The sequence below is a fragment of the Crassostrea angulata genome, chromosome 8 (genome assembly GCF_025612915.1).
Source record: "Crassostrea angulata isolate pt1a10 chromosome 8, ASM2561291v2, whole genome shotgun sequence".
NCBI lineage: Eukaryota > Metazoa > Mollusca > Bivalvia > Ostreida > Ostreidae > Magallana > Magallana angulata.
The window spans coordinates 29892726-29953673 of NC_069118.1; the positions used below are offsets into that span (position 1 = coordinate 29892726).

General features: G+C 34.3%; 4 protein-coding genes across 4 annotated transcripts; 1 reads left to right on the top strand and 3 right to left on the bottom strand.

Annotated features, from left to right (window-relative positions):
• Positions 1 to 2728: 2728 nt before the first annotated feature.
• Positions 2729 to 4421, bottom strand: LOC128160881 (protein DD3-3-like). Its single transcript, XM_052824187.1, has 4 exons — positions 4417 to 4421; positions 3755 to 3811; positions 3200 to 3579; positions 2729 to 2905 (listed from the first exon to the last, which is right to left on the bottom strand). Exons 1-4 carry the CDS (start codon positions 4419 to 4421, stop codon positions 2805 to 2807), a joined length of 543 nt encoding a protein of 180 aa, XP_052680147.1. The 3' UTR covers positions 2729 to 2804.
• An 8252-nt stretch (positions 4422 to 12673) lies between these two features.
• On the bottom strand, positions 12674 to 25471 carry LOC128157945 (uncharacterized). Its single transcript, XM_052820622.1, has 3 exons — positions 25380 to 25471; positions 20469 to 22111; positions 12674 to 14132 (listed from the first exon to the last, which is right to left on the bottom strand). Exons 2-3 carry the CDS (start codon positions 22102 to 22104, stop codon positions 12742 to 12744), a joined length of 3027 nt encoding a protein of 1008 aa, XP_052676582.1. The 5' UTR covers positions 22105 to 22111; positions 25380 to 25471; the 3' UTR covers positions 12674 to 12741.
• A 1466-nt stretch (positions 25472 to 26937) lies between these two features.
• Positions 26938 to 45370, bottom strand: LOC128157930 (protein DD3-3-like). Its single transcript, XM_052820603.1, has 14 exons — positions 45243 to 45370; positions 45091 to 45141; positions 44585 to 44741; positions 43568 to 43648; positions 40386 to 40557; positions 39811 to 39993; positions 37287 to 37479; positions 31966 to 32129; positions 31309 to 31456; positions 30854 to 30958; positions 30142 to 30198; positions 29499 to 29872; positions 29029 to 29200; positions 26938 to 28589 (listed from the first exon to the last, which is right to left on the bottom strand). Exons 3-14 carry the CDS (start codon positions 44732 to 44734, stop codon positions 28382 to 28384), a joined length of 2007 nt encoding a protein of 668 aa, XP_052676563.1. The 5' UTR covers positions 44735 to 44741; positions 45091 to 45141; positions 45243 to 45370; the 3' UTR covers positions 26938 to 28381.
• A 22-nt stretch (positions 45371 to 45392) lies between these two features.
• On the top strand, positions 45393 to 60435 carry LOC128157929 (protein DD3-3-like). Its single transcript, XM_052820602.1, has 14 exons — positions 45393 to 45683; positions 47617 to 47670; positions 49878 to 49964; positions 51134 to 51229; positions 51978 to 52116; positions 52764 to 52883; positions 53220 to 53375; positions 53721 to 53923; positions 54361 to 54579; positions 54744 to 54914; positions 55410 to 55645; positions 56015 to 56231; positions 56944 to 57055; positions 58314 to 60435. The coding sequence occupies exons 1-14, from the start codon at positions 45592 to 45594 to the stop codon at positions 58704 to 58706; spliced, it is 2295 nt and encodes a 764-aa protein (XP_052676562.1). The 5' UTR covers positions 45393 to 45591; the 3' UTR covers positions 58707 to 60435.
• Positions 60436 to 60948: the final 513 nt, after the last annotated feature.

Genomic DNA, 60948 nt, shown 5'->3' on the forward strand with positions numbered 1-60948 from the left:
TTTTTCATGTATATAAGGTACCTCATCCTCTATCCTTGTCATCAATATATACCCAAAATTCAAAACGTCATTCCTCATCCTTTTCATTCTTTCTGCCTTAGCATTAAATGTATTAAAAATCAATAATCTTAAGGAAGGAGTCTTTTCTGGTTTTCGACTTGTCAAACGTAAATTTGATTAATTGTTCATCAAATCAAGATGAAAGGAAATTAAAATAGTATATTTTTCTTTCTTTTTTACTATCATACAACTTGGCATAGAAAAATGTAATCAATGTTTAGAATGGAACAAGGACTATATTTTTGGCGTAGGAAAATATCACATGTTGCGCAATTCAGAATTGCTGCAGATTATATATATATAATGAGTCTGTTTTAGCATTTTAAAAACAATAACAATAATGTTGGATTTTTTTTTTACTAATGTGAACTAATAATATGATACTTGGGTTTCAGAATATGTTTTTAAAATATGATTTGCCTATCAAATAACATTTTTATAAGCTTTTTAAAGCGCCCATTCTATACATTGATTTTTGTGAAAAAATCACTAAAATCAGTTTTTCTCTCTTATGAAACGGTCAATATATTAGCTTTTCTGTCAATCTATATCTTTATATAAAGTCTTCATAATACATAAAAATTAGAAATATTTTATTATTGGTAGCATAAAAAAAATAATCAAAATTTCTTCAAAATTTAAGAAAATTAGAGGAAATGCGGGCTAAGCAATATCAATTTTAGTATAAATATTTATTCCAATTTAGTAGTATAAGCTGATAGACACTCTCATGGTCTATGATTTCATTGAAAATTTGAATCTTCAAATCTTAAACAAATGTCTACAGAACTATAAAGAGCTAAACTTATTTTTATCACTCTTTACGTTGAGGAAAAAGGTAGTGACCTTGACCTGACCTTTATCCGAAAACAAAAAGGTCAAATTTAATTAAACTGATAGAATCATTAAGTAATATGATCCCTTTGACTGTGTCAAAATTTCATGCATTTCTTATTATAAGAAGTATGTTTAATAATAAAAAGACTCCTTCCTTAATGAAAAATTATGAAATTTTATCGTTTAGGTCTTTTCAACACTAAGAATTTTGTGTTTTAGTAAATACTATAATGTTTTTTTATTAATAAACTAATAGTGTTCAATCAATCAAAACAAATTTATAGCATGCAGAAAAAGAAAAGTGAGGATAATAAGTTGCTGTAAATTGGATAAACATGTAAAATAAATGTACCCAGTAATTAACTTGTAAGGTTGCACACTTTTAGTTTGACCCTTATACCAGAAAAAGAGAGAACTTAGTGCTTTAAAAGATATGCAATGTACAGTATATGTACTAGGTGAATTAAAGCTTAAATACACATGTATATTTCAAAACAGCACCGAATTACACAGAGATAAAATACTATAAGTATTTTCATCCCAAAGGAATGTATCAGGGATATGAAGAAAAACAACGTTTATGAAGCACAGTGATACAAGCTGTGTAGAACTGAATTCAAATGTGATAAAAAACATTCTGATGAATTGAAATAATACAGAAATATCAATTTTTTTTCATTGGCATTTATTTTGTAATTGGTCTGTGTAGCTACCAGGGTAATTTGTCGATTTCATTTTGCCATGTTCACATTTTAAAACTCATTAATACTTTCTCTCGGACCTTGAAAGTGTTACCTATAGAATTTATAAACCTGTTGTCATAATTTCTTCCTAACAACATTCGCTAGCTCACTTAAGTGATTCACACAAAAATATTAGACAAATGAGTATAACTTCAAATATGATATGGCAGCTAAATTGGCAAGAAAATGTAGTTTAATATCATCATAAGTGGGCAATCATAAAATAGTAAATATGCATAGTTTAGGAATGTTTATGAACTATCCTGAGACAAAACATGACAAAAAAAGCAAAACATCATTTTTTAAAACATACTTGATATGACATTCGTAATAAAAAAAATTCACTCACACAGACATGCACACAAATATCAAATATCAATAGTAAATAATCTCATATGGTACCAACATGTGCAAGTTCACAGTTATATACACATAACTTGAGCCCTAGACAACAGTTATTGTTGATTTCTGACTTCGGTTGGAAAAGTTGTTGTTTCTGGTAGACATGTAATGATAAGTTCCCCTTTGGAACCTCAGGACGGCCCCTTGGAAGGATGCGGGAGCATTGTTGAGTAAATTCTTCATTTTGGTCTTGGTCTCCACAATGTAGTTGTTGTGTTCAGCTTCTGGGCAATTTGACTTCTTTACACATCTACACAGAGAGAGGAAACAGAGAAATGTAAATACATTTAAAACTCATCTATTGGGAGGGGGTCTGATAAAGGTGATAACAAATTGACACTGAAACGATTGTAATAGATTTAACTGAGTGATTAAAACTTGAGCAGTAAAACTGAACATAATATGTCAACAAAACTTCCAAAACTGTGATAACAAATTGCAAAAGCTTAAGATGGCATCTGTCTAAAACAGATCCCACATCCTTTGTTTTCTTTGACTACTGCTGGTAAGTGTTAAAGCTATAGAACTTGAACAATGGGGATGAAGTTTTTCTTCAAGCATGAAACAATTATAATCATACATGTATTTGATTTTAAAATTTTGACCAGCCAACTCATAAACAATTAGTGATAATGAATGAGTCATGTGCTATATAATAACAAACTGCCGAATGACATTTCGCTTTTGTTACCTATAATAACCAGCAGACGCCATGGTTACTGCAAGGTTTTCTGCGAAAACATCAGTTTTTTCGTGATATATCTAGCGAATGTTGGCATTATTCCACATGTTGGATCTTTCAAAGGGCATCGGGAAATTATCATTCAGATCAGCTATCTGTACAATGTTAGATCTGTCAGTGCCTGCATAGAAAATAAAAATTCTTCATAACCATTGTACTCATTATTATCAAAGATTACTGGTTTACAACCCACCTTTAAAAACAATTAATAACAACACTTAAAAGCAAAATCAAATAGCATTCTGAATCAAAGACTTGGTGAAAATGAGGAATCTGTGTTGGTATTTTCTACTATATTCTGGTCTTCATATAGTTTCAATAATGTAACCTTTTCCAACTGTATAATCTGACATTAAAAAAAAATTGTAGAAGGGCTACACAATTGCAACTTTAGTCTAAATGACCTTGAACCCACCTCCTTGACCTTGACCTTCATCTTCATCTCCAGCTTGCCCATCTCCGCCGCCCCCACTATTGTTGTGAGAGTTGTACCCAGTCCATTGTATATGCACAGAGTCTGTTGCAGACATCTGCAGGTTGTTGGGAATGAAATCATACTCCACAGCCGGATACACTTGGACGATATTTCCACGTTTTTCTCGTACATTCACATTGAAGATTTTATCGGACTTGATTTCGGCAGGGCGAGATAAAAGTTTGAAGACGTGACTGCGATCCTGAAATATACGTCCTGTCTGGTCTGTGTTAATGTTGAGCCGTAAAGCGGATCGACCTCCAACATCCACATAGGGATTATCCTCAATAGGGGAAGCAATACCCTCAATACCATCATTTCTATAAGTAACAGTTAAATAAAGATATTCAAATATTAGACACATCTGTAAGAAATGTCAATGATAATCTAACTTTGGCCCGTCTTGAGTCTTAAGATTTTTCAGACTTGCTTATCAAAATTATACTCAATTATTTACGTGTTCACATTATCCAACAATTTTTTACTGAAACTTACAAGTTTTTTTTGCTGTCTGTAGAAAAGGGGGCATTATCATCTGTAGAAATGTTGTACCTGAAAGTAAAGCATGAAATTCAATGTAATAAGTGTAAACCAACTTTGTTCGTGTGAAAGAAATTTTTATGAGGTTCTCGAGAGCCCCCTAGTCACAAATATTTCTTGCCACAAACCAGTATTTGCAATATAGTTGCATTAAAAAAAACAGGTATAGCTAAGGCTCAGTCAAGAAAATTGGTCAAAGTTCATCTCAATGACAGGTAAATTGCAAAAAAGTCATAGCGAATAATAGTTGGTTAACAGTATATTTTCCATCAACATTAGTTGAGAACGATAAATATGTTGAAGAAATTACAAGCTTCATGTTTTCTATCATTCATTTAACCGTAAAATCTTAGAATATACCAGTACATGTATCTCAAATTTCCAATCTCTATATATGGGTTTAAATAAAAAACCTTTCAAAATATATAATACCAAATACATGTCTTCTATTTCTGTAGTCTAATTTTAATAACCTACAATACATGTATTTTCTACTAGTCCTCATAAAAATTTTAAGGGATAATGAAACATTATCATTTTAAAATATTCCAGAAAATGTAAAACCGCAAGATTTAACATGGATTATTTAAATAAGAAAAATGAGAAATAAAGATTACCTCATTCTGAATACACAGCGACCAAAGAAATAATCACGGACTGCACGAAATAATCGTGATGATGCCAGACTCAAATTCTCACAGGAGACGATTTGGCTGCTTCTTTTACAAACGTACTGATGTACATTAACAGTAATTTAGTTAATTAATTTAACTTACTTTTTGCAAACAATTTTTTAATTTGTTAAAAGAAAGATGTGTATATAAACAATTAGATAGTTTGTTTGATGATTTATGCGGAATATGAAGGTAGCAATCAGTTCAGAAAAAATTAAGATAACCAATTAACGCGGGTATGTGTTTTTTCTGCAATGTCGCAACCTTCATATCCTGCACGAATCACCGGACTTACGTTTGCAAACAGATGATTCAGCAAACGTTGTAAATTTAAACTACTTAAGGGTCTTCCTGAGAATAGTTATGCATACAAACCCATTCTTCTTAATTACTAAAAATTATGGATTTTTAGCATGCGTTCGACCTGAAAATGATATATAACCAAAAATACTCGTTTTGGTGAAAAATTTACTTTCAATTTTATTGCTCTTGATGAAAATAAAAGTCCCTGCAGAATTCGGACTAGGGACCTGAGGGTTAGTGGACCGAAGCTACACCCATTGCGCCAGAAGCTAGGGAATACACCAAATTTTGGCGATATAAACTGTTTCACAGTGCATTAAATTCGCCTTGTTGTGAGGTACTGTCGTCACGGGGTGTCGAGGATCCTTGAGATGATCATGAATGTTGTTAGTCAATTTTGACTTTGATTTCGATGACACTATGTTACTCTTAAATTAAAGATAGCAGAGAGCACTGAAAAATTCAATGTGGAAAATAGAATATTACATGTACATGTATATTCAAAATATTAAAAATAATTGTAAAATCCCAAGCCACTTTGAAGGTCATAAGCACATCAAACGGTTTTAAATAACCAATTGTACTACAAATTCTACTACAGTTATTGCCAAGATTAAAGAGATGCCGCGGACATTATTCTCCAATATACCACGAACGTCATCAGTAAATTATCAAATCAGAAATACCTATTTGGCTCGCACTGATCATGAAAGTACAACTTCAAACCGTAAAAAGTTTTAAAACCATGTCAATATCACGTGTTAGTTCCAGTCAAAACGATGTGTATTGCCTCAAATGTTTATTTTTAAGAGATCAAAGTGGCTGTCCCTAGGACCTCCCCAGCACATTGTCACTGCGTGTTTTTACATAAAATATATAACGTGTAGTAGTAATAATCGTATTAAATTGCCCTTAAAATATTAGGAATATAACTCAAAGATAGTTTATAAATAAGTGAAGAGTATTAAAAATCCAAAGAAAAATTCTGTCAAAAAATCAAAAATGATCAAAAAAAATAAATAATGTCGTCTGCATGTGATTCCTTTGATCGATACACATGTAAACATTTCTAACAAAACCGTTGGGGTTACACGGAACAGCTGTCAAAATGACCTAGATCGTCTCTCTATAGGAGAAACGATCTGTAGAAATACTGGGCTGTTAGTAGAATAGAAATAAAGTTCTAGTTTTCGTGGGCAATCGGTTTTTAGAACGCAGTTCGCAGTTCGCAGTTCGCAATTGAATAGTGAACTGCGTTCTATAGAACGCAGTTCGCAATTCAAAATTTAGAATTCATATTTGGGGCCCGCTTGCCTTATATGCAATTGAATAGTGAACTGCGTTCTATAGAACGCAGTTCGCAATTCAAAATTTAGTGCGATTGAATAGTGAACTGCGTTCTATAGAACGAAGTTCGCAATTCAAAATTTAAAATTCATATTTGGGGCCCGCTTGCCTTATATTCAATTGAATAGTGAACTGCGTTCTATAGAACGCAGTTCGCAATTCAAAATTTAGAATTCATATTTGGGGCCCGCTTGCCTTATATGCAATTGAATAGTGAACTGCGTTCTATAGAACGCAGTTCGCAATTCAAAATTTAGTGCGATTGAATAGTGAACTGCGTTCTATAGAACGCAGTTCGCAATTCAAAATTTAGAATTCATATTTGGGGCCCGCTTGCCTTATATGCAATTGAATAGTGAACTGCGTTCTACAGAACGCATTTCGCAATTCAAAATTTAGAATTCATATTTGGGGCCCGCTTGCCTTATATGCAATTGAACAGTGAACTGCGTTCTATAGAACGCAGTTCGCAATTCAAAATTTAGTGCGATTGAATAGTGAACTGCGTTCTATCTAGAACGCAGTTCGCAATTCAAAATTTAGAATTCATATTTGGGGCCCGCTTGCCTTATATGCAATTGAATAGTGAACTGCGTTCTATAGAACGCAGTTCGCAATTCAAAATTTAGAATTCATATTTGGGGCCCGCTTGCCTTATATGCAATTGAATAGTGAACTGCGTTCTATAGAACGCAATTCGCAATTCAAAATTTAGAATTCATATTTGGGGCCCGCTTGCCTTATATGCAATTGAATAGTGAACTGCGTTCTATAGAACGCAGTTCGCAATTCAAAATTTAGAATTCATATTTGGGGCCCGCTTGCCTTATATGCAATTGAATAGTGAACTGCGTTCTATAGAATGAGTTCGCAATTCAAAATTTAGAATTCATATGCAGGGTATTTGCGAGTGGTAAAATGCAAATATAAGTAATAAAGAACGATTATTTAGTGAACATGGCGTTATGAATAGCAACTGCTCTGCTTGCATATTTTCCATGATGCGCTAGCTATTGCATAAAAAATTAACGTTCAGACTGTAATGTATTTTTTTTCTTCACATAGATTTGTCAACAAAATCAATGGTATGTTATAACAGTAATTCTTTTAAAATGTTAATATAAGACATGTTTTAAAAACATCAATTTTAGGGAGTTGGAGAAAAACACACGATGTATCTATATAGTGGTTTAAATCTATAACGTCATTTAAAAGTATATGACGTCACACCTTTATGACATCATAGTACGCCAACAGTAAGGTACATAAATCATGGTATAGTTAGGAAGAGTTATCTTTCCTTATACGTTGAATTTTGTACATTAAAATATAAAAATCAAACACTTTCGTTTTATTTAGGCACATTTTTATTATACAATAAAAAAATAACCTTTGTAATTGATTAAAATGAAATATGAATAAAAGTGAAATACCTTGTATTTTATTTTAAACTTTAGATAATTTATATTAACCACCACAGAAATATTCACTATATATATGATTAAGAATCATAACTTATTTGTCGAGAATTTGCTACCTGAAAGTCTCAGGGGGCAATTACGCAAACAGACAAAGTTATTGCTATTATTGAGCAATGAATGCAACTCCTCCGTATGGGCTTACAGTGGGGAGAACAATGGATATGCAAATATCATATGATATTGTATTATATGATACAATATAATTTGATACAACATTGTATCATATCAAATGATACAATATCATGTGATAAAGTAAAATATTATATAATACAATATTATATTTCGTTATACTTTCATTTTAAATACTGAAATCTGATTGGTTTAGACGCAGTTCATAATCCGTTCTATTACCCTCAGCGTTAGCAACGCACTTACCAACGGGTAACATTAAACATTGTTACATGCGCGAAAATTATGCGCGTAGGGGTCGCCGTAGAATTCACGTTATTCCTATGTAAAAGCAGTTAGGTTTTCTTTAAAATTAAGACATTCAGTATAACAAAATAAATAGTGCCTGTTTGGGAGGATAACAGTTGAAATTGACACCCCTTGAAAACCATTGTCAACCTCCGCTTCGCGTCGGTTGACAATGGTTTTTAGAAGGGGTGTCAATTTCAACTGTTACACTCCCAAACAGGCACTATTTATATAATACATATTGTATCATATGATACAATTATATATCATATAAACCAATATCATATTGTACAATATCGTATGATACGATAAAATATAATATAACAATATCATATAATACAATTTCATGTGATATAATTGTATATTACAGAAACCAATATCATATTTATTATATTATATGATACAATATTATAGATACAATATAATATCATATAATATTGTATCATTATATACAATACTATACAGAACACTATCATGATACAATATCATATCATAAAATATAAAAAAAAATGATACATATCATTTCGTATCATATAACTTTTTACAATATAACATATGATATTATATTGTATCATATTAAACAATAGTGTTTCATATCATACAATACTTTATCATAGGAATCATGTTATATCATTTAACAACAACCACACCAAGCAGGTTTAAGTGAGGTAGGAGATTTCTTTAGCATCCTTGATAATGGAGATCAGGCTCTGCATCTGAAGCAACCTCTGCGTTTCATTTATAATATAGTTAAATCAACTTTGCAAGCTATCATCTATAAAACATGTGACCTGTTCCAAAAATCTAAACCTCATCCTGCATCCGTAACCAATGAATGGCTCAGATTTAGCATTCAAGCCTGTCAGGTGCATCAGTATCATAAGACGCATCACCCATGCAAGTTTGGTGAAGTTAGGACCAGTTATAACTAAAATATCATCATCAGAGGGCACCACCAATTAAAACCTTAACCACATCCAGCATCCGCAACCTATGGCTGAGATTCAGCATCCATGCCTATCATGTGCATCTGTATCATAAGACACACCATCCATTCAAGTTTGGTGAAGTTAGGACCTGTAATAACTAAAACATTTTTCTATCATCCTTGATAATGGAGATCAAGCTCTGCATCTGAAGCTTCCTCTGCGATTCATTCATATTACAGTTTAATCAACTATGCAAGTTTGAAATAGTACTAATATCTACGTAACATGTGACCTGTTAAAAAAAACTTAACCTTATCCAGCATCCGAAACCTATGGATCAAAATCAGCATTCAAGCCTGTCAGGTGCATCAATATAATAAAACGCACCATCTGGTGAAGTTAGGACAAGTAATAACTAAGATATCATCATCAAAGGGCACCTGTTTCAAAAACTTTGACCAGGTCTTAAAACCTTAACCTCCTCCAGCATCCGAAACCTATGGCTCAGATTCATTATTCAAGCCGTTCAGGTGCATCAGTATAATAAGACGCACCATCCACACAAGTTTGATGAAGTTTGGACCTGGAGTAGCTTAGATATAATCATTAGAGGGCACCTACTCAAAAAACTTTAACCAGCTCCAAAAACCTTAACCTCCTCCAGCATCCGAAACCTATGGCTCAGATTCAGCATTCAAGCCTGTCAGGTGCATCAGTATCATAAGACGCACCAACCATACAAGTTTGGTGAAGTAAGGACCAGTAGTAAATAAGATATTATCATCAGAGGGCACCTGCAACAAAAACTTTAATCAGCTCTTAAAACCTTAACCACCTCCAGCATCCGAAACCTATAGCTCAGATTCAGCATTCAAGCTTGTCTTGTGCATCTGTATCATAAGACACACCATCCATGAAATACCACTAGTAGATGCCCCTGAAAATTTCGGGCCCCAAATATGAATTCTAAATTTTGAATTGCGAACTGCGTTCTAGATAGAACGCAGTTCACTATTCAATTGCATATAAGGCAATCAGGCCCCAAATATGAATTCTAAATTTTGAATTGCGAACTGCGTTCTAGATAGAACGCAGTTCACTATTCAATTGCATATAAGGCAATCGGGCCCCAAATATGAATTCTAAATTTTGAATTGCGAACTGCGTTCTAGATAGAACGCAGTTCACTATTCAATTGCATATAAGGCAAGCGGGCCCCAAGTATGAATTCTAAATTTTGAATTGCGAACTGCGTTCTATAGAACGCAGTTCACTATTCAATCGCACTAAATTTTGAATTGCAAACTGCGTTCTATAGAACGCAGTTCACTATTCAATTGCATATAAGGCAAGCGGGCCCCAAGTATGAATTCTAAATTTTGAATTGCGAACTGCGTTCTATAGAACGCAGTTCACTATTCAATTGCATATAAGGCAAGCGGGCCCCAAGTATGAATTCTAAATTTTGAATTGCGAACTGCGTTCTATAGAACGCAGTTCACTATTCAATTGCATATAAGGCAAGCGGGCCCCAAATATGAATTCTAAATTTTGAATTGCGAACTGCGTTCTATAGAACGCAGTTCACTATTCAATCGCACTAAATTTTGAATTGCAAACTGCGTTCTATAGAACGCAGTTCACTATTCAATTGCATATAAGGCAAGCGGGCCCCAAGTATGAATTCTAAATTTTGAATTGCGAACTGCGTTCTATAGAACGCAGTTCACTATTCAATTGCATATAAGGCAAACGGGCCCCAAGTATGAATTCTAAATTTTGAATTGCGAACTGCGTTCTATAGAACGCAGTTCACTATTCAATTGCATATAAGGCAAGCGGGCCCCAAATATGAATTCTAAATTTTGAATTGCGAACTGCGTTCTATAGAACGCAGTTCACTATTCAATTGCATATAAGGCAAGCGGGCCCCAAGTATGAATGCTAAATTTTGAATTGCGAACTGCGTTCTATAGAACGCAGTTCACTATTCAATTGCATATAAGGCAAGTGGGCCCCAAATATGAATTCTAAATTTTGAATTGCGAACTGCGTTCTAGATAGAACGCAGTTCACTATTCAATCGCACTAAATTTTGAAATGCGAACTGCGTTCTATAGAACGCAGTTCACTATTCAAATGCATATAAGGCAAGTGGGCCCCAAATATGAATTCTAAATTTTGAATTGCGAACTGCGTTCTATAGAACGCAGTTCAGTATTCAATCGCACTAAATTTTGAATTGCAAACTACGTTCTATAGAACGCAGTTCACTATTCAATTGCATATAAGGCAAGCGGGCCCCAAATATGAATTCTAAATTTTGAAATGCGAACTGCGTTCTATAGAACGCAGTTCACTATTCAAATGCATATAAGGCAAGTGGGCCCCAAATATGAATTCTAAATTTTGAATTGCGAACTGCGTTCTATAGAACGCAGTTCAGTATTCAATCGCACTAAATTTTGAATTGCAAACTACGTTCTATAGAACGCAGTTCACTATTCAATTGCATATAAGGCAAGCGGGCCCCAAATATGAATTCTAAATTTTGAATTGCGAACTGCGTTCTAGATAGAACGCAGTTCACTATTCAATTGCATATAAGGCAAGCGGGCCCCAAGTATGAATTCTAAATTTTGAATTGCGAACTGCGTTCTATAGAACGCAGTTCACTATTCAATTGCATATAAGGCAAGTGGGCCCCAAATATGAATTCTAAATTTTGAATTGCGAACTGCGTTCTAGATAGAACGCAGTTCACTATTCAATCGCACAAAATTTTGAATTGCGAACTACTGCGTTCTATAGAACGCAGTTCACTATTCAATTGCGAACTGCGAACTGCGAACTGCGTTCTAAAAACCGATTGCCGTTTTCGTGAACGTTGCAGGATAACCTCCTCGGTCTCGAAATGTTGTTTGAAATATAAAAGCCTCGGCTTTTATATTTCAAAACAACATTTCTTAACCTCGATGGTTATTCTGCAACGTTCACGAAAACTCGTACTTTATTTCTAAATTGAATGCAATAAATAATCGTTCATTATAGATGAACATGATGAACAGATGAAAATATACAAAACAGATAATTTCTTACTATTCTATACCATTTTAAGCAATAAACGCAGTATTTATTTTTTAAATTGCATTTAAATATTAAAATACATTTGCGCAGAATTTAACAAATGATCATCTTCCTGTCTATAATATTACTTATTAGGTTTGTTACTGGCTGTTTAAAGAAATTTGTGGGGTTGGTAAGGTCCATAGAAGGCAAGGCGGAGCCGAGCCTTCTATGGACTTTACCGACCCCACAAATTTCTTAAAACAGCCAGTAACAAACCTAATAAGTGTTTTGTTTTGTCGAGGACCTAAAGTTTGATATGTAAACAAACGTTTGTGTAGAAAATCAGTTCAAATAACGTTACGTCCGCCATGTTGCCCTATAAATTTTGACGCTTGCCTTTTAAAGAAATTTGTAAGTCAGCCACGTGACGCGTTTCATCCAATGACGTCGCGACATTCTAGTCCGAGGCAAAACAAATGACTATAAATACTGATACAATATGACAATACTGTATCTACAACAGTCATTTTACATTTTAAAGGGACCATTAGAATTTGATAACAAAAACATATTGATATGGGTGTGTAGAATTGATTATTCCACCGTATAACAAAACAAGATTAGGGGTTTTGTAATTAGTCTTTTATAATAAATAAAACTCAATTTCATACACAGAAAAAAGTCACTTGTTTAATTTACAAGCACATTTTTACAAATGTAAATTAAGTCTTCCTTAAATATTTGATTTTCTTTACATTGCCTTTGTTAAACTCACACACAAACAGATTGTTATTATTGTCCAGACATAAACCAAAAGGATTCTTTAGATCGCAGTTATCTATGTTACGTAGAAACTGTCCAATCTGGTCCACTATATGGATACAATGGTTCCTACAATCTGCTGTCAGGATACGACTCTGACTGTCTGTTGTGATACCACGGGGTCTAAATGGTTTGATCTTGGTAGCTGAGGGATGACCAGTGTATCTCCATCTGAGTTTCCCGTCCTGATTGACCACCACTACTACACCAGCCTCCCAGTCAGCTACACAGATGTCATGGTTTCTGTTATCGGTAATATATTTAATTGCACTATTTCCTGAGTACAAAGGTTTGCCTTCTTCATCAAATTGAATTGTTTGTTTTTCTGTAGATCCCGAGTAACGGACAACCTTGGATTGAGATATATTATCACTATACATGGTAACCAGGAGATCACCAGCAGAGGTGATACACATGTTGACAGGCTTCCATCCCTTTGATCTTATCAACTCCTCAATCTGTCCATTCTTTACTATGTTCACTGTCTTAGTTTCGCAATCAGAGTACAGTAGATCTCCATCACTGTCTACAGCTATATCATTGCGCCAATTCCCTGATTTTGTCTTGATTGTCTGGAAGAGTGAACCTTTAATGTTGAAGCATTTGATATCATTGGTCTCCCCACTCGTCCAGATCTTGTCTTCATTCAGACAGGTAACACAGCGTAAATCTTTATATCCAGTCTGTATTATGGCAACAAGCTCCGGCTCATCCAGTAGTTCTTTGAATGAAGTTTTGGGTTGGTTCAGTGACAAGGCATTTTCTTTTGTAGCAGTAGATAATGGAGTGATCTGTCCAAACATCCTATACAGCTCCTTGCGGTCTATTGGTTTTGGAATGAATGTTGGCAGTAATACTTGAACCTTCGGTGGAACTTTGCTGAATTCTGTGATCTTAGAGCTGTATTCAATGGTGGAAGATACCTCAGTAGATTTCTCAATTTCCCTTAAGACCAGCAATGTTTGTTTTATGAAAGACTGTATCTGTTTAATTTCATCCAAATGTTTCTGTAAAATGTTTCTGTGTTTCACTTTTATCTCGCTAATTTCAGTTATCATTTTGTTGATAACGATGTCGATTTCTCTGTGGCATTGCTCTCCTTGTTTGGACAATGTTGTGGTTAGTTTCTCATAACCTCCATCCAGGATGGCCAGCTGATTTTCTAAGTCAAGCGTGATTTTTTTATATGCAGGGGAAATTTTATTTACTAACTCTTCTGTATCTTTTTTGATAACTTCTTTCTTAGTATTGTATACTTCTGTTATTTCTTTAAATTTATGTCTTTCATGTTGTTCAGAGGCCATGCAGGAGGAACAAACAAAAATATTGTTGCAATCCATGCATTGGGATTCACAGATTTTATGTGGATGTGTTCCACATTTCGGATAAACGAGGGTGGATCTCCGTTCCTGGAAAGGGACAATTTTATGTTTGTCATATCCATCTGAGATGTGTTTGCCTATACAAGGTACGCATAGGTTGACATGGCAAATGTCACAGTAGCTGTGTACTATGGCGGTCTCACAAAGGTCACATCGGTGCACATCCTGGGCACTAGAGCGAGGATCCATAGTTGTTCTATAAAAAGAAAATTAAAAGATATTTAGCCAATTATACCTGCATATTTAAAAATCGTTTGTATTTAAAACAAATAAACTCTACAATTACGTATGTTCTTTATAATATTCCTACAATACTGGTCAGTCGGGTGTAAACGTTAAACAGCATTACAGGCCTCATCGTCTCAACACAAAACGCATGGCTTGAGATGATGCACAGGCCAAATGAAGATAATGATGGAATTCAAATAGGCCTTTATCATTTCACTACACTCAAAATTGAGACGCCCCTTGACATGCTTTTACTTTTCAGATGTACATTGATTAAATAGTTTTAATATTAACTTATGCATGATCTTTATGAATTATGTCAATCATTAAATTCAAAGCGAAAGCAGTTTTTTCAGTTGTGACTAAACTCTATTCAAGAATTATTTAAAACGCCTTAGTTAGCATTCAACGTGTTGGTTAAGTAAATATGATGAGATACATACCTTTATATCAAGTATTTACATAAATCTCTTACTGTCTGGTATGTGTTCAACAAACATGACTGATCCTGCTCTGCATGTGTCACCTGATCAGAATACTGAAAAACTGTCAGAGTTACTTCCTGTTTATTGCATTGATTGTGAAATCACGGCAAATACGGGTTTTTGGTAATCTTGTTTAATATTTTTTCTTGTGATAAAAAAGTTTACAAAAATATTTATTCCACATGATTTCAACATTTATTTTGTATTTAAGTAAAGAAATAACGTTGTAGATAATTAATGATAAACATACAAAAATTGATCGATTATAGTTGTATACCTTTTGTAAAACACAAACGTTAACCCCACTTTATTCGATCTCTCGAATCCATATCGGCATTTGCTTTATTTCAAACAAAAGAAACCCCCCAGAAACTGTGTAATCGTGTTATATTTATGAGGCCATGTATATACTTGTATATTTATATTTACTGCATATCTTCATTTTTGTATGGATATCTAATAATGATTTTTATATAATGAAATCCTTTTAATAAACTACTAGTATACAATTTTTAAAACAATTTTTACTACAATAGGTAATTGAATAAACTTTGTCTCTTAATAAACTAAGCACTGGATCATAACCATGTGTTTAAACTGTTGGAGGCAGTTAAAGTATATATATATGCGCATGATTTATAGTATATTAAATGAACTATACTACATACCGGTAGTTATCTATTTGTACCCAGACATTGCATTCTTTTTTTATCAAACCTGATTAACTTTTGTTTGTTGATGTATGAACCCAATTGGTTGAGAGAAAAAGGAAAAAAATACTCTGAAGATATTAATATTTGTATAAATTATGGTTGTTTTTTTTTTGTGGTCCATGCAAGTAAGAAGGTAGCGATCATTGTTGAAAAATACTTAACAAACGTCTGCAGTGATCTCTCCTTTCATAACCATACAAACTACCAACGGAACCATGTTGTTTTTATACATGTCTTCATTTCTCACATTCATTCATCACTCTTTGTCTCTTGATTTCTCCTCAAAAATCTTATAATACTGAAACTATGAATTTATACAGTAAGATAAGAAATACCTTGACACAGACAACACACATTACAAATTTATTTGCCTTAAAAAGAAAAACCCACCAATACGATTGTCAAAAGTTTGCATGTATATGTGGATATCCATTATATACTAACAAAACAAGTTAGGCAAGTTACAGTAATTCTATATTATATTTCACATTTTTTATTACTCAATTTTATCCCATTTTTTTTCTTCTGATGAAAATAATAAATAAATTTCATTGATTTAAAGTATGGAAATTGACAACAGAAAACGAATAAGAAGATTTTACACATTTTATTGGTATGACACCACTCCTAAATATTGTAATTTGAACAAGAATCTACTTTATCTGAAGTTGCTTCAACCTAAGTTTAATCAGAGGCGGATCCAGCAATTTGGAACAGGGGGGGGGGGGGGGTCCATTTGATGAAAAACCAACATGTGCAAAATTCATCATTTGACAATAAACAAGGATTTTTTGCACGTTTTCCATGGGTATACAACTGTATTTAATAAACATTTATCTCGTCACTATCTATTTCACATCTATTTCAACAGCAGAGTGCTCTGCATTATTGAGTGTTTTGCCGTTTTGGTTTAGGTTAGGAAGATTTGCATAATATATAGCCTCAAGCCCAAGTACTTTCTTGTTTGGTTACACGTTTTACATGGTCTGTATAGTAATATTGTGCGTTATCCAATTCCAACAACTTGAACGGCATTCAATACTCGACAACATAGACAAGTTGATCGTGTATTATTATACTAGTTATAATACCAACTTGGACAATTTCCACAACCAAACATTAAGTGATGTAGATGAATTAGACGGAGTTGTAAGTGGCACGATTAATTCACAATCTGAAATATATCGGCGTCAGCAGATGAATGCAAGCGATTACGAAGCACTTGCACGTTATATAAGAGAGAGCCTTGGTATAAACATCTGAACCAATCATTCCGTTTACCCGCTACAATAGGAGACAATACGACCCAGGGGAATCGTTTCCTGTAATCTGTCGGATCAAAATGGAAGCAAGAATTTAATTAGCCAGAAATAATCGATAGCGGGATCAAGAAAGTGAGTATTGTTTCAGCGGATGTCAAGCGGTGTCGAGTTCTAATGAGAAGGGTGGCTCGCACAGTTTGTTGCCACGGAAACATACAGCTTAGTTTCAAGGACTTCTTGAAGTTGGCGATGTCAGTTGCCATGGAAATAGTCCGCCCTCGGTCGTCTGCTCATGTTTCACTGTCAATTTCTAGTTTGATCTTAGCTAATTCATTTGTCGCTGCTGGATGAAATTAATTTGACTGGGTATGAAATAGGACATCGCATATTTCACTTATATTTATAAATCATAAATGATATAATATTTCATTAACGACAATGTACTGGTATATAAATTATACTTTTATGTTCTACTAGTTATAAACAGATTTTAATTTAACTTGATTAGCAGCTTAAATTCCACAGAATTTACTGCGTTTCAATTTAGGTTTTTGGGGGTTTGAGGTAAAAAAAAAAAAAGAAAGAAAGGGCTTTAAAAAAAAAATAGAGAAGATTACCATTACATTAAAATTTATTTTAGTTGATATTTTAGTGGGTTTTTTTGTGGTGCAGACGTGTAAAGGAGCAAATACTTGAAGTATGTGAGTATTGGGATTATTTATAAGACTAGAGTGTTTGGATATTCTAAAACTAAAGACGATTTAGACAACAAACACCAATGTTGGGAGAAAGAAAGCGGACTTAATATTTTTACATCTATCCGTTATGACTCACTCTATTTCTTACGGAAACTTTTTGTTAATTCATAGCTTTATAGAAACTTACAGGACTGAAATCTACACTCCCCGTTTGTTGAATGGTCGAAACCTACAGCGATCTACGAAAGAAATAATCACGGACTGCACGAAATAATCATGATGGCACCAGACTCAAATTCTCACAGGAGACGATTTGGCTGCGTCTTTTAACTAACGTACTGATGTACATTAACAGTAATTTAGTCAAATTAATTTAGCTTACTTTTTACAATCAATTTTTTAATTTGTTAAAAGAAAAATGTAGATATAAACAATAAAATACTTTGTTTGATGATTTATGCGGATTATAAAGGTAGCAATCAGTTCAGACAAAAATTTACAGGTGACACTTAATTAATGTCTCGAACTTCGATCTCTCGAAGTAAAACCTGGGTCCCGTTATAAATATTTTATTGTTTTTCACTTTTGATAACTCGAAGTGGTTGCTGTATACACACGGCGAGCGATCAAGCGTATAGTTATAGCTCTGTTTGGACCATACCTGCATGGATGGTTGAGTGAACTCCTGGGGGCTAACGTGGTGGTGTTAATTGATTGATTACGTAAGTGACACTACCCGTTGCTTCCTTCAATGGGTAGATAGGTAATTTGTAACTTATCTGTAATGGATAAATAACAAGATAGTGTTGAATAGTTTAGAGAAAACATTTTCTCCGAGTCCCGAAGAGGGGATGTTTTCTCTAAACTATTCAACACTATCGAGTTATTTATTTTACTTAAAAAATTCCCCTCACTGGACCTCAAAGAAGCAATGACCCATTCAAAGAAGCAAATGACTCAAAGAAGCAATGACCCATTCATATATCCAACTTGTGAAAATTACGGTATAGAAAACCGCTCTTCACTTAAAATATTCTGTGATTAATAAAACATAATATTCTTAGAAGTTTTTCTTAGCGTGAAAAACCCACTTAATAACCACACAACTAAGTTCTGTATTGGTTAAATTGAAGTAATGAAGCAGAAAATAAGAATAACATCATGTAAGACCATCACTATCCTTCCATGTTTATATAAATATAAACTTAATTCTTACTACTATAATTTTAAAACCAAAATGACCGGAAAAAAATTCCGGATTTTTTTTCAGTTAAACTTTCGATCTCTCGAACTCTTGATCTCTCGAAGTTTAATCATGGTCCCCTGAAGTTCGAGTTATCGAGATTCACCTGTAGATAACCCACTCACTAACGCGGGTTATGTTTTTTCATCTGCATTGTCGCAGCCTTCACATCCCGCATGAATCACCAAAGAAAACATTTTACTAGTATTGTTTAAATATCAACAGCGTTATGATGCTGTTTTGGATCATTAAGAATTTTAAAATTTTGGATTAGGTTTGCAAACAGATGATGAAACAAAATGTTGTAAACTACTTTAGGGTCCTCCGAACAACTGAGAAAAGTTCTGCATACAAACTCATTCTTCTAAATTACTGAAAATAATGGAATTTTAGCATGCTTTCGACTTGAAAATGAGCCCCAAAAATCGTTTTGTGGTAAAAATTTGCTTTCTCAATTTTATCGCTCTTCATGAAAATAAAAGTCCCTGAAGAATTCCGACTTGGGACCTGAGGGTTAGTAGACCGAAGCTACACCCATTGCGCCACAAGGGTATACACCAAATTTTTGGAGATATAAACTTTCACAGCGCATTAAAATCGCCTTGTTGTGAGGTACTGTCATAAAAAGTAGAAGTCACGGGGTGTCGAGGATCCTTGAGATGATCATGAATGTTGTTCGTCAATCTTGACTTTGATTTCGATGACACTGTATCGTTTTTACAATGTTGCTCTTAAATTAAAGATAGTAGAGAGCACTGAAAATTCAATGTGGAAGATAGAATATTATATTCGAAATATTAAAAATAATTGTATAACCCCAAGCCAGTTTGAAAGTCATAAACACATCAAACGGTTTTAAATAACCAATTGTACTACAAATTGTATGCAATAAATAATCATTCATTAGATGAACATGATGAACAGATGAAAATATACAAAACAGATCATTTCTGACTATTCTATACCATTTTAAGCAATAAACGCAGTATTATATTTTCTGTTTTCCGATTCGATCCGCTCTCCGTCCCGTATTTAAATGCGCTGTGCATTTAAGCAACACCGAACTGATTCTGTTTGAGGGTTGTGTTCAGTACTACACGACAAAATGTTCATACTTGTACTGTGATGCATGTAATTATGATATGCAACATGGGCGAAAGAGAAAAGATCCAATCACAATGCATCTGAAATCGACCTATCTCCCTCTCTCCCGATATATGACACCTAACGTTACTTATGCAGTTACATGTAGTAGTAAAGTACATTGTTTATGTATATTTACTTTTAATATTGCATTTAAATAAAATATAATTTTGCTCAGAATTTAACAAAAGATCATCTTCCTGCTTAACAATGACTATAATTACTGATACAATATGACAATACTGTATCCACAGTAGTCAGTTTACATTTTAAAGGGACCCTTGGATAGGGTGTGTAGAATTGATTATTCCACCGTATAACTAGTCTTTTATAATAAATAAAACTTAATTTCTTAATTAGTCTTTCATAATAAATAAAACTCAATTTCTTACACAGAAAAAAGTCACTTGTTTGATTTACAAGCACATTTTTACAAATTAAAGTCTTCTATTAATATTTGATTTTCTTTACATTGCCTTTGCAGTACTCACACACATACAGATTGTCATTATTGTCCACACATACACCAGTAGGACTCTTCAGATCACAGTTATCAATGTAACGGAGAAACTGTCCGTCCTGATCCAGAATATGGATACAATGGTTGTAACCGTCTACTGTTAGGATACGACTCTGACTGTCTGTAGTGATGCCATAGGGTTTAAATGGTGTTTTCTTAGTAACTGAGGGATGACCGGTGTATCTCCATCTGAGTTTCCCGTCCCAATTAACCACCACTACTGCACCAGCCTCATGGTCAGCTACACAAATGTCGTGGTTTCTGTTCTCTGTGATGTATTTAGTATTATCATTCCCTGCGTACAGACGTTTACCTTCATCATCAAATTCAACTGTTTGTTTTTCTGTAGACCCTGAGTAACGGGCAACTTTGGATTGATAGTAATCAACACTGTACATGGTAACCAGGAGATCACCATTAGAGGTGACACACAGGTGTCTAGGCCTCCATCCCTGTAATCTGATCAACTCTTCTGTTTGTCCGTTCTTTACTTTATATACTGTCATTGTAAACCAATTAGAGTACAGTAAATCACCATCACTGTCAACAGCTATATCATTTTGCCAATTCCATGATTTTGTCTTGATTGTCTGGAGGAGTAAACCTTTAATGTTAAAGCATTTGACATCATCGGTCTCCCCACTCGTCCAGATCCTGTCTTCATTCAGACAGGTAACACTGCGAAGATTTTTATGCCCAGTCTGTATTGTGGCAACAAGCTCCGGTTCATTCAGTAGTTCTCTGAATGAAGTGTTGGGTCGGTTTAGTGACACAATATTTTCTCCTGTATCAGTAGATAATGGGGTGATTTGTCCAAACATCCTATACAGCTTCTCACTGTCTATTGGGTTTGGAGTGAATGTTGGCAGTAATACCTGAACTTTCGGTGGAAATTTGCTGAATTCTGTGATCTTAGAGCTGTATTCAATGGTAGAAGATACTTCAGTAGATTTCTCAATTTCTTTTAAGGCCTGTAATGTTTGTTTTATGAGGGACTGTATCTGTTTAATTTCATCCAAATGTTTCTGTAGAATATCTCTGTGTTTTACTTTTATCTCGCTGATTTCAGTTTTCATTTTGTTGATGGTGATGTCGATTTCTCTATGCCATTGCTCTCCTTGTTTTGAAATTGTTGTTGTAAGTTTCTCATATCCTCCATCCAGGTTGGCAAGCTGATTTTCTAAGTCAAGTGTTATTTTTTCATATGTAGGGGAAATATTATTAACTAACTCTTCTGTATCCATTTTGATAACTTCTTTCTTAGTTTTGTATACTTCTGTTATTTCTTTAAATTTATGTCTTCCATGTTGTTCAGAGGCCATGCAGGAGGAACAAACAAAGATGTTGTTGCAATCCATGCATTGGGATTCACAGATTTTATGTGGATGTGTCCTACATTTTGGATAAATAAGAGTAGATCTTCGTTCCTGGAATTGAACAATTTTATGTTTGTCATATCCATCTAAGATATGTTTGCCTATACAAGGTACGCAGAGATTGACATGGCATAAGTCACAATAGCTGTGTACTATGGCGGTCTCACAAAGGTCACATCGGTGTACATCCTGGGCACTAGAACGGGGATCCATGGTTGTTCTATAAACAAAAAATTAATTAACATATATATTTTGCCAACTATACTTGCATATATAATCAAAGTACTGAAGTACTAACGGGAGTTGATTTTATCGATTATTATTTATTTAAAATAAACGATATGTAATTTTGCATGCATGGCAAGTAAATTCCTATAAGTATTTAAATTACGCACATTTTTTATAATATGAATTCTCCTACAGGAAATTCGTGAAAATCCAATATCAATCATGTTGTGTAATATTCAAAGAATTAGTCCACCAAACTGCTTATCAGTAATCGAAATAGTTATGAGAAATTGTATGGATCCAAGCAAAATTGAACTCTAGTCTCGTTCAACCAGACTCTCAGCTGTCTCCGTTAATCTCCGACAAGCAAGAGAGACTCTCTGCTTGTCAGAGATTTACGGAGACAGCCGAGCGTCTGGTTGAACGAGACTATATTGAACTCTGGCGTAGGAATACATAAAATGTACGACTTCAAAAAATATCTAAATTGTTCGTACCATTTAAAATCTGACTTTTTACAAGGTATCTATAAATTAGTTTCCTTGAAAAACAATGCTTAAGGACTCATTACATCGAAATTATTGATTAGAACTAAATGTTGTCAGCGGTGTTGATTTGTGCTTAGGTCCAAACACTGTTTCACTTTCGATTTGCCTGGGTAACTGCATAGGAGAGTTGATTAAAATCAACTCCCCAAAACCGTTTGTATTTAGAACAAATATACTCTACAATTATTACAGTGAGGTTGCCATTAACGAATCGTCTCCATTAACGAATCACTTTCAGATAAACAATTCTGTATTTTTCTGATAAAGGTTCAATATTTAACTCAACATATCCTGTCATGTAGAGTTATTCCTGTTTTAATTATTTATCATGAAATTATTAAATTTCATCTTGTTTTATGTCGTAATTTCTAAACAAACATGAACAAGCTTTTTGAGGACACAGACAAAAAGCATGCGTGCAGCTGACTACTTTCACATTTCGGTTGAGCTCTGATGTGAACGGCTCATTGTATGTAAGTAAATTTGGTACCGATGTTTAATAAAATTATCTGTCTACAAGCACTTAAAGCGTCAAACAATTTCTTAATCAGAGAATAATTATATTAGCTATAATGTTGTGGGTAGTCAGGGTTCCAATAACGAATCACCGAGATGCGGGGATCATGGAGGGATCCTGTCAAAATTAATTGATACCGCTACGATTATTTGCACATCAGATCAATTACAAAAAACCCAAGAAACAACAATAAATGATGTTAAAAACACACCTCATTCCTATTTTCTAGAACATTTTTCCATTCGATAATGATTTCAACCATATTTTGGTTTCCCCAATTCCCTGTATTAATACGGATGTTTATTGATTTAAAAACCCAGTCCTTACAAATTAAAGTTATTCGTATTCGATGATATTTAGTACGTTTATTTCCTGAAAATATAATTTTCCTTGAACATGGGTCCAGTTTGCAGATTCACTATACATTTTTTATTCTCTTTTTTAAATATTTCATAAGTACAAACGATCGCTGATTCCATACATGTACAGGTCATGGAAAATTTTCATTTTCCTTGAACACATACCCAGCTTGCACATTCAGTCATTCACTATACATTTCTAGATTTGTTTTAAAATATTTCATAGTACAAATGATCGCCGGTTCAAAACGTCTGTCTTCCCGGTATGTGTTCTTCCATTTCTATCGGTGGAGGTTTCTTTTTCCTTTTTTTTTCTCTCTTTTTTTTTTTTTTTTTGCTCGATGTCAATTCTGGGTCCTGTTTTTTTTTTGGTTGCTTAACATTAACTATACAATCACTAAACATATTTCTAGGCAATTTTGTGTATCTTATTTTGTTTACTTTAAAATCGCCCAGGGATATGCTTCTAGATCTTTACTTTTTCATAATTAGTTACCGATGTGTATTCAAACTTCAACTTTACTAACGTACGTGCTAAAAATTCTTTAAAGAATCCGCAATGGCTAATTCTTTTTAATAAATTTTTAAAAAAATGCAGAAATTTAAATTTATTTTTTTTTTAATTTTTATTCGATGAGTTATTTTCCTTGCGATATTCTTCAAGTTTCTACAATTATGCTTTTTCTAATTTTTTTAAGTGTAGTTGCACCTCATGAAAAATCTATGTAGTATATGAATGTTTTAAAAATCCAATCTGATACAATATTTAATCAATATCGACACATAATTTCAATGCAATTAACTTAAACCCGTTGCGACACAAACTTTATCATTCTGTGAGTTCTATGAACTGAATAACGTCACTTGTCTATGCAATTTTGGGAAAACCCTCGTATGTCGTTTTTTTCTCTCGATCCATTTACATGTATATTTCTTTGTAATTTCATTAAAAGATGTTCATATACACGTATCTCATAAATAACAATATTGATTACTTACAAAATGACTAATAACTAAATGATTTTTAATAAATTGGTGGATCAAAGTTTACAAATCATGCAGTCATTTTTTTTAACCATTTAATTCATTGTTATTTTTTCATGAATTGTCGGGTTCAATAGAATGAACACTTCACTCAAAATGAAAAAAAAATATTAGCCTTACCATTTTTCTTGTTTATGCTTTAAAGCATAATAAAACCTTAAAAAAATATTTCGACACTGTCCCTAACAAAAAATAATCAGCTGTATATCACGTGATTCGGTAATGGAGAAAATGATCCGCTAAAGGAGAAAACATCGTTCATCAAAGTACAGCGATAATTTTTGTTTAATCATTGGTTGTTGGGAAAGAAGTATATGATGTTACGAGTCAAGTATGATACAATAAAACAATGTTGTATTATGAATTTAACTCGGGCTTAGTTAAGTACTATCAACGCGAATATTACTTAGTGATTCGATGAAGGCAACCTCACTGTACTCTTTTTATAACATTCCTACAATATTTATCAGTCGGGTTGTAAACGTTAAACAACATTATAGGCCTATATAATAAAGATAATGATGAAATTCAAATAAGTCATCATTTAACTACACTCAAAATTGAGATGCCCTTTGAACTGTTCTTTTTCTTTCAGGTGTACAATATTAAAATCAAGTTAATACATGTATATACGTATGCATGGTCAATATACATGTATATGTTACATTAAATTCAAAGCGAAAGTCGTAAATTACTTCCATTGTGACTAAATTATATTTATGAATTATTTAAAACGCCTTAGCATTCAAGGTGTTGGTTAAGTAAATATGAAATTTATAAGGAGATACGTACCTTTATATCAAGTATTTAGTAATCAGAGATCTCTTACTGTCTGGTACGTGTATGTGTACAACACACATGACTGATCATGCTCTGCATGTGACCACCTGATCAGAATACTGAAAAACCGAGTTACTTCCCGTTTATTGCATCGAATGTGAATTTACGACAAATACAGTTTTTTGGTAATCTTATTTAACATTTTTTTTCTTGAAAAAAAATTACAAAAAATATTTATTTCAAACGATTTCAACTTTTATTTGGTATTTGAGTAAAAAAAAAAAAAGGTTGTAGATAATTACTGGTAAACATACATAAATTGTATGACAAATTGATCTAATACTTTGTAAAACGCAAACGTTAAACCCACTTCTTTCGATCTCTCGAAGCCATATCGGCATTTGCTTTATTTAAAAAACAAAAAAAAAACCAAAAAAAAAAAACTCTAGAAACTGTGTAAGCGTGTTATATTTATGAGGCCTTTTGCTCCGTTTGTATATTTATATTAACTGCATATCTTCATTTTGTATAATGAAATATTTTTTAATAAACTATATCATTTTTAAAACAATATTTTACTATGATAGGTGACTGAATAAACTTTAAATTGTCTCTTAATAAACTTAACACTGAATCATAACGTGTTTGAACTGTTGGAGTATATATGAATTTGCATGAACTATACATACCGTAATTATTTATTTGTACCCATACATTGCATTTTTATCAAACCTGATAGGAGATTTATTTACTTTTGCTTGTTGATGCATGAACCCAATTGATTTTGAGAAGAATAGGCAAAAAATATTCTGAAGATATAAATATTTGTATAAATTATGGGGGTTTTTGTGGTTCATGCAAGTGTGAAGATAGCGCGATCATTGTTGAAAAATACTGACGGATACTCGACAACCTGTGACTTCTTCTTTTTATGACAGTGTGTCACAACATGGCGATTTTATCGCATTATGAAACAGTTTAAATCGCCATTTTGTGATGTCTATCTCTGTGGCGCAATGGATGTAGCTTAGACCTAGCGACTCGCAGGTCTTGAGTTCGAATACCGCAGTGACTTTTATTTTCATGAATAGCGGTAAAATTTGAAAAAGTTGATTTTCCTCTAGAAAGTCGAAATTTTCCTGTCATTTTCAATTCGAACACATGCTAGAAGTCCATATCTTTAAGTAATTTAGAAGAATGGGCTTGTAAGCAGATCTTTTATCGGGTGTGTGGAGGACTCTTAAAAACTTCTGTAATGATCGTTCCTTTCATAACCATATGAACTATACCAACGGAACCATGTTGTTTTATATTCATATCTTTCACTCTGTCTCTTGAATCTGAAAACTATGAATTTACACAGCAAGATCAGAAATGCCCTGACATAGACAACACATGTCACGAATTTATTTGCCTTTAAAAGAAAAACTCACCAATACGATTCTCAAAAGTTGGCATATATGTGGAAAACAATTATACCCCTAACACAACAAGTTAGACAAGTTATAGTATTTCAACTTATAGTTCACATTATTTATTACTCAATTTGTCCCCATATTTCTTCTTAATATGATGGAAATAATAAGTTTTATTGATAAAAGTATACAAATTGACAACAGAAAATAATTGAGAAAATTTTACAAATTTTATTGGTATGACCAGTATACAAAGAGATACAGATATAATATAAAGAGTTCCTGAACCAGCAGGATACACAATAACACAGCATTCAGACTTTGTAGAGCTCTTTCACTGGATGTACGTGATCATAATCATCAATCATACTTAATATATTTAACAAAATCATAAATATCTTCATCTATTTTAGTGCAAATTTCTGATTTTCAAATATCATTTTACTTTGTGCCTCATCCTCTATCCTTGTCATCGATACACAAAATTCTAAGTGTCATTCCTCATCTTCTCAACCTTTTTGCTTTACCTTAAGAGGTATTTTAAAACCTCAATAAACTTAATAAAAAATTATGAAATTTTATGGTTCAGGTTTTTTAACACTAAGAATTTTGTGTTTTAGTATAATGTTTTTTTTATAAATATAACAATTTTGTCCAATCAATAAAAACAAATTTATAGCATTCAGAAAAAGAAAGTGAGGATAATAAATGGCTGTAAATTGGATATATACATGTAAATAAATGTACCCGGTAATTAACTTGTAAGGTTGCACACTTTCTGCAGTATTGTTTGACCTTTATATTAGAAAAATAGAGAACTTTATGCTTTAAATGATATGCAATTTACAGTATATGTAGGTGAATTAAAGCTTAAATACACACTCATGTATATTTCAAAACAGCACCAAATTACACATGCAGAGATAAAATACTATAAGTATTTTCATCCCAAAGGAGTGTGTCAAGAATATGAAGAAAAACAACATTTGTGAAACACAATGATACAAGCTGTGTAGAACTGAATTCAGATGTGATGAAAACATTCTGATGAATTGAAACAATACTGGATAATCAATTTTTTCATTGGCATTTATTTTGTAAATGGTGTGTGTAGCTACCAGGATAATTTGTCGATTCCAAATGGCAATTTTCACATTTTAAAACTCATTAAATACTTTCTCTCGGACCTTGAAAATGTTACCTATAGAGTTTATAAACCTGTTGTCATAATTTCTTCCTAACAACATTTGCTAGCTCAGCCAATTGATTCACACAAAAATATCAGACAAATGAATATAACTTCAAATGACATGGCAACTATTAAAATTGGCAAGAAAATGTAGTTTAATATCATCAGAAGTGGGCAATCATAAAATAGTAAATATGCATAATTTAGGAATGTTTATGAACTATCCTGAGACAAACCATGACAAAAAAGCAAAACATCATTTTTTTAAAAACATACTTGATATGACATTCGTAATAAAACATTCACTCACACAGACACGCACACAAATATCAATAATAAATAATCTCATATGGTACAAGTATGTGCATGTACATGTACATGTACACAGTTATAAAAACATAACTTGAGTCCTAGACAACAGTTATTGTTGACTTCTGACTTCTGTTGGAAAAGTTGTTGTTTCTGGTAGACATGTAATGATAAGTTCCCCTTTGGAACCTCAGGACGGCCCCTTGGAAGGATGCGGGGGCGTTGTTGAGTAAATTGTTCATTTTGGTCTTGGTCTCCACAATGTAGTTGTTGTGTTCAGCTTCTGGGCAGTCTGATTTCTTTACACATCTACACAGAGAGAGGAAACAGGGAAATGCAAATACATTTTAAACTCATCTATTGGGAGGGGGTCTGATAAAGGTGATAACAAATTGACACTGAAACAATTGTAATAGATTTAACTGAGCGATTAAAACTTGAGCTGTAAAACTGAAAATAATATGTCAACTAAACTTCTAAAACTCTGATAACCAATGGAAAAAGATGGTACATGTATCTGTATAAAACAGATCCCACATTCTTTAATTGTTTTCTTTGGTAAGTGTTAAAGCTATAGAACTTAAACAATGGGGATGAAGTTTTTCTCCACGCATGAAACAATTATAATCATACATGTATTTTTATAATTTTAAAATTTTGACCAGCCAATTCATAAACAATTAGTGATAATGACTGAGCCATGTGCTATATAATAACAAACTCCCGAATGATATTTCGCTTTTGTTACCTATAATAACCAGCAGACGCCATGGTTACTGCTAGATTTTCCGCGGAGACATCAGTTTTTCCATGATAAATCCAGCGAATGTTGGCATTATTCCACATGTTAGACCTTTCAAAGGGCATTGGGAAATTATCATTCAGATCAGCTATCTGTACAATGTTGGATCTGTCAGTGCCTGCATAGAAAATAAAAATTCTTCATAACCAGGATTGTACTCATTATCATCAAAGATTACTGGTTTACATCCCACCTTTAAAAACAATTAATAACAACACTTAAAAGCAAAATCAAATAGCATTCTGAATCACAGACTTGGTGAAAATGAAGGATCTGTGTTGGTATTTTCTACTATATTCTGGTCTTCATATAGTTTCAATAATGTAACCTTTTCCAACTGTTTAATCTGACATTTTAAAAAAATTTGTAGAAGGGCTACACAATTGCAACTTTAGTCTAAATGACCTTGAACCCACCTCCTTGACCTTGACCTTCATCTCCAGCTTGCCCATCTCCGCCGCCTCCACCGTTGTTGTGAGAGTTGGACCCAGTCCATTGTATATGCACAGAGTCTGTTGCAGACATCTGCAGGTTGTTGGGAATGAAATCGTATTCCACGGCTGGGTACACTTGGACGATGTTTCCACGTTTCCCTCGTACGTTTACATTGAAGATTTTATCAGACTTGATTTCGGCAGGGCGAGACAAAAGTTTGAAGACATGACTGCGATCCTGAAATATACGTCCCGTCTGGTCCGTGTTGATGTTTAGTCGTAGAGCGGATCGACCTCCGACATCCACATAGGGATTATCCTCAATAGGAGAAGCAATGCCCTCAATACCATCATTTCTATGAGTAACAGTTGAATAAAGATATTAGATACATCTATAAGAAATTTGAATGATAATCTAACTTTGGCTTGACTAACCTATTACCATGAAATGACACATATTGGGAAAAATTGAGAAGGGCTTAAAATTACCGTATAGTGGAAAAAAGTCCTGAACTCATCAGTCTTAAGATTTTTCAGACTTGCTTATTCAAAATTAAATGCATTTATACTCAATTATATAGTATTACATGTAACTATCACACAACATTTATATACTGAAACTTACAAGTTTTTGGTGCTGTCTGTAGAATAGGGAGCATAATCATCTGTGGAAATGTTGTATCTGAAAGTAAAGCATGAAATTAAATCTAATAAGTGTAAACCAACTTTATTCCTGTGCGATAAATTTTTTGGAGGTTCTCGAGAGCCCCGTAGTCACAAATATTTCTTGCCACAAACCAGTACATGTATTTGCCATAGAGTTGTATAACAAAAACAGGTATGGCTAAGGCTCAGTCATAAAAATTAGTCACAGTGAACCAGTTCACCTCAAAGACAGGTAAATTGCAAAAAAAATCTTATAATAAAAAAGTGAATAATAGTGGTTAACAGTATACTTTCTATCATACATTAGTTGAAAATGATAAATCTGTTGAAGAAATGTCAAGCTTCATGTTTTTTATCAATTATTTAATTATTTAACCCTGAAATCTTAGAATATACCAGTACATGTACCTCAAATTTCCATCTCTATATATGGGTTTAAATATAAAACCTTTAAAAATATATAATACATAATACCAAGTACATGTCTTCTATTTCTGTAGTCTAATTTCAATAATTACCCCACAATACATGTATTTTCTACTAGTCCTCTTAAAATTTAAAGGATAATAAAGCATTATCATTTTAAAATATTCCAGAAAATGGAAAACTGCAAGATTTTAACATGGATTATTTAAATAAGCATGAAATTTTCACTGAGAAGTAAAGATTACCTCATTCTGAATACACATCGTTTGTCACTGTTCGAGGGGAAAAAAGGCAGGGTCCATTGATAGCGGTTAGCTTCACCATTCACTCCATTTCCTAGATGGTTTGATCTGTGAAAACAGTACATTTATTATGAAAGATATACTAGAATTACTAATCCATTTACAGATCTGCTGTTAAACAGTTATCTAACTGGGTATATATCTATAGACCAAAGTGACATAAAAAGATACTTAAATGGCCAAAATTATTCTTGTTGTTTTAAAGAAAAGTTAAGTTATATAGAGTGGCAATTTGTTACTAATCAAGTCATTCATTATTACGATTTTGGAATGCTGCAATTCCTTTGAGGGACACGGTTCACAGTCTTTGCCCCAAGGTGGAATTTCACTGTCCCATCAAGTAAACAATAAATGATTCTTTTTCTTGCATTATTTTACGATAGAAAACGATGTTATACCTTGACCAGTCGGCCTGTTTACAGTCGAGAGGTGGGGCCTGGACGAGACACTCCGCCTTAGTGACGTCTGTGGCATCGTAAGGTACCGCCCACACATAACGATTTCCTCGCTCCGGCTGAGAATTGCACTGACCAGCTGTTGTGTACTCTGCAAAAAAAGAAAACCCTTACAGAAACCTCAAAAGCAGGCAACAAAATTCATTTCGTTTTCAGAGTAGATAAAAGGGAAATTTAGTTCTATATATAAAAATATGTGTAGAGATGAAAAAAAAATAAGTATGCTGGGGGGGGGGGGGTTGTATCAGTAAAGACTGCAACACCCTGCAGTATGCAGGGAAGACAGTTTTTTAAAGTAATCTATTTATCTTCTGTTCAATTCCTCTGTAGTAATATCAAGAGTTTATTGTGGAATCATTAGATTTCATGGTGGCTTAATTTTTCGAAGAATTTGTGGGTACCTCTCATCCACAAATTAACATCCACCACAAATTAATAAATCAGGGTTATACAGTTGTATATCCTTTTGTAGGTATAAGAAAATACTCAAAATTACATCCCCACGAACATGTAAAGTTTTAAGCATTATACAAAAATTGTACCCGACAAATTTAAATGATTTCCACACAGTATAACTCAAAATTAAAAGCCAGAGCTTACGAGGTGCTTTTTCGATGTAACTGCTGAACACGACCCACTGGCCCCCATTGGCTGTACACTCCTGTGCGTTGTTCCATTTGGACCAGTGTTTAGGGCTCCCGTCCCCGTACTCTTCAACACATTCTCCATATGCCTTTCTGTTGAAACTGCCCTCCTGAAAGTAACTGAAACAAGAAGGATTTTAATAGTGAAGATTAACTTGTAAGTTTATTATAGGTACATGTACTTTTAAGTATATAGAGAGTTTATATGTTTATAACTTATAATAGATATCATCAATCATGTATATCTTATAAATAAAACATACATATGTATATCTTTTAAATATTTATTTTCCAATAATTTAAAATGATTTAAAATGCTGTTTTGTATAAAACAGAAACAGAAATGAATTCTGATTTTTTTTTGTAAAAGTTACCTTTCACCTGAAGTGACCAAAAACAAGAGGCCCATGGGCCACATCGCTCACCTGAGGAACAATAGGTATGATAAAGTCAGCTTAATGGAGTCATAATATTTCTGGACAATGAACATTAATACATGTTAAGATCCTGTATAAATAAAATCCATTTTTCCCCCTTGGAACTCGGATAGCCCTGATTGCTGAAAATATTTACAAGAGCAGACTTTAATCACCGCTCCTGCACATATATAGGGACTCAACGTTATGCAGGCAGGGATGACCGCACACCTACACAACTCAACAGGTACCAACGTTAATGCAAGCAGAGATAACGCAAGCAGGGATGACCTCATACTTGCGCGAACAGCTCAACCTAACGCAGGGAGTGCCGCACACTTGCGCTAGAAAGGCCAGAACACCAGCAGGGATGACCATACACTAGTGCTCCGCCGCAACCACCACCAATACAAGCAGGTATGACCACACACTTGTATTAATGCGATACAGGGCAGAAATGACCGAACATTCTGTATCGTTGGTTAGAAAGACACAAAGATTAGAAAGAGCAGGGATGTCAACACCCTCAATCTCTCCGTACCTGTTCAAATTTCACCCCAAACAGTCGCTTGGTACAAAGCAATAGACACTGTCCCTATATATGTGCCGGCCTTAAATAATTCATAGTATCTAAAAATTGGAAATCAAAAATAAACAAACTAATCCAGCCTAACCCAAATCTACTTATGCAGAACAACTTATATACATTGAATATTTATTATTGTATGAAAATAATCATCACAATAATTGGTTAACAGTGGATGCATTAATTAAAATAATCAAGAATCAATAAATCAAGGCCAATAACCCAAAACAGTAATACAAAAAGATTCTAATGAAAAAATAGCTGCCTGCTTCAATTTTATAGTCATATCACATGTTGAGTATTGCAGTTCTCAAAAAGATCCTTTACAATTGTTTATATATGGGATATTTAGCTACATCAAACTCTGAACCTTCTTGTGAGGCCGAAGAATTGTCCTGGAGCCAAAGTCTTAACAATTATAAAGAATCATCTTGCTGATTAGTTTCTGAGAAGAAGATTTTTAAAGATTTACTCTTTATTCCTATTTAAAACTTTAACACCCCCCCCCCCATGTAGCCTCACCCTACCCCCAGGGGTCATGATTTTCACAAATTTGAATCTACACTACCTGAGGATGCTTCCACACAAGTTTCAGCTTTCCTGGCTGATTAGTTTCTGAGAAGAAGATTTTTAAAAATTTTCTCTAGATATTCCTATGTAAAACTTCGACCCCCCATTGTGGCCCCAACCTAACCCCAGGGGTCATGATTTTCACAACTTTGAATCTACACTACCTGAGGATGCTTCCACACAAGTTTCAGCTTTCCTGGCTTTTTAGTTTCTGAGAAGAAGATTTTTAAAGATTTACTCTATATATTCCTATGTAAAACTTCGACCCCCCATTGTGGCCCCACCCTACCCCCAGGGGTCATGATTTTCACAACTTTGAATCTACACTACCTGAGGATGCTTCCACACAAGTTTCAGCTTTCCTGGCTGATTAGTTTCTGAGAAGAAGATTTTAAAAAAATTACTCTATATACTCCTATGTAAAACTTCGACCCCCCATTGTGGCCCCAACCTAACCCCAGGGGTCATGATTTTCACAACTTTGAATCTACACTACCTGAGGATGCTTCCACACAAGTTTCAGCTTTCCTGGCTGATTAGTTTCTGAGAAGAAGATTTTTAAAGATTTATTCTGTATATTCCTATGTAAAACTTCGACCCCCCATTGTGGCCCCACCCTACCCCCGGGGGTCATGATTTTCACAACTTTGAATCTTCACTACCTGAGGATGCTTCCACACAAGTTTCAGCTTTCCTGGCTTTTTAGTTTCTGAGAAGAAGATTTTTAAAGATTTACTCTATATATTCCTATGTAAAACTTCGACCCCCCATTGTGGCCCCACCCTACCCCTGGGGGTCATGAATTTCACAACTTTGAATCTACACTACCTAAGGATGCTTCCACACAAGTTTCAGCTTTCCTGGCTTTTTAGTTTCTGAGGAGAAGATTTTCAAAGATTTACTCTATATATTCCTATGTAAAACTTCGACCCCCCATTGTGGCCCCACCCTAACCCCAGGGGTCATGATTTTCACAACTTTGAATCTACACTACCTGAGGATGCTTCCACACAAGTTTCAGCTTTCCTGGCTGATTAGTTTCTGAGAAGAAGATTTTTAAAGATTAACTCTATATACTCCTATGTAAAACTTCGACCCCCCATTGTGGCCCCAACCTAACCCCAGGGGTCATGATTTTCACAACTTTGAATCTACACTACCTGAGGATGCTTCCACACAAGTTTCAGCTTTCCTGGCTGATTGGTTTCTGAGAAGAAGATTTTTAAAGATTTATTCTGTATATTCCTATGTAAAACTTCGACCCCCCATTGTGGCCCCCCCCTACCCCCGGGGGTCATGATTTTCACAACTTTGAATCTTCACTACCTGAGGATGCTTCCACACAAGTTTCAGCTTTCCTGGCTTTTTAGTTTCTGAGAAGAAGATTTTTAAAGATTTACTCTATATATTCCTATGTAAAACTTCGACCCCCCATTGTGGCCCCACCCTACCCCCGGGGGTCATGAATTTCACAACTTTGAATCTACACTACCTGAGGATGCTTCCACACAAGTTTCAGCTTTCCTGGCTGATTAGTTTCTGAGGAGAAGATTTTCAAAGATTTACTCTATATATTCCTATGTAAAACTTCGACCCCCCATTGTGGCCCCACCCTAACCCCAGGGGTCATGATTTTCACAACTTTGAATCTACACTACCTGAGGATGCTTCCACACAAGTTTCAGCTTTCCTGGCTGATTAGTTTCTGAGAACAAGATTTTTAAAGATTAACTCTATATACTCCTATGTAAAACTTCGACCCCCCATTGTGGCCCCAACCTAACCCCAGGGGTCATGATTTTCACAACTTTGAATCTACACTACCTGAGGATGCTTCCACACAAGTTTCAGCTTTCCTGGCTTTTTAGTTTCTGAGAAGAAGATTTTTAAAGATTTACTCTATATATTCCTATGTAAAACTTCGACCCCCCATTGTGGCCCCACCCTACCCCCAGGGGTCATGATTTTCACAACTTTGAATCTACACTACCTGAGGATGCTTCCACACAAGTTTCAGCTTTCCTGGCTGATTAGTTTCTGAGAAGAAGATTTTTAAAAATTTACTCTATATACTCCTATGTAAAACTTCGACCCCCCATTGTGGCCCCAACCTAACCCCAGGGGTCATGATTTTCACAACTTTGAATCTACACTACCTGAGGATGCTTCCACACAAGTTTCAGCTTTCCTGGCTGATTAGTTTCTGAGAAGAAGATTTTTAAAGATTTATTCTGTATATTCCTATGTAAAACTTCGACCCCCAATTGTGGCCCCACCCTACCCCCGGGGGTCATGATTTTCACAACTTTGAATCTTCACTACCTGAGGATGCTTCCACACAAGTTTCAGCTTTCCTGGCTTTTTAGTTTCTGAGAAGAAGATTTTTAAAGATTTACTCTATATATTCCTATGTAAAACTTCGACCCCCCATTGTGGCCCCACCCTACCCCCGGGGGTCATGAATTTCACAACTTTGAAACTACACTACCTAAGGATGCTTCCACACAAGTTTCAGCTTTCCTGGCTGATTAGTTTCTGAGGAGAAGATTTTCAAAGATTTACTCTATATATTCCTATGTAAAACTTCGACCCCCCATTGTGGCCCCAACCTAACCCCAGGGGTCATGATTTTCACAACTTTGAATCTACACTACCTGAGGATGCTTCCACACAAGTTTCAGCTTTCCTGGCTGATTAGTTTCTGAGAAGAAGATTTTTAAAGATTAACTCTATATACTCCTATGTAAAACTTCGACCCCCCATTGTGGCCCCAACCTAACCCCAGGGGTCATGATTTTCACAACTTTGAATCTACAATACCTTAGGATGCTTCCACACAAGTTTCAGCTTTCCTGGCTTTTTAGTTTCTGAGAAGAAGATTTTTAAAGATTTATTCTATATATTCCTATGTAAAACTTCGACCCCCCATTGTGGCCCCCCCCCCTCCCCCCGGGGGTCATGATTTTCACAACTTTGAATCTTCACTACCTGAGGATGCTTCCACACAAGTTTCAGCTTTCCTGGCTTTTTAGTTTCTGAGAAGAAGATTTTTAAAGATTTACTCTATATATTCCTATGTAAAACTTCGACCCCCCATTGTGGCCCCACCCTACCCCCGGGGGTCATGAATTTCACAACTTTGAATCTACACTACCTGAAGATGCTTCCACACTAGTTTCAGCTTTCCTGGCTTTCTGGTTCTTGAGAAGAAGATTTTTGAAAATTTCTTGAAATTTTTCATTAATTTCTAATTATCTCCCCTTGAAAACGGGTGTGGCCCTTAATTTTCACAATTTTGAATCCCCTTTGCCTAAGGATGATTTGTGTCAAGTTTGGTTGAAATTGGCCTAGTAGTTCTTGAGAAGATGTTGAAAATGTGAAAAGTTTACGGACAGACGGACGGACGGACGGACGGACGGACGGACGGACGGACGGACGGACGGACGGACGGACGACAGACAAAATGTGATCAGAATAGCTCACTTGAGCTTTCAGCTCAGGTGAGCTAAAAAGTGAACTTATGATTTATGACCAACAAAAAAAATTTAAACCTTGAATTTAATCATAAATAGTTGAAGTTCAGAATATGCTGTAATTTTTTTCAGGCATTATCATGAAGATCTTGCATCAATTCTCTTCCATGCACTGGGCTACATAATGCACAATAAAGAATTCATCAATATGTACAATTTGACACACACACACCTGCAGAGGGTGGTGTTATCAGTTAGGACAGCGATGTCTGTCCAGGGGGTGGGGTGCCAGTACGGGAAATAGTCCCGCTCCTCTGGGCACTCGTAACCATAGCGATTGCCATTGGGATTTTGACGGGTGTAGATGGCAGCACTGACACCGAGCCCGTTGTTCTTCTTCAGTTCCTGGTCTGCCGTGAACAAACCTTGTAACAAAGAAGAATTAACAAATTTGATACTGGTCTAAAGAGAACTCTAATCTTAGAGGTCTTGACTTTTCACAACCTTATTAACAATCAACTAGCAACTCATTCATTGCCCTTACTGACTAAGCATCTATTTCAACTGATGAAATTTTTATTTTATTAATAATCAAAGATTTTTTAAAAACTAGAATTTTTCAAGTAGTTTTAATATCATCATAGTCACGGAAGAGATCAGTAAAGGAAAACAAGAGGCCCAGGGGCCACATCGCTCACCTGAGCAACAATTGCCTTAATTCTGATCAAATTAGCATTACAGTACATGTATCAAAATATCTTGACAACTAAGTACAGTAGATCTTGAAAAAAAAAAATTGAAAATCCGCCAATTTTTATCCACCTCTTTCTTTTGGTAAATACCAAGCCCCTTTTGTTGTTGTACCTGTAAGATGATTTTTCTCTTTTCCTATATACCCCCCCCCCCCATTTTGTTGCCCCACTTTTCTCTAGGGTATCATGGTTTCATCAAACTTATATCTGCATAACCTGTGCTTTCACACTAAGTACTGAGTTTTGGACCGAAAAACTTTCCCAGAATATTTTTAAAGATTTTCTCTATATATGTAAAAATTCAAACCGCCATCACAGCCCCGCCCTACCACTAGGGACTGTGATTTTGAAACTACACTACCCGAGGATGCCTCTACACAAGTTAAAGCTTTTCTGGCCAAATGGTCTTTAAAAAGAAGATTTTTAAAGATTTTCTCTATATATTCCTATGTAAAAATTCATCCCCCTATTGTGGCCCCACCCTACCCCCGGGGACCATGATTTTAACGAACTTGAATCTACACTATCTGAGGATGCTTCCACTCAAATTTGAGCTTTCCTGGCCTAATAGTTTTTGAGAAGAAGATTTTTAAATATTTTCTCTATATATTCCTATGTAAAACTTGACCCCCCAATTGTGGCCCCACCCTACCCCTGGGGACCATGATTTGAACGAACTTGAATCTACACTACCTGTGGATGCTCCCATTTTAATTTGAGCTTTTGTGGCCCAATAGTTTTTGAGAAGAAGATTTTTAAAGATTTTCTCTATATATTCCTATGTAAAACTTGACCCCCCAATTGTGGCCCCACCCTACCCCCGGGGACCATGATTTGAACGAACTTGAATCTCCACTTCCTGAGGATGCTTCCACTCAAAGTTGAGCTTTTCTGGCCTAATAATTTTTGAGAAGAAGATTTGTTAAAAATTTTCTCTATATATTCCTATGTAAAACTTGATCCCCCAATTGTGGCCCCACCCTACCCCCCGGACCCATGATTTGAACAAACTTGAATCAACACTACCTGTGGATGCTTCCATTTTAATTTGAGCTTTTGTGGCCCAATAGTTTTTGAGAAGAAGATTTTTAAAGATTTTCTCTATATATTCCTGTGTAAAACTTGATCCCCTTCTTGTGGCCCCTCCCTACCCCCGGGGACCATGATTTGAACAAACTTGAATCTCCACTTCCTGAGGATGCTTCCACTCAAAGTTGAGCTTTTCTGGCCTAATAATTTTTGAGAAGAAGATTTGTTAAAAATTTTCTCTATATATTCCTATGTAAAACTTGATCCCCCAATTGTGGCCCCACCCTACCCCCCGGACCCATGATTTGAACAAACTTGAATCAACACTACCTGTGGATGCTTCCATTTTAATTTGAGCTTTTGTGGCCCAATAGTTTTTGAGAAGAAGATTTTTAAAGATTTTCTCTATATATTCCTATGTAAAACTTGATCCCCTTCTTGTGGCCCCTCCCTACCCCCGGGGACCATGATTTGAACAAACTTGAATCTACACTACCTGAGGATGCCTCCACACAAGTTTTAGCTTTTCAGGCCAAATAGTTTTTGAGAAGAAGATTTTTGAAAAATACCAACAAATTTTCAATAATTCTCAATTATCTCCCCTTTAAAGAGGGCGTGGCCCTTCATTTGAACAAACTTAAATCCCCTTCACCTAGTGGTGCTTTGTGCCAAATTTGGTTGAAATCTGCCCAGTGGTTCTTGAGAAGAAGATGAAAATGTGAAAGTTAACGACGACAACGACGACGACAACGACAACGACTACGACAGACAACGGACAAATTGTGATCAGAAAAGCTCACTTGAGCCTTTGGCTCAGGTGAGCTAAAAAATCGTACATACATATCTACCATATTTTGGAATAATTTTCATCAATACCACTTATATTCCTTAATTTTAATACTGATATAAAACTCAATACCTGCATACATGTAACAGGAAATAACAGAAATTTATTCCCTATAAAAAAAATATTACCTTTGTTCCTCTCCCTCATGTAGCATTTATCGTACCAATCCCATGATTCCTGCAGCACTCGCTGGGTATTGACGTTGTTATTCTTCCGGTTCTGGGCAGTGGCCTTGGTCTCCTGCAGACTCTGAGCTCTGTTGTGATTGGGCGTCTGGGTGGTTACACCGTTTCGAAGCGTGTCAGCGGTACCTGAATTAATTGGATAAAATACATTTTCAAAGTACTGTTTGAACTTCAAAAACATTGAATTAACCCAGAAATGTGTGTCAACAAGTAAAAATAGTAAAACCACTGAAATAAATGTGTAGTAAAACCAAAGCCACAAACTGGTAGATAATTAGCTACCACAAACCACTTAATTAATGATAAAATTTAAAAATGCTCAAAGAAATAAGAAACATATAATAAAGAATCTTCCAGCTTAGGCAATATAACAAAAATTGAGGTATTGATCTTAAAACAAAATTTGTCAAAATTCTTGGAAAATTGACATACACAATTATCAATGACATCACAGTATTCAATGGCCAGTATCTTATTTAGCAAGTAGTCAAAATCTTAAAATCACCATGGTAACCTACCGACGGGTGAGGACACATCATCCTGACACATGTATTGGAGGACCATGTGACAGTTCTGTTTCTGGGGGTCAGTGTCCTCGCTCCCCCCACAGCCGTGCTGATTGGTCCATTCCAGGGTGATGTAACTCTTGTCAGTGGCCCCTGGGGTAGCTGATCCACTCTGGAAGTATTGCTGAAGACAAAAATATAAGAGATAGAATTTAATTTTAATTCAAAGATATAGAATGACATTTATGTGACACCAAATGTCCGTAAAGTACAGTTAGTGTATATACATGTACTAACAAGGAATGAAGTTTGCTGCTATAGTTTGTCGTTAATGAATATGAAGTAATTATTAGTTGTGGACTAGCTGGTACTGGTACTGAACCATTTAAATAAATTATCTTTTTCCCACCCCCCTCCCCCGCCCCCCGTCTCCCCCTCCCTTTCTTACGGCCTATCATTTTTAAAATTCATTTAAAAGTATTGTACATTTAGGTTTTGCTGTAATTGAGCAAGATGTAAACAGATGACCTTGTTAAGTACTATGAAATAAACATGTAAGCTGTTTATGCAAACTGCGCAATTATTAAAATGTCAATTATTATGTTAGAAAGTCCTTGGGAAATTATATTTTGGAAATTATTTGCGCAGCAGCATGATATCATATGTCCAGGTGTAGGACAGTAATGCTATGTTTGTCATGTTTGCAGACTCTGTGGAGATCTGATTTTGTATAATTGTCACGAAGTACATGTTTTCTGTTAACCTTTTAACCTATACTCATGTTTGTACTGATGTGGGAGATTGTAAGCCAGCATCCCCCGACGCTGTGATGGACAGTTTGACAGTTTTGATACTGAATTTAGAATTAAAATATTGTTTAGGAATTTACTCACCAAAGCTACACTCATGACCAGCGCAGGTGGTCATGAGTAACCGAAACTGTCTGTCCCAGCCGAAAGGGTATATATATGCATGTACATTGTTAGCAATTCAGAACTGGATTAGATTTGACTAGCGACTTGCTTTGAAAACCACTATACGATTCGAATAAACTTGTGAAACTTTGGTGAGAGTTTGGACTTGGTCAATTAACTACGTAACAGACGGGAAGATTTGTTTGCGGGAAACATCTTGCATCTGCTTACAAAGAGTCAGTCAGTGCTTGCACACCGAGCAAGGCAAACAATTTTCCTACCGGTACTTATATCACTTTATGTCTCCTTATAAGAACATAGGAAACCCTGTTGAGTAAGTGGAGTATTTACACACTAGTTTTTAACCTAGATTTTGTCCAGTCAGCAGGAAGGTGTGTTCATCTCTGTTAAAGGAACCAGGAAGTAATGAATCCTGGATGAGTAAGTGACCATCAGTAGAGTAGAGTAAGACTACTTGGGGAAAATTACCCCATTTTGTTTGACTTTTTTCCTAATTTTTACAATGATTTGCTTTTATGCATTGTCGATTCCCTGCTCCTTTTTGGCTCAATTCTTGAATTAAATGATGAAAATTAAGACAAATCAAACATAGAAAAAGGATTTCATTGATTTTTTTTCTTTTTAACCCGTTAATTTTATAAGTTATGAACACCTGCCCTTTTTTGGCTAAATTCTTAAATTTAATGATGAAAATTAAGACAATTAAATCGCACATTGAAGAAGGATTTCATTGATTTTTTTTTTCTGTTTTTCTGTGAAAAGATTAAAATTTCATTGTCAATGATCAATACCATTACATCCGAACAGTCATATATTGTATTATTAAGTTTAAAGCTGCATGGTCCGATTTTTTCGCTATTACTAACAGTACCAAATAATTTTCGTACAATCCAATTATCTTAAAAAGTTATACACTTTCGCCCATTTACACCAACAGAATCGATCTCCTTTCTAAGTTAGAAATATTTAAAGAAAATAAAATATTTTTTTTTGGGGGGGGGGGGGGGGGTTGGGCAAACAGAAAAACAAACCCAACCCTATCATGGGAGTGTTGAGAAAAGGGAACTATTTGGTTTTGTCCTCTGATGATAAATAGGTTAATTCACTTGCATTTTATGCATCGATTGTAAACAGAGCAAACTTCAAAAATATTTATTGAACAAAATGTACACAGGTTTATTTTTGATTTGCCAAAACATTAACAACTTTATTCATAGCAATGTCAAAGTCGTAATACAATCATAGCCACCTTGATGTCAAGGGCAAATTCTAATAGGAGGCGAAATAACGAGGTACCCTTTTGTGTCGTTTACTTTTAAAACACATTCTGTACATCATTTTTTTTAATTGAAATATGGCTTAATTGACCGGGAATACCATTATAATACATATACTAAGCATAAACATTGTTTAAAAATGTTCATAAAATTAGATATAAAATCGGACCAAGCAGAGCTTCAAAGATTTTTCCTTGCAAAAGTATAGTGTACCAAGTATATGCATGTTCTGGACAAATAGTACAACATACTTATATCTATGAGGGGACAATTAAGTCTTCTTGCTCATTTCCCCTTAACATAGCTTTTCTTCAATTTACTATTCTTTTAAACTTTATATGTGTACCTGTATATACCATGCAGTACTATTGTGCTAATATGGTGTGAAGACAGAGAAAGTCAACTTAAACTTGCTTATACTTTTAGAAAATGTGTATATGTACAGTAAAACACACTTATAATGAAGTACAAGGGATGTGCGTTTTTGCATTGTTATAAACATAACCCCTTATATATATTTAAGCTTCATAATATGTTTATAACACACGGGGAAAATGAAAATTACGTCACTATAAGCATCAATTTGTGATAAGATTTTTTGTTGTAATTGTGTCCAAGTAGCGTAGTGGACAATGCACTCGCTTTTCACCGCTGCCACCCGAGTTTGATCCCCGTGATCGACAGTGCTTGTATGTGATAGGGTATGGCGGTCGCCCGCTTGGACACGTGGGTTCTCTCCGGGTACTCCGGCTTCTTCCCATACCAATGACCCCCTCGCGCTAACATCCGTGCCAACGAGATATTTACATAAGTTGTATAACTTGTTTATCAATCGTGGTAAAATAAATAAAGTTTAATTTTTTGTTGTTGTAATTGTGTTTTACCCTACCAGGTAGTGTTGGTTCTTTTTTAATGTGGTGCAGAGACAGAGATGGTCCACTAACCACTACATATATACTTATATATAAATACCATTACTTACCATTCTGTACTGCTTGCCCTCGTCGTTCCCCGATTTATCTTTGTCCACATCTCCAACATTATACCCACCACGGTTGTTGTTCTGTCAAATAAAGTACAAGTAGTTGATTTCTTTATGTTTCAATTTGTTTTTTCATTATATACATTGATGTACATGTATCTTCCCCTCCCCAAACCCCAAAAGAGAGTACTGTGAAATCATTTTTATTCGTCAATTAATGTTCGTGGGTAGGAAAAATTTTCTTGGTTTGTTGGGACTTAATTTTTTTTTGTAGCAAGTTCTATTTCATAAATAAATATTAAACATATGCTTGCATAAACATTCGTGGGGAAGTAAATTCATGTGCAAGGCTTACCAACGAAAGCCACGAACATTGGTCCCCACGAACAATGATGATTCCACAGTATTTTTTTAAAAATCGCCAATACCATGCACCGTTACATGTATATCCCTATGAAAAAATCGGATGGAAACAACTTTCACCTTTTAACAGTATTACTGGTATTCATTTTCCCTCTTTATTAACATTAACTTCCAACATTGACAAATATGATATCATATAACTTGACCTTGTACAAGTTTAAAGTTGCAGGCAGATTGACAAAGAGACAGATGGACAGACAAATCAAAATAATGTGCATCCCTTTCCTAACTTTGATTTCTGAAGGCATAAAAAACTGAACTCTCTGAATAGCAAATACAGGAGCAGGTATCAACAACTTTTAACTTTGATGTTCACATAATAGAATCTGAATTTTAAAAAAAAACGGGCAAATGAAATCCCCTTGTACCCTTGGAGACAAAAGAAAAAGGGGTGCATGGACTCAAGTTAATTTGTAGGAGGGAAATTCATAAATTTTTAACAGATGGGGTCCGTCATCACCTTAACTAAATCCGTCAGCAAAAAATTAACCCAGGATCATGTAAACAACAATCAAAACTTGCAGATACAAGTGTAACATATAAGATTCATAGTAGAATTATACAAGTGAGAGTTTCTCTTTACTCTTTGCCTACCTGTGAATCAAAAACTCTGTTGGCGTTGGCTCTGGTCGCTGTAGCTTCGTTCAATCTGTTGTTGCTACCCCTGAGCGAATGTAGGTACAAGTCGGCTGCTGTTTCATGGAGAACCAGTAAACACAGGGTGAACCCTGCTATCCTTCTCATGCTGAATCTTAAATATACAACACAGCTCAATACTGCTCTCTCACATACCAAAGAGTTATTCCCCTTTATTGGGAGTTTTTACTTTATTGTTTCAAATATGTTCTGTTGAATACAAACAAGCAGATAAAATACTTCCAAATGCTTTTTCGAGATTTTATAGAAGAGTTATATTGTCATTACACAGGTTGTGAGCTTTTGAGTGTATGTTTTCTTAAATTTTTACCCTCACATGTTTCAGAGTTAACTTTATTTTCGAGTCAGATCGTCGAAGGTCTAGAGGCGTGTTCTCCCCAATATATGTATACACAACAATGATGAAACGTCAGGTATCTTAAATAATTCATCAAAATTCTTACCTGTAAAGTGTTCCTACTCGTCACGTTAATGTTTATCGAGTGAATACACACCTGCAAAATAAAAATATTCATTCGCGATAAAATGAAAGTAAAAAACGAAGTGCCAAAATTTTGTTTAGTCAACTATAACATTAAAGCATGCCTCAACATACCAGTATCAATATGCAAATTAAATCCAAGGTATCGATTTAGTTATATTTATAAATTAATCGTGTGCAGTAGTGATTAACTCAACTGGGTTACGCACTATATCAATTCGCGGAATATTTACGCAGTCGGACCAGGATCTGCATGGAGTGACAATGAGTCAGCCAGGCTAACGTCGGTCGTGTACGAAATGTAGTGAGAAACCTGCGATTGTGATACTTATCTACGTCACGGGGTGTCCAGTTTCCCTAATTTGGGAGCATATGATGTAGATGATTGATTTAAATACTGACACACCCAGCATCCAGTAGACGAAAACTAAACTTGAAGTAGAATAGAGCCGTTGATGTCAACATGGACAACTTTCACTTTCTCCGTCTGATACTTTTAATCATCATTTTAATATGCGAATCTGTGATAGCTGATATTTATTTACACAGTCCAAGGTAAATTTTTTTGTTACTTAATTATTTATATTTTGATTGTTTATAAAATACTTAATAGATTTTTTATATATTTTAAAAAATTGTATGAATTTAGTAAAATGAATATATTATAAGACATACATGTATGTGTCATGATGTGTTTATTCATTTATAGTGAATATACTGTACACTGGCCTATTCAGCAAATGTATTTGATATTGACTACAATGACTTAAAATCATTATCTTTAGACATGTTAGATACATGTTGTTATATATACATGCATATTCACCTATCGTAACACACCTTTCAATACTATTGCCAAGGTTTGGCTATAATGCTGAGAAAATGGAGATTAAAACACAGAGATTGGATCAGATGTCAATACGTTTTCGCTCATTGTTCTCCAATCCTATATTGCTCCAGAAATGTCACACATGTATACTGTACATAGGGAATTTATTTGCAAGTATCAATATACATGATATACCCCTTTCAATTTTCATGCCTGTCCAAAAGTTAAATGTTAACTAACAATAAACAGTGGTACATTCAGTGCTCAAACTTGATTGCAACATCAGAAATATTTGCATTTCTTATCACATATTTATGGATAGAATGATAAATAGTGAGATGGATGTCTGTTTACACGGAGTACGGGTAAATATTTTGATTATAATAGTACATGCATGTACGGTACACTGTGAACTTTATCTACGTTTTACGTAAAGACCTTTATTGCTATGATCACGGTTTATTGGGCTGTCATTAAAATCTGTGCCTGTTTACTCCTTGTATAAAATAACGTTCAAGCTAGGTAGAGAAATTTTAAATATACATACAGTAGATTCCTAATTAAGCATGATGAATGAATTATCTGCATAAAATCACGAAAAGCACATCTTTTGGACTATAATATCTCACTTTTAGTTTTCTGACAGATGTAAACGAAATGAAATTATGATAAAAATCTGGTGTTTACAATTTTAATTTCTTGCGTTTTGATGCAAAATGGTTGAATCACAGAATTAAGTAATCATGTTCAATAAGGAATCTACAGTATATTTTGATAGATGTATGTATCTGATTGACAACTACTGTACAGTTGAGCTTTGATATCTCGAACACTGATATCTCGAATACAGTGGATATGTCAAAGTGATCGATTTTAAGTCCCAACCACTTATTTTTTAAAAGTATTTTACCCTCAATATCTCGATTACTCTGATATCTCGAAGTTTTTAAACAGTCCCATCGAGTTCGAGATAACGAAGTTTGACTGTATATACTTTTACAATATGTGGTTCATATAGTTTCATTTAAGCTATGCAAGTGTTCTGTTGGTCACGTGTTCAAATCTGTTTGTGTCACATGTACACAGAGTACAGAGCATGCACGTAGTTTTATTGTTAGATCTAGTTCGGTCATTGAACCATTACAGTGTTCAAATCTTTATACTGTCGGTACTGATTACCGCAGAATTTTGAGAAAACCTCAAAACTGAGTCCATTTAAAGTACGTTGCAACTCAAACTCATTATTTAAGGAATAATTAAGAAATCATTCTTTGAGTATTATGAGGGGATATTTTTGGTCATAGCATGGTCAAGTGAAGAGCTTTATGAAAGATTTGATCACACCCCGACTAAAAATGACAATGTATCATCTCAAAATATTCATGCAAAGAGTGGTTCTTTATTACTTATATTTATATGATTTTCACCACTTTTACGATTTAATATTAGAATAAGACATATTTATGTGATTTTCATTCCTTTTTATCATGAAAACCTTGACTTGCTTGCACCCCAACAAAATCTCTTTTGAATTTAATGAACTCTACAATGCAAAATCAATTCATAGTGATATCACAGACAAAGACTCTGAAAAATGTTTATATTATATAGTTTACGTAACTGTAGTAAGCATTTATTGATTTTAATTTTTTTTTGCAGGGGAGGAAACAACAGATTAGACGAAGAAAATAGAAATGTTCAAAATCAGAACAGGTAAAAAGTTAAAAAAAATGACAATAACATTAATTATCTGTCATCATAACTGACTATATCATAATTTATGAATACATAATATACATATATAATTTACCTATATATTAATCAGTCCTTTTAACTACTTCTTATACATGTATTACTAGAGTGTTTTCATTTTTTTTGCTCCCATGAGTTAGGTAACTTTTATGTTTAGTAAAAATATTCGTCTTTGAAGCGAAAAAGTTTGGTGCTTTCTCCATTTTCTGTGGTGCTAAGTGAATAAGACTCATTGAATCCCCCTGGATGGGACATCAGTTCTCAATAGCTTTAGCTGGTGTCAATTGCAGCTGAGTGGACTTAATAGACAATTTAATGCAGATAATTAAAATACCTTGTCTAAGGGCCCAGCACTTAACATCAAGTGAACAAGATGGGATTCGAACCAGCAACCATTGGGTCACTGACCTAACACCTATGACCACTGAGTCATGCATATGTGCTCCCCACTCCTCATATAACCTAGGTGGGTTGAAAAAACTTAAGAGTTGCAAAATTGGAAAATTATTACATGACAATGCATAAAATTACAAGATGGAGATTGAGAGTTTTCTAGTTTGTTGCTTTCATCAATTAACGTAAGAAAAACCACAAGATTGTGAAAAACAAATTTTGACTTATATACTAAACATCTCAATTCTTGGTTTATGTAGTCGAAGCTATGAAATCACCATGTCTCATTAACTTAAATATCATTTTAAGGACTGAAGTATCCCTACAGGAAATAAGCTTTCAGAATTCTAATTTGCCAGTAAACAAGTCTTATATTAATGATGATTCAGTTATATAACATTGCTAACACACAAAAAATAAGATAGAGGAAAGAACAGTTCAGTTAGAACATATGAAGAAGGAAAACCGGTTTGTAGAAAGACAGGATTCCATTGTGGTTTTACCTGTGTCTAATTGTTTTGTACTTGATTAATTAGTGCTGTAGATTGTTTTGTTGTTTTATTTCACTTTTTCCCTCTTGCATTGTTATAACCACAATTTTTTAGGGAAAAGGAACACATAAAGTAATGAACCTGAAAAAAAAAAAGACAAACAATCCAAATGATAACTAATATAAGATAAAAAAAAAAAACAGTTCTCAAAATTTTGTTGTTGTTGAAAAGCTGGAAAACACTTCAAAGTTTTGCCTCCTACATAGAGAAGATTATATTTTTTTATTATTGAAAATAATCAACTAGAGTTAATCTGCATGACTAACTTCCTGAAAAATATAAAATTCAGGCTAACCATTATAGAGTTATTGTTTCTGTACACATGTATTTGACAAAAAACTATTCATTGATCTCTCTCTCTCTCTCTCTCTCTCTCTCTCTCTCTCTCTCTCTCAAATGGTCACACCTTCAGAGAATATTACATGTAAATCCACGTAATACTGCTCAGATTCAGAAGAACTGTTTTAAAAAGGAGGTGTGGTATATTCGAGCCTATAGCTGACTCATTAAGAGGGCTCAATGGCAGTGACCATTTTAGACTATAATTGATCTCTTTTAGAAGAAGAGGACTACAGAAAGATGTTGAAAAATCAAACATAAAAGGAGAAATTTATAGATTTTTTTTTTACGAAATAATAATTTATAGTTAAACAAATCCCATCTTAAAATTTATTTATGAAGATCATAATGTGATTAATTTGTTGACCACGGGCCCTGCCTCGATCCTTAAGGAGGATTAAATCATTTGTACGGGCAGGAAATTTACAGGAGTCTGTGGTTACATATAGTTGATTGTCTCGCTGTCGTCTGATGACTAACTCACGTAGATGTCGATGTAATGTAATTACGTGTGTCCATGTCAGCAAAATAATCACTACCTTGTTGTCGTAACATTTAAGCTCGTTAAATCCTGTCTCATAGTTATATGGGTTTTTTTAATGGTCATTAAAGAATGGAAAGCTTTTTAAAAATATATATAAATTATTTGTACATGTTTCATATCTGAATACGAGTACTTTTTTGATATACTTATGTACATTGTGATTACAAATGTACATGTATTCATACATTTACATGTTCTTTTGAAATTTATACATATTCGAAAAAAATCATTCAAACTTGATTTAACTATAAATATTTGCATGCATTTTATATTCACAATTCATAAATTATACCCATATCAATTAATTCTTGTTCAATTCACAATTTTCTTTTCAATTTCAGACTGTTTGACTCCCAAAATAACAACAGAGGGGGCTACAATGTGGGGTCCTTGTATTACTACGCAGGGTCGACTCTTCCGATTGAGTGGTAAGTAGAAGTACTGAAGTTAATTCTCAAAGAATATACTCCATTTATTTGAATCCACTGATTTATTACAGAATTACTCAATTTATTCCAAAAATTTATTCAAAAAATAAATTAGTGGATTCGAATGAATAAAGTATATTTTGTCACAGTGAGACCTTTCCTGTTACATTAAGGTGGAATGTCCCTCTGATAAGAAAGATAACTTCTGTAGAAAATATTCTCATTTTGTTTCTGATAACTTACAATAACAAGGCATGTAGCAACGCAACATTTATATAAATTCAAATATAAAAAGAGGAAATTTGAACGGAACAAAATGGACCCTAACTTTTAGCAAGGGGCAAAATAGTTAAAAAACTTTTTACAAAAAATTACAAGAAACTCATCATATTGATCAAATTTTTGTGAGGTACCCCCCCCCCCCCCCCCCCCCCAATACTGTAGATTGGCAAGTAATCACTATAATCACTAATCACGATTAGTGAACATAATTTCACTATGTTCGGGTTCATCACTTTCCCGCAAAATTAAACCAATCCTGAATACTACCATTAGTTTCGAAAAACGTTTTAATGCTCATATTCTGATCAATTGATTTTCTAGCAACGTGAAATTAAAATCATCGCGATTGGTACTGAATTAGAAATCAAGAAATTTTAACACTGTGGAATTAAAACGACTTACAGTATAACTATATTTTATGTACATGTCCTAGTACAGTACATGAACAATACATGTTTGATTTAGGCCAGAGAAATATCTAGATGGAAAACTTTTATTTTTCTCATAATAGCTCGTTCAAAACGGCAAATGAATTATAATTGGGAAAACCTTGACTAAGGCAATTGCAAACTCTAGACTTATATAGTCATCATTATTTGAAACTTAAAACATTTCAAATGACTAAAGTTAAATACGGGTTTTCTATTCTGAAATAGCAAATATGGAAAAACAAAGTTGGAGGGGCGAGGCATTCACTCGCGCTGTGGGTCCTTAACACAGTTTTTTCAGAATGACATTTATGGACCTATTGAAAAATAAAATAAAAAGAACAATACCACATTTTATTCCAGATAATTAACGACAAGTCTTAGTGCTCATAGATAGATTGATAGCATTATGATATTAACTAGTTGCATAAAAACAGTAATTCTTTTTTTTTTCTCTAGGACCAACCAGCACTCGTGCAGTAACCCCAATAGTCACTGTGAGATCATTCTACAGTACATGTGTAATGACCAGGTCAGGGATGGAGCCTCTACACAGTAATTATAGCTTAATTAGTTTGTTAAACCTTTACATAGAAATCCCAAAATGTCCCCAATACAGCAAGTGTTTGATAACTTTTGTCTTTTCATTTCTATCCATGCGATTATGGATAGAGGCACTCTTTCTTTATTCATCTGCAATGTCTTACTGTGGAATCATTTAAATTCGTGGCGGCCAATTTTCAAGGATTGTGACTTTTTTGCTCATTCATGGGGATTTAATTTCGTGGATGTGTGGGTTACTGTTTCAGTAACAAAGACAACTCTTTCTAAAATAGTTTTAATTGTGATTTAAATTCGTGGGGGAGGGATACCCACGAATAACATGAAAATTAAGCCACCACGAATTCTAATGATTCCACCGTAATTTCTGTCAAAAATAAATGTTTGTGTTTGACAAATAAATTATTTTATTTTTAATTTAAAGTAAGAGACTTAGTTGTGACTGTTGATTTGCAAAAAGCAGAAAGTGTCTTTTATCTAACCAAACTTTGCAAGCCAAAAATTTTCAGTCCACACAAATGGAGTGGACTGAAAACGGATGTAACCAAATACCTTTGTAATTTGACTATATATATAATCTTGTATTCTGATCAAACTGCAATTTTCCTTGTATTTCCATTTTAAATGTATCAAGTTACAAAATACAGGCAAAATAAGTCCAATAGCATGATGGATTTGACATTGAGTGGTCGCATTACTAGAGCATTTTATCAACCTGGTTTCTTTTGTTGCATTCTTGTAGAACTATACCATTGAACCCAGATGATTGCAGGCTGGGTAATTGTAATACTGACAAGGAATATGGCATGAATGAGAATTTCGACTATTACGTGAACTGTCGATCACGAGAAAGAAACAAGGGACTATTTACAGCTGACCAGGTGAGTGGGATTATCTTACCTGTTGTTACCTGTGACTTGAGTAGGCTTCACAAGGGGGATTGATATGGGTGTTTTCACTCTTTGGTTGCAAAATTAGAAAAGAATGTGAACACAGTCAAGTGTTTTATTGATCAGAGAAGTTTATATATTTTGGTATTTCTCTCTCTCTCTCTCTCTCTCTCTCTCTCTCTCTCTCTCTCTCTCTCTCTCTCTCTCTCTCTCATTCATGAATTAAATATAAAACTACATTTATAGAAATGTTCATTTGTATCTTTTAAAATTCTGGCCTGAAATACAATATACATGTATTTACTATGAGTGGATTCAGAAAGTTGTTTGTTAACTTTGTTTTTTGGAGGAGGGGGGTACAAGGGATATTTAAATTTTCCAGGAAGTGTCCATGGTGTAAATTTGTTAATTTGATGATTTTAATTAGAAATGTAAGTTTAAGTTTGAATTTTCCAGTAGAGGTCTTGACCTCCCCCTCAATCCCCTTTCTAGACCATACGTGATTACTAAATTGATACATGTTCATCAAAATATTGTGATAGACGAACTTCTGTTTTGCATTGCCTGTTTTAATTTGCAATATATTTATTTTTTCATCGTTTAATTAGAATATTAAATGAATTTTGTTAAAATTGTAGAATTTAAACAACAGAAACAGAGCTGTCAACACTCGCCAGAATCCCAACGGACAGCGCTATGGTTACGAGTGTCCAGAGGAGCGTGACTATTACCCCTATTGGGGCCCCACACCTTGGATGGTCAGTTCAATCAACAAGATTAACAAATGATTATATTAATGTTTTAGTTGTTGGTTTACATGCTATGACATCACATAATATTATACTAACTGACATGCATTTATCTCAAGATATTAAGACATAAACTAAAAATTACAATATTTCTTAGCATTCAAGACATGAAGCATACATATAATTTTGACTGATTTCAATATTAGTGGAAAATTCAAAATCAGTCATTGAACGAAATAATTATGTATTGAAAAAATTTGAAAAACAGAAAAGAATCAAATGATTTTTTCTTTCAATTGTCACAATATAATTAATGTACAATATCATATTTGAACAATTTTGCAGGACATAGCGGTGTTAACAAATGATGCCACCAGGTGTCCTTATTACAAGGCAGAGAGTGCCAATGTAAAGCCTCGCTTTGGCTGTGTGATGTCATCAGACTTCCTAGTAGAGAACTTCCCCAGAATCACCCTCCCCAACACCAAGGAGGCTTGTGAGGTAGGTCAAGTAGCGCAATGGGGAGAGAATTTTATTGTGTATAATAAAAATAACAAAAAAGGGAAAGAAATTATTATTCTAATTCTTTGCAAAGAAAAATGTGATTGGGGGGGGGGGGGGTGTCAGGGGTGGTTCAGTCATGTAAGTACTTGCATATATATACATTATTATATCCATTAAAATGGAAACATAGTATCAATATTTCACAATTTCTTGGGGATGTTAATTTGTGGATGAGTGGTACCCTTGACAGCCATGAAAACTGAGCCACTATGAATTCAAATGCTAGTAAATATATTTTGATTTTTTATGAATATTTATTGTGTATATGTATAATTTTCACAGGTATACAGGTACCCCACCAATGACCCAGACGGTATGAAGGCGGAATGGAAGGAGGTCCCCGCCTTTGGTATTGGGGAACCAGACTGTCGGGAGACCCAGTTTTCTCGGGACAATCACCTGGGTAACGGGATCGGAGGTCAGCCTCTGGTCTACAACTGGACAGTGCCCAACACTGTGCATGAGAACTGTGTCATGAGGATCAGGTGTGTAGCTTACCTGTGTTATGTTTTTCATTGTATGCAGATCTGCTTTGCATTGATTTATTTGCATTTATTTGATATCGATGCTTGAAAATCTATATTTACGTATTTGGAAATCCATGGGAATGGGTGTTAGCTTTTGATTCTGTCAGGGCAAATATCTGTTTATTAACATAATATAGAAATACATGTTTTGACATGGTTGTATAAGTAGAGAAGACATGTTTTAAAACTCTTTGTTTGATTTCTTTTAACTGTTAAAATTTGGGTTTGTAATGTAGGGAATTTTATTTTTCAACAAAGTTGCACATTGTATGAAAAATTAAAATGAAAACAAACTGCAAGCAAATGATTTTCCATTAAAAAATAAATATGCTCAGATTGTAAATAAAACTCTGCTGAAATGTCAATGCCAAAAAAATGTGTTATTTTATGTCTAGGTACAATATTTCCACCGGCGATTATGACGGCTGGAACACTACCTATAACACTAACGTGAATGCAAAGTTGGCGGCTAAGGTGGGGCTGTCTCAGAATGAGGCGGACAATCGAGGATTCGTTCTAGAAAACAACCCTGAGGTCAAGGTCTTTTCTGATGCAAACTTTGACCTCGAGCTAGCTGTCAATACCGCCCAGTATGGTCGGACTTTTGAAGACAGGTAAGAAGTCAGAACTTTTGGTTCTTAAATTTTTATACCCAAAATTTATCATTCTTCAACTAATTTTCAAAACGCTCAAAAAAAATTATTTTCTTATAATCATGAAAATCAGATTTATGTGATAATGTGAGGAGCTTTTTGAGATAACCCTGTAAATGTTGTAGGTCCTTTGCCTTCGCTATTCGTCCTCGACCCGCTGGAACTGAGGGTAGGACAATCTCCAATCTGAATGTCCGAGGAAAGCGAGGCAACATAGTGCAGGTGTTCCCATCTGTGGAGTACGACTTTGTTCCCAACAACCTGGAGATGGGCACCTCAAACTATGTGCACATACAGTAAGTTAGCACCACCTCAGTTTATATATTCTGTACAGTCAAACCTCATTATCTCGAGCTAGATGGGACTTGTTAAAATTTTGAGGTACCTAAATTTTCGAGATATCAAGGGTAAATTACTTTGAGTTTAAGTGGTTGGGACTTATAAATCAAATCAAGTTATCCATTGTATTCGAGATATCAGTGTTCAAGATACTGAGATTCAACTGTATATACCAGCTTGTACATAAACAGTAAATAACACATAGAGCTAGGTTCATATACATATATGAATTTGTACAGTATTATAATTTTAAAAGTATAGATGGTTGCATTTTGATTAAAAATTTGTATACATCATCCATATTTAAAGTGGGAGTATAGAATTATAATTGCACATTTTAGAATTTAAGCTTATTGTTCGAGAAGCCAAGCTTTACCTCACCAAGACTGAGCCATATTTTACAGTTTTGTGGCCAACATGTGCTATTTTTAATTTTTTCCCTTCCTCCACAGGTGGACTGGTTCCAACACCAACAACCCAAACAACGACGGCAATGGACAAGCCCGCTCAGATAGAAACAACATTGTACAGCTGGGTGAACCAACCTACGACGAGGGCAGCCTGAAGAGCTTTGGCCCGGGGGCGGTGTACGGGAAATACGGGGTCAATTATCCGGCTCATGTGGTCAACTCCTCCTTCCTTGGCCTCAGTCAGCAAGATCTGCTGCACCTGGCCTTTAACTCTCCAGGTAAGTTAGTTGTTCAAGTGGTGAAATGGTTCATGCAACATATTCAAGAAACTCTAAATTACTTCACAATGAATCTTTGCTTAATATTTTTAAAACATTAAGTAGGAGATAGTATTTTCTGTTTAGTGTAAAATCATTCTTTTTTAAGCTATATAATTTTACAATATGTTAATATGAATTATTATCCATTGAAAAATTTATTTACGAATGTAATTTGGCTTTATTTGATCCCAATTTGTTTAAAATTTGTTCTAATTAACATAAGCAAAGAATAAAGTTAAACAGAATCTAATATCTGAATATATTTCTACAACAGCAACATTTTTTGCCTAAACTTAAAGTAAATATTTTTCCCTCTCTTGTCTAAAGGACAATTTGGAGGGGAGCTCTCTCAGCTGGATGACGCTGGTACATACTTTGATCTGGGCCTTCGCATGGTGTCCCAGCAAGGGACCTACCAGTACATGTGTACCCGCAACAACGACTTCTCTAACCGCGACCAGAAGGGGCGTGTCACGGTCCTTCCATACCTGACACAGAACCAGGCCATTGGATGGGGAGGCGGAACTTTGGCCCTGGCTGACAAGTAATTTTCTTAATAATCAATAAATTAAGGTGGCTGAGTGGTCTACAAATTACCCTTCAGATCTACTCTAAATATTTAGACACTGTCAGTGGAATCATTCAAATTCATGGGGGGCTTATTTTGTGGATTGCTTAAATTTTACAGGTTTGTGGGGACGTAATTTTATGTTTTATCTTATACCTAACATGGAAATATGACTTTATAGCCCTAATTTATTAATTCCTGGAGGATGTTAATTCATGGATGAGAGGTACACACGAATTTCACAATAACTGAGCTACCACAAAATCTTATGATTCCACAGTATGAGTTTTATAGCTGTAAACTATTTTTTTTATTAGAAATTCAAATATGTAAGGTTTAAGATTTGTGTATTTTCCATATCTTCATACGTACAGAGCTCTTTTTCTCAAGGAGGTTAATAAAGTTTAAAAAATGCTACAACCATCCAGCCCGCTTAAGAATTTTTTATTGTGAATTTAAAAAATCAATATTGCCCTTTTATAAAAATGCAGTTAAATTTGTTATTATAATATGATAGTTCAATATATGTCTAGTACTCATGAAAATACATCAAGATAGAACATCTCCAAAGACAGTAGACTATTTTTTTTATTAATTATAGTTTCACAATTTATCAACATAATTATAATGCACCTTCAAGTACTTTCAAGACTTTGATTAAGAGTTGCCATTTTTTATATATCTTCAGTAAAGCCAAGATCATGGTAGAACAGGGCACATTTTCGGCCCTACAGTCGATGAGGATGGAGGAATGGACGCCAGAACAAGCTATAGCAAGCAACAGACTGAGGAGTGAACCGGTGAGTGTTGTTATCTCTTTCCCTGACAAGTCAAGCATTAATATTTACATTCTACTGTGTTTTTCCAATAAATTTTGTGATCTTTAAATGCCTCTAAATGCAGCAATTAATCACTGCATATTAATTTCCATTTAATTTACAAGTAGTTCCCAAACAATGATTTCTATGTTATTGGTTAAAAATTATATTTCATACATGCTGTCAAAACACAGTGTTTTACAATTATTCAACAAAAAGGTTGATTTTATTGTTAAAAGCAATATTTCAAGAGTTATTTTTCATGGATTATATTTTCATGCTCATCAATCTCAACTCAACAGTCTATATGATAACTAGTTTGAACCAGTTTTTATTAAACAACTGTTCTTGCTGTTACTAATTAACCATTACTCCCTCCGTGATCTGCAATTTGTATCAATTTATTTAATAAGTAAATAATTGATTTCATCAGTAAGGGAATGTAAATACATGTATAAGCATTAAATGATTTATTTTTCAATTAGTCAGTAACTGCCATTAGGTGCATGAACAGACAAATTATCATAACACGCTAACCCTCGTTATTCAATTTGTCTGCTCACCTGACGGCAGTTATTGACACGACGACTTCAAAAATAAATCATTCAATGCTACATTAAGGAGCAAAAACAATACTCTTGGACTTGTAGTATGTCATGAAATAATAAATGTACTATAGACTAAATTGCATATCCTAAAATTATTATTTAACTATCTAAACTGTAAGTTATTAAGGTATGGTTGTGCACTGTACATGATCTACCATACAAACTTATATATGGATATATACATATTTAAGTGTCTTTGCCCTTGATAACACATCAATATCGATTTTGTACTATACAGCCCAGTCATTTCAAATAACGTATAATGGGGTTGCAGGTGGGGTTTGCTTAATTATATTCAAATATTTAATCATACGATTGCTTAGAATTATACATGTATAAATATAAGTAATAAGGAATCATTCTTTGAATATTATGATGTAATAATTTTGGTTTGGGCATAATCAAATCTGTCATAAAACCCTTCAGCCTTTATTGGATTTGATCACCAAAATTATTACCTCATAATACTCAAAGAATGATCTTTTTATTTCTTAATTAAAACCACAAATCTGGAGTTCAAGATACTGATTCAGAAGTCTGATCATGCTCTGTCAGTAAAAATTGAAATCTCAGTAAAAAATGAAATAGTTTCACTCCAAACAATTTCATCTTTTTCTCTGTTATACTTACAGACTGGAGATAAATACGCCAGTAATTTCATAGTGGTCCAACCTGAAACAATTATGACCCAAAGTGGAGCCACCTTCACGATTCAAATGCAGGTGGATCCAGACGCTAGTGAGGTGGAGATTTACCGCTCCAAGTCATCGGACATGGCCACCTGGACCAAAGTACCTTCTTCAGTCAGCGGTAGCACCGCCAGCTTCCAGGTGGATCAAGGTGGGGTCTATGTGGCTCGGTCCCACCAGAACTTGGGTCCAATCATAGGGATTGTTGCGGCGTGTGTGGTGGTGCTTTTGGTGGTGATTGCCTCTGTGGTGTACCTTAAAAGAAATCCGAGCAGCTTCGAGAAACTCAAGAGTGGTGCCAGGAAAGCAGAGAGATCTGTTCAGAATAAGGTGTAGACTGATAGAGAGAAGTTGACAATTTTATGAATTTTTGTTGAGATTTGGATGTAAACATGAAATTGACAAGGACATTTTTGTTTTATTCTTGCCATTGTTGATTAGAGGAAAGTTGATAAATGTGGTGTTCAGTCTGGATCATGCAAAACTTGTATTTTTACAATTATGATATGTGCACTTGGCATTTTATTGATTTTGTTTTTTGTTTGCTTTTTTTTTGTTAATTGCAACATTATACATTTTGCTGATTGGAACAATGAATTATTGGAAAAAGAAAAAAACCCATACATTTTGTTAATTGGAACAACATGCATTTTTGAATTGCAAAAATTAATTAATGTACAAATGATAAGCATTTCATTTCCATTTCATAGTTTTAAACTTTGCAGGCCAGAGTTCATATTTCTATGCAACCTTAAAAACATAAAGCTCACTGGATCAATGCACCGTTCTCCCCTGGTTTACTTGACCACGCCTCTACTCCCTCATTTTCACCCTTCTCACCCACGTGGACCAAAAAGCAATTGGCTCTTAATTCTTAAAATCAGTTTATCATGTCAACCACTTTGCCACTTTTGTGAAACTTAAAGATGAATTGATAGATTATTTTTGTTCTTGTATATCTTTGTTTACATATGTATTATATATTTAATATGTGTACAATATGTCTCATGTTTAACATGGGCATATACTCTGCTTTACCAAATATGAGATTAATGTATTTGAATTCATTGTCGTATAGAAGTTTTGCTTGCCTGGTGTAATGTTTCTCCACCAGATTGCATTAATTGATATCAGGGCAGTTGTAAACAAAATGCACTTCAATACATATCATTAAGAAAATTGCCACTTTTATGATAAAATGTTCAACAATTAAATGTTCATGTACATTTCGCATATATAACAGTGTCTGTTTCATATCTTTTCCTACCTTTTTTTTTTGGTCCAGTAAATTAACCAAAAAACCAATTTTAGATGGCATTACATTTACCGGGTACATGCATCTAGTGCAATATCTACTGAGTACTGTGAAGTCAGTTTTTATTCATGGGGGTCAAAGTTCGCGGATAGTGAAATTTTTTCTTGTTTATGGGGACGTAATTTCGTTGATAACAAGTTCTGTTTCGTAAATGAATATTAAACATATGCTTGCATATACATTTGTTGGGATGTTAATTCATTGGCCATTCGTGAACATTGGTCCCTCACTAGCAATAATGATTCCAAAGTAAACAAAAATGGTACAATATATATTATGATAAATCTACAGGATTTCTGAAATTATACATGAATTAAGTTAAAAAGAATCTGTTTAGAAAAGCCAAAGATCAAGAAATTATTATTGAATGTTGAATTGAAGTAGTTTTGGTGCCTTTTATAGTTGTATGTACATATCTTTAAGGCGTATGAACATTTATTGCTTCATAAAAATTCCATGCAATGCTTGTCTTTTATAACCTCTTGTCTCTAATACATCATTCAGTTTGCAATACCTCAAATGATTCAAAATGCAGTTTCATTTTTATGATTACATGCATACCACATGATATTGTGATGAACAAGCCACTATTTTTATTCATATTGTTTAATATTTACCTATTGTCTTACCTGAATTTATACTATATTTCTCCGTTTCTATGGCTGCAGGTCAGCTATTCAAATACATGTATTATGTATGTATTTTATTGTTCTCTGTTCCATTTTCAAAAATGATAAATCTTTTCATTCACTTGTACTTCTGTTTTCAGTGTTGCATTTTACAAGCAGATATCTGTTCAGATATTTGTTCATTCTTACAATATTATACTTGTTCATGTAATATAAATTTTCTTTATATAACCTTGGTGGAGAATTGCTCGGCTTGTTTAAACAATATTATATTTTAAAATCAAATATTTGGGCTGACGCCTTCACCAAAACTAAATCTCTGCCAAGATTATTATTTCTTTGTAAAGACACCTCTTCCATGGCTGCCTGGGCGTTATAGATTTACAATGAAGCTGTAGAGCAGGTAGCTAGACAACATCTCCATAATTTCACTGATCCTAAAGCTCAAATTGTGACACACAAATTGTTGGCTACCGATATAAAGAGTGACCCCCACGCGGGAAAAACACGTATTAATTACTTATTTATACACATGCTAGCAAGTGTATTTGATGCATCTACGTGTGTCAGTACCCTGATTGTATCGATATTTTCAAAAAGCCTCTTGTAAAAATGAGCTGTAATTATTTATTGT

Coding starts and splice junctions, on each gene's coding strand:
- LOC128160881 (XM_052824187.1), bottom strand. Junction 3,580..3,754: donor ACAGACAGCAAAAAAAACTT/GTAAGTTTCAGT, acceptor TGTTACTTATAG/AAATGATGGTATTGAGGGTA. Junction 2,906..3,199: donor TGAAGGTCAAGGTCAAGGAG/GTGGGTTCAAGG, acceptor TTTTCTATGCAG/GCACTGACAGATCTAACATT.
- LOC128157945 (XM_052820622.1), bottom strand. CDS start 22,104: ATGGATCCCCGTTCTAGTGCCCAGGATGTACACCGATGTGACCTTTGT. Junction 14,133..20,468: donor GTGTGAGTACTGCAAAGGCA/ATGTAAAGAAAA, acceptor TGGCCTCTGAAC/AACATGAAAGACATAAATTT.
- LOC128157930 (XM_052820603.1), bottom strand. CDS start 44,734: ATGAGAAGGATAGCAGGGTTCACCCTGTGTTTACTGGTTCTCCATGAA. Junction 37,480..39,810: donor CATGAGGGAGAGGAACAAAG/GTAATATTTTTT, acceptor CTTTGTTACAAG/GTTTGTTCACGGCAGACCAG. Junction 30,959..31,308: donor AAACAGGCCGACTGGTCAAG/GTATAACATCGT, acceptor CTGTTTTCACAG/ATCAAACCATCTAGGAAATG.
- LOC128157929 (XM_052820602.1), top strand. CDS start 45,592: ATGGACAACTTTCACTTTCTCCGTCTGATACTTTTAATCATCATTTTA. Junction 49,965..51,133: donor TCGACTCTTCCGATTGAGTG/GTAAGTAGAAGT, acceptor TTTTTTCTCTAG/GACCAACCAGCACTCGTGCA. Junction 53,924..54,360: donor AACTGTGTCATGAGGATCAG/GTGTGTAGCTTA, acceptor TTTTATGTCTAG/GTACAATATTTCCACCGGCG.